General features: G+C 46.0%; 1 protein-coding gene and 2 long non-coding RNA genes across 7 annotated transcripts; 1 reads left to right on the top strand and 2 right to left on the bottom strand.

The window, feature by feature from the left end:
• Window positions 1-38,654: 38,654 nt before the first annotated feature.
• On the bottom strand, window positions 38,655-48,162 carry LOC119959359 (oocyte zinc finger protein XlCOF26-like). Of its 4 annotated transcripts, none has more exons than XM_038787648.1 (4): window positions 46,361-48,162; window positions 43,630-43,835; window positions 42,315-42,417; window positions 38,655-38,709 (listed from the first exon to the last, which is right to left on the bottom strand). In XM_038787648.1, exon 1 carries the CDS (start codon window positions 48,124-48,126, stop codon window positions 47,146-47,148), a length of 981 nt encoding a protein of 326 aa, XP_038643576.1. In that variant the 5' UTR covers window positions 48,127-48,162; the 3' UTR covers window positions 38,655-38,709; window positions 42,315-42,417; window positions 43,630-43,835; window positions 46,361-47,145. The 4 variants fall into 4 exon arrangements, with proteins under 4 accessions (XP_038643576.1, XP_038643574.1, XP_038643575.1 ...); XM_038787647.1 differs by lacking the exon at window positions 38,655-38,709 and adding an exon at window positions 39,887-40,796; XM_038787646.1 differs by lacking the exon at window positions 38,655-38,709 and having other exon boundaries at window positions 39,882-42,417.
• On the top strand, window positions 47,856-51,325 carry LOC119959360. 2 transcript variants are annotated; one of them, XR_005459171.1, is made up of 3 exons: window positions 47,856-47,976; window positions 49,765-49,854; window positions 51,205-51,325. It is a non-coding gene; the product is annotated as an uncharacterized LOC119959360 (long non-coding RNA). The 2 variants fall into 2 exon arrangements; XR_005459170.1 differs by lacking the exon at window positions 47,856-47,976 and adding an exon at window positions 48,539-49,081.
• Window positions 51,326-56,949: 5,624 nt separating this feature from the next.
• LOC119959361 lies at window positions 56,950-61,384 on the bottom strand. Its single transcript, XR_005459172.1, has 2 exons — window positions 61,328-61,384; window positions 56,950-57,060 (listed from the first exon to the last, which is right to left on the bottom strand). It is a non-coding gene; the product is annotated as an uncharacterized LOC119959361 (long non-coding RNA).
• Window positions 61,385-62,181: the final 797 nt, after the last annotated feature.

Raw genomic sequence — 62,181 nt, 5'->3', positions numbered from 1 at the left:
TTCTATTCTATGCATCTTTATAAAGCTCTGGTCACCACTCTTCAGGAAGGATGTGAAGATTCTTGGAGAAGGTGCAGAGGAGATTTACCAGAATGGTTCCAGCAAAGGAGGTTGAGGGGAGATTTGATTCAGGTCCACAAGATTATGCCAGATTTCCATCGGGTGGACAAAGAAATTCTTTCCATTCACTGATCGTACAAGCAGATACGGGGATAGGGTGGAATTAGGTTAATCTGTCGGGACACAGATTGAAAGTTTTGGGGTAAAACCTGGATTGAACTATATCAGATCCTGAGGGGTTTTGACAGGGTGAATGTGGGGAGGATGTTTCCTCTTGTGGGAGAATCTGGAACGAGGGCGTCACTGTTGCAAAATAAGGAGTCGCCCATTTCAGATGGAGATGAGGATTTTTTATTCCCTTGAGGGCTGTAAGACTTTGGAATTCGCATCCTTAAAAGGCAGTGGAAGCAGAGTCCTTGAATATTTTTAAGACAGAGCTGGATAATTTCTTGATGAGCAAGGGGGGTGAAAGGTCATCAGGGGTAGGCAGGAATGCGGAGTTGAGGTTAGAATGAGATCAGCCGCAATCTTATTGAATGCTGAGCAGGCTTGAGGGGCCGAGTGGCCTGTTCCTAGTTTGTATGTAAAAGGTACAGGAGATATGAGGTGATATGAGATATGTTTTTACACAGCGAGCGGCAAAGACCTGAAACTTGCTGCCTGTGAGGGAGTTTGAAAATAGACACAATGAATCATTGATTACAAAAGGAAATTGGATTTGAGGGAAATAAACCTGCGAGGATACAGGGATGGAGCAGGAGAATGGCACTGACTGGATTGCTCCAGAGAGCTAGCACTGCCCGAGAGAGCTAGCATGGATTCAATGGGCCGAATGCCGTTCTCTGTGTCATATCTCTGACTCTTTTGTGTAATCTAGTTTTGTAATTTAACCCCGGGGGGTTCAGATATCACTCGGGTAAATCTGTGCTACACTCCCTCCGAGGCCATTCTATCCTTCCTCAGGTTTGTTGCCCAGAACTGAACACAGTTCTCCAGATTTGGTTTAACCAGGATTTGTGAATCTCGGGGCTTTTCCAGTCACACTGAGACCTGAAATCTTCGCTCACAGACAGAACAGACAAACCTTTCACCTTCCACACCCAGATGCTGCTGAAATTAAGGTTCTAATGAACCGAGTGACTCTATCAGATCGCAATGTGACATTTGGTTTGCGTTTCCCGTCTGTTAAACCTCCACTTCCAGTATCCTGTAAATTTACAGAAACCTCACTGTCAGTTCAGGATAGAAATTCACAACATTCTCTCCTCACCAACTTTGATTAAACGTATTCCTGGAGGTTTGATCACATGACCTCCCCCCATCCTCCAGCCATTAATCGGTCAATACATCCATCCTTGTGACACACTGTCTTCCACAGCCAATTGGGAAAAGGACTCATCACCTTACAGGACAGTTACTTTCCAGACTCCCAGGTATGAATCTCAAATGCAGGGAGCAGAGTTGGTGTGAACCCAGGCAGGAGGAGCTTCGGAACAATAAATATAAATAACGTACCTCGGGGATTCACGGCCTAGGCAGCAGGGAGAGGAGTTGGTGCAAATCCGGGGAGGAGCAGCTTCAGAACAATGAATATAATTTTTAAAAAAAATTTTTTTTAGAGTACCCAATTATTTTTTCCACTTAAGGGGCAATTTAACGTGGCCAATCCACCTATCCTGCACATCTTTGGTTTGTGGAGGTGAAACCCACGCAAACACGAGGAGAATGTGCAAACTCCTCACGGACAGTGACCCAAAGCCGGGATTTGAACCCGGGTCCTCAGCGCCATAGGCAGCAATGCTAACCACTGTGCCACCGTGCTGCCCCACAATAAATATAAATAACGTACCTCAGAGTAAAGCTGATTGGCTGGTTGGAAATCTGTTCTAAATTTGAGAAACTAGAGTAATTAACTAAGTAGGGAGTAACTCAGAGACCAGTAACTATGAGATTGCTGTTTGCATCTATATCAACGATTTGGATGAGAATGTACATGGCATGATCAGTAAGTTTGCAGATGATACTAAAATAGGTGGTATTGTAGACAGTGAGGAAGGTTGTCAAAAATTGCAGCAGGATCTTGATCAGCTGGGGAAGTGGGCTGAGAAATGGCAAATGGTGTTCAATACAGATCAGTGTGAGGAGTTGCATTTCAGAAAGTCAAATCAACGTCGGACTTTCACAGTGAATGGTAGGGCCTTCGGGTGTATCATGGAACAGAGGGACCTTGGAGTTCATGTGCACGGTTCTTTAAAGGTGGGGTCACAGATAGATAGGGCAGCACGGTAGCACTGTGGTTAGCACAGTTGCTTCACAGCTACAGGGTCCCAGGTTCGATTCCCAGCTGGGTCACTATCTGTGTGGAGTCTGCAAATTCTCCCCGTTACTGTGTGTGTTCTCTGGTTTCCTCCCACAGTCTAAAGATACGCAGGTTAGGTGGACTGGGCATGCCAAATTGCCCTTAGTGTCCACAAAAAAGGTTAAGTGGGGGTTACTGGGTTAGGGGATAGGGTAGATAAGTGGGTGGTGTGCTCTTTGTAAGGGCTATCCAGCTCTGGCAGACTCGATGAGCCGAATAACCTCCTTCTCCACTGCAAATTCTCTGAAGGGGGTTTTTGGCATGCTGGCCTTCATCAGTCAGGGCATTGAGTATACAAGTTGGGAAGTTATGTTGCAGTTGTACAGAACGTTGGTGAGGTTGCACGTGGAGTGTGGTGTTCAGTTTTGGTCGCCTTGCTATAGGAAAGATGTTATTAAACTGGAGAGAGCGCAGAAGAGATTTACAAGGATGTTGCCAGGACTCAAGAGACTGAGTGAAAGGGAGAGATTGGACAGCCAGGACCTTATCTTTGGAGCGTAGGGGACTGAGGGGTGATCTTATAGAGGTGTATAAGATCATGGGAGGCATGGATAGGGTGAATGCACTGTCTTTTTGTCAGGGTTGGGGAATCGAGAACTAAAGGGCAAAGGTTTAGGTTAAGACGGGAAAGAATTAATGGGAACCTGAGGAGCAATGGTTTTCCATAGAGGATAGTACGGAATGAACTGCCGGAGGAAGGAGTTGAGGCAGGGACATTGACAACACTGAAAAGGCATTTGGACAGATACATGGATAGGAAAGGTACAGAGGATTATGGGCCAAATACAGGTGAATGGGATTGGCTTAGATGAGTTTTTTGGTTGGCATGGACCAGTTTGGGCCGAAGGGCCTGTCTCTATACCATAGATTCTATGAACCCCAAATCTCTTTGGACACCCACTGTACTGAACCTCTTTCCATTCAGAAAGTACTGAGTTCTATCCTTTTTTGGTTCAAAACAGATAACCTCACACTTGTTTATAATGCCACAAACTTGCCCATTAACCTTGTCTGTCAGTCAATATCTTCTTGCAATTTAATGCAATCATCTATGCTGTCTATGATGCAACCGAACTTTGTATCATCAGCAACTCAGAGGGGCTGGTTTAGCACACTGGGCTAAATCACTGATTTTTAAAGCAGGCCAGCACAGTTCAATTCCCATACCAGCCTCCCCGAACAGGCACCGGAATGTGGGGCTTTTCACAGTAACTTCATTTGAAGCCTACTTGTGACAATAAGCGATTTTCATTTCATTCACAGTGCAGAAGAGGCCCTTTGGTCCACTGAATTTGCACCGACACATGATAAACCTGACCCACCTACCTTATCCCATTTACCAGCACTTGGCTCATAGCCGTCAATGTTATGACGTGCCAGTCTTCATCCAGGCACATTTTATAGAGGATGTGAGGCAACCCGTCTCTATCAACCTCCCAGGCAGTGCATTCCAGACCTTCACAACCCTCTGGATAAAAATATTTTTCCTCAGTACCTGTGTCAATAAATCTAATCCCCACTCTCTGCTGGTTAGCCAATGCTCTATCCAAGCTAATATATATCCGGCTGGGTCATTGTCTGTGTGGAGTCTGCACATCCTCCCCGTGTGTGCGTGGGTTTCCTCCGGGTGCTCCGGTTTCCTCCCACAGTCCAAAGATGTGCGGGTTAGGTGGATTGGCCATGCTAAATTGCCCGTAGTGTCCTAAAAAGTAAGGTTAACAGGGGACGATGGACAGAGTGCTTTCGGGGGTGTGGGTAGGAGAGGGGAAGGTGTCTGACATCTATAAGGTAATGCAGGAGGTGGAGGAGTCGTCAGTGGAGGAGCTGAAGGCTAAATGGGAGGAGGACCTCGGGGAGCAGATAGAGGATGGGACTTGGACGGAGGCCTTGGAGAGAGTCAACTCCTCCTCCTCATGTGCGAGGCTTAGTCTCATCCAATTTAAGGTGCTGCACCGGGCCCATATGTCCGGGACTAGGATGAGTAGGTTCTTCGGGGGTGAGGACAGGTGCACCAGATGTTCGGGGAGTCCTGAGAACCACGCCCATATGTTCTGGGCATGCCCAGCACTGGAAGAATTCTGGAAGGGGGTGGCGGGGACGGTGTCGAGGGTGGTTGGATCCAAGGTCAAACCAGGGTGGGGACTCGCGATTTTTGGAGTTGCGGTAGAGCCGGGAGTGCAGGAGGCGAAAGAGGCCGGTGTCCTGGCCTTTGCGTCCCTAGTAGCCCGTCGAAGGATTCTGTTACAAGGGAAGGATGCAAGGCCCCCAAGTGTGGAGACCTGGATCAGTGACATGGCGGGATTTATAAAATTGGAAAAGGTCAAATTTGCCCTGAGAGGATCAATACAAGGGTTCTATAAACGATGGCAGCCTTTTCTGGACTTCCTGGCTCAGAGATAGGTATCTTGGTCAATAGCAGCAGCAACCCGGGGGGCGGGGGGGGGGTGCATTATTGTAGTGTTTATTCTGTAACTTTATAGTGTGCTAATTTGCGTTGTTGTTAAAATGCTGGGTTGTTCATGGGGATGGGGCGAATGTATATGATTGTTAATATTATTGTTATTTTTGGTATTTTACTAAGGTGCGTTATTGTTGTATAAAATCAAAATTTCTCAATAAAAATTATTTTTTTAAAAAAAGTAAGGTTAAGGGGTGGGGGGTTGTTGGGTTACGGGTATAGGGTGGATACGTGGGTTTGAGTAGGGTGATCATGGCTCGGCACAACATCGAGGGCCGAAGGGCCTGTTCTGTGCTGTACTGTTCTATGTTCTATATTATCTCTCAACCCCGTGGGATTTTACATTGATTATATAGTTTGTGTGACACCTTATCAAACCTATTCTGGGAGTCCAAATACATCTACAGAACCCCCATTATCCACTTGGCTTGTTATCTTCCAAGAACTGCAAGAAATGAATCAAACACAATCCCTTCACAAAACCACATTGACTCTGATGGATTGCAGTTTGACTTTCCAAATGTCCAGATACTGCTTCCTCAATAATGGATTCCAACAGTTTCCCAACAACAGACTTTAGATAGATAGATAGATAGAAGATAGAACAGTACAGCACAGAACAGGCCCTTCGGCCCTCGATGTTGTGCCGAGCAATGATCACCCTACTCAACCCCACGCAACCCGTATACCCGTAACTCAACAATCCCCCCATTAACCTTACACTACGGGCAATTTAGCATGGCCAATCCACCTAACCCGCACATCTTTGGACTGTGGGAGGAAACCGGAGCACCCGGAGGAAACCCACGCACACACGGGGAGGACGTGCAGACTCCACACAGACAGTGACCCAGCCGGGAATCGAACCTGGGACCCTGGAGCTGTGAAGCATTGATGCTAACCACCATGCTACCGTGAGGCCCCAAAAAACTAACTAGTTTAAACTAACTAGTTTCCTACTTTCTGCCTTTTTTTTACCTAATCCAGAGACATTGGAGATTTTCTCAGTGGAGCCTCAGTCACAATCACTAAGACTAACTTTAGATTCCAGATTTGATTAATTTAATGGATTGGAGCCCATGTCCCCAGAACATTTTCCTAACTTTAGATTCCAGATTTGATTAATTTAATGGATTGGAGCCCATGTCCCCAGAACATTTTCCTGTCTCTCTGGGTGACTAATGCAGTGATATTGTCACTGAGTCAGTGTCTCCCCCCCCCGGTCTCTATGAGGTTGTTTGTGGAGAGAAGCCGGAAGTGACGGACTGTGAGTGGAGAATGTTCATTGTTTCAAATTCGGCTCAAGGGCCGCACTGGGATTTATAAACCCCGCCCCCAACACTGACCTCTCACGATTCCTCACAATTCCCGAGCAATGATTGACGGCATCGCGCGACCGATAGGAGTAGAGTGGGCGGGTCCGGGAGTGACTGGTCCTCCAGCCAATCGGAGTGAAACAGGGGCGGGACTGGGCAGAGTGAAGCATGCGCAGTGTGATTAATGGTGGCGCAGAAAAGGTTCTTTCTCGGATCCACAATCCATGAAGGTGGGGATGGAGGGTCGGAGGGAGAGCTGGATCATGCGGGTTGATAGGCACGCTTCGTACACATGTTATATAAACCGAACATCTGACAAAATAAACCACCGGTACCTGGGGATCTGAGCAGAGGTTGCAGCCGCCATCTTTATTTGGTGCTGGCAGCCGTACGCATGCGCCCTCGGCATCATTATTTGGCCATGATGTGGAGATGCCGGCGTTGGACTGGGGTGAGCACAGTAAGAAGTCTTACAACACCAGGTTAAAGTCCAACAGGTTTGTTTCAAACACGAGCTTTCGGAGCACGGCTCCTTCTTCAGGTGAATCCTGAAGAAGGAGCCGTGCTCCGAAAGCTCGTGTTTGAAACAAACCTGTTGGACTTTAACCTGGTATCATTATTTGGATCACTGGCGGAAGTGCGCACGCGCACCCCCCATCTTTATTGGGGCACGAGCAGCAGAGCGCATGCTCAGTCGCCATCATTGTTCGGTGCAACATTTTTTAAACGTGTCTTCCTGACAGACTGTTTCACTCTGAGTTACAAATTCTTATTTATGGGGCAAAATATATGTCGAGGGCAGTGACAATAATTCGAATTTTATATTGTGACTTGAACAGAATATAACTTTTAAGTCTTTCAGAGATACGTTACAAAATAACAATTGACACTGAGCCACATGAGGAGATATTAGATTTTAAGGAGAATCTTAATGGAGGAAATTGAGTCACGTTCAGTGGCAGAGCCAGTTCGACGGGCCGAATAGTATACTTCTGCTCCTATTTCCTGTGTTCTTGCAAAGGCCCGAGTCTTGTGTGGGCTCAGGCCGGGTGGCAGGTTCCCTTCCCTGAAGGACATTAACAAACTGGTTCACTTTTCACAGAAGTTTCAACAGTTTTCACAGTCACTTCTTCCCAGAGCCTGCCCCACAAGTTATCAGATTCATTCAGCTCAATTTCACAACCTGTTTTTGGGGGATCTCTGTTTGATTTCTGTTTTAAATCAATTTCACAGGGTATGAGCAGGGAAGGATATGCAATTGTGAAACTCCAACGAAGCACCACATCAAAATCTGACAGTTGTGTAACTGATCGAAACCTGAATATCATCTGATTTCGAACATGGAAGGAAAAAGCACAGTTCACAGTGGGGAGAAACTGTACAGGTGTTGTGTGTGTGGACGAAACTTCAGCCGCTCATCTGGTCTGTCAAAACACAAACGCAGTCACAGCAGGGAGAAACCATGGAAATGTGGGGACTGTGGCAAAGTGTTCAATTCCCCATCTGACCTGGCAACCCATCAACGCATTCACACTGGGGAGAAGCCTTTCACCTGCCCCGAGTGTGGGCATGGATTCACTCAGTCATACACCCTGTTGATGCACCAGCGAGTTCACACTGGGGAAAGGTCTTTCACCTGCCCCGAGTGTGCGAGTGGATTCACTCATTCATCCCAACTGCTGACACACCAGCAGATTCACAATGATGAGCGACCTTTTAAATGCAGAAAATGCGGGAAGTGCTTTAAAAGTTCTCTGGATCAGGTGTCCCATCAAAGAGTTCAGACTGACGAGAGGCCGTTTAAATGCTTTGATTGTGGGAAGTGCTTTAAAAGTTCCGGTCAACTGGTGTCCCATCAACGTGTTCACACTGACGAGAAACCATTTAGGTCCTTCGACTGTGGGACTGGGTTCAGACGATCATCTCAACTCACTCTACACCAGCGGATTCATACTGGGGAGAGGCCATTCACCTGCTGAGAATGGTTCAAGCTGGCACTTGGTACTCAGATTCCCCAGTACAGACACCCTTCACTTTAAAAGTAACATTTCATTCAGTGATCAGAGAAACCATCACTGATTCTGCCACTGTCTCCCTGCCGCCCCCCCCCACCCCTTCTCCCCCCCCCACCCCTTCTCCCCCCACCCACCCCCCCCACCACCCCCCCACCCCCCCACCACCCCCACCACCACACACAAACACCCCGCAGGCCCAGAGGGACAGTGAGAGTCCTGAATATTGTTATCCAGTCTGATTGATATTTCATGTGAGTCTTTTTCTGTTCCGTCAAATCCCTTCAATGCAGAACGAGGCCATTCGGCCCATCAAGTCTGCACTGACCCTCCAATACGGCGCCCCACTCAGGACCACTCCTCCAACCTATCCCCAGAAGTCCACCTAACCTTTGGACACTCAGGGGAAATCTTTTAAAATGGCCAATCCACCTAACCTGCGCTAACCACAGTCTTTGGACTGTGGGAGGAAACTGGAGCACCCGGAAGGAACCCATGCAGACACGGGGAGGAAGTGCAAACTCTACACAGTCACACAAGGCCGGACTCGAACCCCCTCCCTCTGATCTCCAGTCAGCCTCTGTTTGAATGAAAAGAGTCCCAGTTTCTCTCATCCCTCCTGGTAACTAAAGCCTCTCTTCCCTGGGATAATCTCAGTGAATCTCTTCCACACCTTCTCCATGACCTTGACATCCTTCCTGGTGTAAGATCCCCAAAACCTGATCTAATATTCCAACTGCAGCCTAACCAATGATTTGTCCAGGTTTACATGACCTCTGTCCGTTTGTACTCCACACTTAGAATTATAAAACCTTGGATCCCATGTGTTTTTGAAACACTTTATCAACTTGTCCTCCCACATTTAAAAGTTTCTGTATCTGAACTCCTTTTAGTGTTTGGGAGATATTAACATAACATGGCTGAAATATATTGACATCCAATGTCTGATATAGTGTGTGTTCTGGGAGAGAGGTTTAGTCTGAGTTAGAAACTCAAGCAGGCGCTTCACTGCAGACAGGTCACTGTGGAAACGCTGATAAGACATTCCTTCACTGCAGACAGGTCACCGTGGAAACGCTGATAAGACATTCTATTCCACAGAATCGACTCATTGGAAACTCTAATCGGATCGGGGAGAGGACAGAGTTTGTCTGTTATTAACCTCAACATAAACTTAAACCAGAGTGAATAATGGAACTGATTAAATTCTAATGTGTGATGTTTTCGCTAGAGTAATGGAATTATCAGAAATAATAGAATTAACAGGAAGGGTAGTTTCAGGAAAATGAGGAAATTACTGAAGAAACGTAACTGCTGGGAACAAAGAATGTGTCCTTGTAAATCACAGATTAGAGAAATTCCTGCTGTCTTTTCTTCACTTGCTGCATGAACTGTGTTCTGTACTGGGCACCAAACCTCAGGAAAGATACACTGCACTTGGAAACAGTCCAGTACAGATTGACCATGATGAAGTGAGGCTGGTGAACTGAGTGAATCCCTTCCCACACACGGGGAACATTAATGGTCGCTCCTCAGTGTGAACAGGTCGATGAATCTCCAGGTCTGATTAAATCTATTCCACAGTAACCAGATTTCCAAGGTTTCTTCCAGCGTGACTACATATCGTTCAAAAGGTCAGACCATCGGCTAAAACGTCATCCACATTCCGAACAAGGGAACTATTTCTCCCACATTGAACAGGGTCTTTGAACAATGAACAATACAGCACAGGAACAGGCCCTTCGGCCCTCCAAGCCTGTACCGGTCATGATACCAACCTTTGCCCAAACCCTCAGCACTTCCTTGTGCCGTATCGCTCTATACCCATCCTATCCATGTGTTTGTCAAGGTGCCTTTTGAACGTCGTTAACGTATCTGCTTCCACAACCTGCCCTGGCAATGCGTTCCAGGCACGCACCACCCTCTGCATAAAAAAACCTGCCTCGCACATCTTCTCTAAACTTTGCCCAGGGACTTTAAACCTATGCCCCCGGGTGACTGACATACCCCCCCCCCCCCCCCCCCCGCCCTAGGAAAGAGTGTCTGCCCATCCACTCTATCCATGCCCCTCATAATCTTGTCGACCTCTATCAGGTCATCCCTCAACCTCTGTCTTTCTCATGAAAACAATCTGAGTCTATTCAGCCTCTCCACATACCTAACACAATCCAGACTAGGCAACATCCTGGTAAACCTCCTCTGCACCCTCTCCAAATCCTCCACATCCTTCTGGTACTGTGGCGACCAGAATTGTGCGCAATATTCCAAGTGTGGCCGTAACAAGGTTCTACAAAACTATTGCATGACTTGCCAGTTTTTATACTTGATGCCCCGTCCAATGAAGGGAAGCATTCCGTCTGCTTTCTTGACTATCTTGTTCCTTTGTGATGCCAACTTGAAAGATTTGTGCACATGCACACACAAATCTCTCTGACTTTCTATATTCCTGGTAGTTTTGCCATTGACGGTATATTTCCCCTCATAATATAATAATGTTCTCCTTAACCAGTAATGCTACTCCCCCACCCCTTTTACATCCCTCTCTATCTCTCCGGAAGCATCTGTATCCTCCAACATTCAGCTGCCAATCCTGCCCTTCCTTTAAACATGTTTCTGTGATAGCCACAACATTGTAATTCCAAGTACTAATAAGTGCTCTAAGTTCATCTGCCTCCCCGGTATACTTCCGGCGTTGAAACAAATACACTTCAAACCACTGTGTTTGAGCAGACAGGGTGATGTGGTTCTCTTATTTTTGTTCTCCAATTCACCTTCAGTTATTACACCTTCTGGCTCCCACCCTCCTGCCATACTTGTTTAAATCCTCCCGAGTGACTTCAGCAAACCTCCCAGCCAGGATATTGGTGCCCCTCCAGTTTAGATGTAACACGTCCTTCTTGTATAGGTCACACGTGCCCTGGAAGAGATCCCAGTGGTTGTTCACCCTCCCCCTTCAGGATGTCCTGTGTTCGTTCAGAGACATCCTGGATCCTGGCACCAGGGAGGCAACATACCATTCTGGAGTCTCTTTCCCGTCCACAGAAGCGCCTATCTGTGCCCCTTCATATAGAGGCCCCTATAACTATCGCTCTCCCGCACTTTGTCCTCCCCTGCTGAACAACAGAGCCAGTTGTGGTGCCACTGTTTAGGCTGTTGTTGTTGTTTTCCCCACTTCCCCCAACAGTATCCAAAATGGTATACCTGTTAGAGAGGGGGACAGCCAAAGGAGATTCCTGCATTGCCTGCCTGCCCATTCTAATGGTCAACCATCTGTCTGATCCAGTGAACAGACTGTGGAAATAACTTTAACCAGTTACACAGCCTGAAAAAATAAGCACACCATTCACATCATGGAGACACCATGCATGTGTTCTGTGTGGACGAGGCTTCAACTGATTATCCAACCTGGAGAGACACAAGGACACCGGCACCATGGAGAAAGTGTGGAAATGTCAGGACTGTGTGAAATGGTTCAATGTTCATCTCAGCTGGAAAATCATCGACATAGTCACACTGGGGAGAAGCCAATCACCTGTTCTGTGTGTGGGAAGGGATTCAGTATGTCAGCCAGCCTCATGTCACACCAGCAAATTCACACTGAGGAGAGGCCATTCAGCTGCAGCCACTGTGAAAAGAGGTTCAGGCGGTCATCTAACCTCAATGTGTACCAGCATGTTCATACTGTGGAAAGACTGTTCACTTGCTCCGTATGTGGGAAGGGATTCATTCATTCATCCAGCTTTCTGATACACAAGCAAATACACACCGAGGAGAATCCACTTACTTGTACTCAGTGTGGGAAGAATTTCAGACAGTCATCCATTCCCATCCATTCTCTTTGCACACCAACGTAATCATACCAGGGAAAGACCGTTCATCTGCTCTGTATGTGGGAAGAGATACACTCAGTCACTTAACCTCTTGACACATCAACAGCTTCTTCAGTGACTGATGAGATGTCTATTCAGCTGTTATTGCTGCTGTTAATCACATACAAGATCGATAGTCTGACAATATTTGGTAATTTCTGCTGATGTCAACAACCCCTATAACTGGCTGCAGTTTAATATTCTGGATGCGTCACTGATTTTTGGGGCTGCAGTGTCTCTTTTTAAAAACATCTTTCCTCTTTATTCAAGATCTTTCCCAGGAACGCAATTGCTATAGCGTTATGAACTTTTACTTTAATCTTAAAAAGTTTTTGGTGCAAAATCTATAATTCAGTTTTTGAAACAGTCTACTGATCTCCAAGTGGAAAATTCTGATTAAACCTTGCTGACAATTCTTTCTGACTTACACATTCTTCACTGTGACACCACCATTATGAAATTAAATTATCAACATTAAATAAAACTGTAAGTATTTCACAGGCTCATCAATAGAAACTTAATCAATCAACATTGTTACTGATGAAGTTTGGCAGTCACTGAGTTGAATCATTTCTGACACAGCAGCAGCAACATTTGGTAAAGGTGGAACCCACAACAAAGACATTGTTTGAGACCCACTCAGCAGAGATGACATATGTCATTGAAGCAAAAACCAAAGCCGACCCGATGTCCAACATAAACCCAAGAGCTAGAACAGTGCATCACTTGGGACTTGAACATTGCCAAGACCATTGTGTAAAAGATGGAGATGCTGTGCAAATAAACACTGGAGCAGCCTGCGTCAAGGAATTTTGGTTTCAGATTCCAGCATCCACAGTAATTTGCTTTTGACAAGAAGTCTGAACTGCCTTTGATTATGGATTTTAATAAAAAATTTAGTGTACCGAATTCATTTTTTCCAATTAAGGGGCAATTTAGCAAAGCCAATCCAGCTACCCTGCACATTTTTTGGTTGTGCGAGCGAAACCCAGATAAACGGGGAGGATGTGCAAACCCTCACGGACAGTAACCGGAGCCGGGATCGAACCAGGGACTTCAGCGCTATGAGGCAGCAGTGCTAACCACTGCACCACCATGCCACCCTGATTATGGAGTATGGTGAAGTTCTCACCACCAGATGTGAACATGTCCTGCTGGGTTGAACACGACTGTGAGCTGTACCCCTGTGAGACGGACACCTCGCGGTCTCTGTTTGACTCTCCTGCAACTTCCTATCATGATTGCGTTGGACAAGGAATCCTCATCACTTGAACTGGGAAAGGCCATTGATTGTTGAGCAATCAGAACCAACCCGGCAAGGATGGAATTCCAGCTGAACCACTCAAACGCAGAAAGTTACATTGACTGTCACACCCTCATGACCTGCTCCTCCTCTGTTGTTAGGTTGTCAGCTCCTCCTCAATTCGAGGATGGGATCTACTCAGAGTCATGTGTTTTCTCTTGTGGTCTTTCTGCGATTGGAGAAGGTGTTTCTCGACCCGCAGATCTTTGGCAGAGATCCCTCTCTACCACTCTCTGCCTCTTTATTGAGGCGTTGGAATTCAAAAGTAATAATAATCATCTTTATTATTGTCACAAGTAGGCTTACATTTTCACTGCAATTAAGTTACTGTGAAAATCCCCCAGACTCACCCACACTCCGGCGCCTGTTCATATGAATTGAGAATGACCAATTCACCTAACAAGCAAGTCTTTTTGGGGAGAATGTGCGGACTCTGCACAGACAGTAACCCAAGCGGAAATCAATCTGGGACCCTGGTGCTGTGAAGCAACCGTGCTAACCACTGTGCTACCGTGCCACCTTAATGATGCTGTTTGATGGGCACTTTGTCGCGATAGTGACTGATTGGCATCAAACTCTTGCCAGTCATTACGGTCAATGCTTATAAGTGGGGAGTGTACAGGCGTGGAATAAATTCAGAAACAGAGAAGGCAGCACCCAGTTATTAGCCTTGACCAGAACATCAGCTTTTTCAGCATTGTTTCTCCAGAGTTATTATAGCTCTCGATTGTCTCACAGGAAGGAATCACAGGTTCAGGTGCTGATGGAGATCCTGGTGCATCCTCAGCCACCAATAGGAATTATATATAAAATCGAGGACTTGAAATATGTGAAGGTATGATCGGTATTTTTGCAGATGGAAAATTGGTGTGGTAAATAGCGAGGACAAAAGCCTTAAATTACGGGATAGATAGATAGAGAAATACAGCACAGAACAGGCCCTTCGGCCCACGATGTTGCGCCGAACTTTTGTCCTAGGTTAATCATAGAATTTTGGACAATTTGTCATGGCCAATCCACCCAACCTGCACATCTTTGGGCTGTGGGAGGAAACCGGAGTACCCGGAGGAAACCCACGCAGTCACGGGGAGGATGTGCAGACTCCACACAGACAGTGACCCAAGTCGAAATCGAACTTGGGACCCTGGAGCTGTGAAGCAATTGTGCTATCCACAATGCTACCGTGCTGCCCTTAAGAAGTTAACCTACACTCCCTTATTCTACCCTAATCCAAGTACCTATCCAATAGCCGTTTGAAGGTCCATAAATTTTCCGACTCAACTACTACCACAGGCAGTGCATTCCATGCCCCCACTACTCTCTGGGTAAAGAACCTACCTCTGACATCCCCTCTATATCTTCCACCATTTATCTTAAATTTATGTCCCCTTGTAATGGTGTGTTCCACCCGGGATGATACAGATGGACTGGTCATGTTGGCAGTACAGTGGCAAATGGAATTTAACCAGGAAAAGTGGTAGCTCTTCTCCAGAGTCAGTGCAGACATGATGTGCCCAGTGACTTCCATCTGTACTGGATCATTCTAGAAAACACTGAACATTCAGTATCACGAGTAAGCGGGAAGAAGATTGAGGAATTACTGATTCCGGGATTGAACCCAGCAACTGTTTGCATCTTCTGGGGAGGAGAGAGGAAGGACCCATGGGGAAAAAGCACCTTAAGATCTGCATTGTTCCACAGGAGAGCAGCATTCAATCATTTCGAGAAATGGAGAATAGCAGAATAACCATTGACAATAATTTGCTTGATTATGTTTATCAATTGGTAACCAAGTTATTTTGTATTAACTGTTTGCGGTTTCAATGGTCCGGTTATTACCCATCATTCCATGCGGCTGTGAATGTGCCCTAGCACGTCACAGGAGCCCAGTGCGCAGACGCAATGCTGGGCTGTATCTGGAGCATGCGCAGTGTCACTTTGCTGGGAGGTCTGCGAATGCGGGAGCGGCTGTTTGGGGCGGTGAGAGTCGGTGAGGCGGAGGGAGGAATGGAGCCGGGAGCCGGGTGGGGAGGGAGTGAAGGCTTCAGAAACACCCCCTGCTGGTCACAAGGCCGGTTTAAGACTGCAAATCCCGCGTTTGCAGCTGCGGAGCTTTTATCCAGTATCAAGCCCAGTTCCACGGCCGCCATCTTTGTTTAGCGGCGCGGCTGAGAGGCCATCTTGATGACGTAACAGAGGCGGTGCTTCAGCATCCCGGTGACCAGGAGAGAAAATCATTGTCTGGATGATTGACAGGCCCCTCCAGAGGGGAAAGGTGCTGCTGCCATGTATGGCAATCCGGAGAACAGAAGAATAATAACATCAGAATTAGCAGCAGGGAATGGCCATTCGGCCTATTAACCCTGCTCTGCAATTCAATAAAGGCATGGCTGATCCGCATGTGCCTTTAATCACATTTTCCTGCCTTCCCCAAAAAACCTTTGACTCCCCAGTAGATAAAAAAAAGACTAACTCAGCTTCGAGTATATTCAGTGGCCCAGCGCCATTGCTCTCTGGGAAAGAGAATTCCACAAACTCAGCTTTGATAAAGAGTCATCCAGACTCAAAACATTAGCTCCCTTTTCTCCCCACAGATACTGTCAGACCTGCTGAGATTGTCCAGTATTTTCTGTTTTTGTTTCACATTCCAGCATCTGCAGCAATTTGTTTTTATCCACATACTGATGACCCTCTGAGGGAAGACATTTCTCCTTATCTCAGTGTCAAATTGGAGAACTCTTATCTTTAAACTGTCCGCCATATGTGGGAAAATATTCTTTCATCAAAACCCCTCAGAATCTTAGATGTTTCAAGAAGATCACCTCTCATTCTTCTAAACTCCATCGGTTACAGACCAAACAGGCTCAATCTTCACCCATAAAACAAACTCTCCCATCCCAGGAATCAGACTAGTGAAACTTCACTGAACTGCCTCCAAAGCAAGTAAAATCCGTATTAATTAATTCTGGGACATTAGCACTGCTGTCTCACGCACCGAGGTCCCAGGTTCGATCCCGGCTCTGATCTTAATTTATAACCATGACAAACATTTCTGACCATTGTAATGTCCTTTTACAGCTGCTTCCAAAGCTTCTGATATATTTCCAGCCGAAGGTTGCAGCAGGAGATTGTAAACTTGAAAACACCAGAATTGTGACAGAGGTGAGGATTATTATTATTATTATTAATTATAAATTTAGAGTACCCAATTATTTGTTTCCAATTCAGGGGCAATTTAGCATGGCCAATCCGAAGCTGGCACTCCCAGTGCAGACTGTGGTGTTGTGCCAAGGTTCCAGGTTCGATCCCGGCCCTGGGTCACTGTCCGTGTGCAGTTTGCACATTCTCCCCGTGTTTGCATGGGTTTCGCCCCCACAACCCAAAGATGTGCGGGTTAGGTAGATTGGCCATGCTAAATTACCCCTTAATTGGAAAAATTAATTGGGTACTCTAAATTTATGTTTAAAAAAAAGATAAATAAATACCCCATGGAGGCTACAACTCCCGAGTAAAATAGTCCAGTCTTAAGCAGCAACGAATAGAGTGAGAGCTGAGCGGTGACAGGCACGGGTTACCGGCCGCCATCTTCACAGAGGACAATGCGCCGCAGGGAAGGGGCTGGTTAGGCACAGTGGGCTAAGACAGCTGGCTTGTAATGCAGAACAGGACCGGGTTCCATTCCCGTTCCACCCTCTCCAAACAGGCGTTGGAATGTGGCGACCAGGGGCTTTTCACAGTAACTTCATTGAAGCCTACTCGTGACAGTAAGTGATTATTATTGTTATTCTTATGCGCTGCGTGCCTGGACCGGATGCTAACTCTCCCGGATTGACTGACTGGAGTCTCCAGGATTTTATTTTAATCATTTGTGGGAGTCACTTGCTGAGCCAACATTTATTGTCCATCCCTAATTTCCCTCGAACTGTGTGGCTGGCTCGGCCATCTCGGAGGGCATTTAAAGAGTCAACCACATTGCTGTGGTTTGGAATCGTGTCGGCCAGACCAGGTAAGGACGGCAGATTTTCTTTTCTGTTCATTCACGGGATGTGGGTGTCGCTGGCTGGGCCAGCATTCACTGCCCAGCCCTAATTACCCTTGAACTGAGAGCAGCTCAGAGAGCATTTTAACAAACAATTTTATTGAGGTAGTTTTTTGGCATTGTAAACAGTTACAAACATCAACAGAAAGAAGACAAAAAAGGCAAAAATGTGCAAACATCCACGAGCATTCAATACTTCAGTCGTAACATACTGCACAAGCCCGCTCCCACCGGTACTACCCACCAATTTATCCCTCCTACTCTCACTCTACCCCCCCCCCCCCCCCCCCCCCCCCCGCTAACGCTCACCTCCCGCAAAGAAGTCAAGGCGAACTTAATTTTTTCCATACCCAGGAATCTTGACACGTCCATAAGCTACAACTCAGTCTTCGGGGGCTTTGAGTCCCTCCATGCCAATAATATTCGTCGACGGGCTATCAGGGAAGCAAAGGCCAAAATATCGGCCTCTTTCTCACCCTGGACTCCCGGGTCTTCTGAAACCCCAAAAATTGCCACCCCTGGACCCATCGCCACCCTTGTTTTTAGCACCCAGGACCTGATCCCTGCAAATCCCTCCCAGTATCCCCTAAGCATCGGGCATGCCCAAAACATTTGTACATGGTTCGCCGGTCCTCCTGCGCACCTAGCGCATTTATCCTCTACCCCAAAGAATTTGCTCATCCGAACCACCGTCATGTGGGCCCGGTGAACGACCTTAAATTGAATCAGGCCGAGCCTGGCACATGTTGCGGTCAAATTTACCCTACTCAGGGCTTCTGCCCACAGCCCGTCCTCCATTTCCCCGCCTAGCTTCTCCTCCCATTTGAGTTTCAGTTCCTCCATCAGGGACCCTTCCTCCTTCATGTGTACCTTATAAATATCAGAGACTCTACCCTCCCCTCCTTCCCCCCTAGAGACTATCTCAGAGAGCATTTTAAGGGTCAACCAGCTGACTGTGGATCTGGAATCACATGTAGGCCAGACCAGGTAAGGATAGAAGATTTTGTTCACTGAAGGACAGGAGTGAACCAGATGGGTCTTTGCAACAACCAACAATGGTTTCATGGTCATCAGTAAACTTTCAATGAATTCAAATTTTACTTTCTGCCTTGGTGAGATTCATGCCTGTGTGTCTGGGAAATCATTAGGACAGTAAAGAAGAATTTTTTGAAATTTTCTTTGAACATTTCTCTTCAGCGGATATAAAAATATTGAAAATGGGATAAAGGTTGTTTGGCTGACAGTCAATCACTGTCCTGTAAGGTAATGAGTCCTTTTGCTTCCCAATTGGCCGAGGAAGGCAGTGTGTCACAAGGATAGATGTGTTGACCGATTAATGGCTGGAGGATGGGGGCAGGTCATGTGATCCAACCTCCAGGAATACATTTAATCAATGTTGGCGAGGAGAGAATGTTGTGAATTTCTATCCTAAACTGACAGTGAGGTTTCTGTAAATTTACAGGATGCTGAAAGTGGAGGTTTAACAGACGGGTAACACAAACCAAACGTCACACCGCGATCTGACAGTCACTCGATTCATTAGAAACTGAATTTCAGCAGCATCTGGGTGTGGAAGGTAAAAGGTTTGTCTGTTCTGTCTGTGAGGGAAGATTTCAGGTCTCAGTGTGACTGGAAAAGCCCCGAGATTCTCAAACCCTGGTTAGACCAAACCTGGAGAACTGTGTTCAGTTCTGGGCAACAAACCTGAGGAAGGATAGAATGGCCTCGGAGGGAATGTAGCACAGATTTACCTGAGTGATATCTGAACCCCCCCCCCGGGGTTAAATTGCAAAACTAGATTACACAAACGAGTCAGAGACATGATGACACAGTGAATGGAATTCGGCCCATTGAATCCATGCTAGCTCTCTGGAGCAATCCAGTCAGTGCCATTCTCCTGCTCCATCCCTGTATCCTCGCAGGTTTATTTCCCTCAAATCCAATTTCCTTTTAAAATCAAATCATTCATTGTGTCTATTTTCAAACTCCCTCATAGGCAGCAAGTTTCAGGTCTTTGCCGCTGGCTGTGTGAAAACATATATCTCATATCTCCTCATTTCTCCTGTACCTGGGGCAGCACGGTGGCACAGTGGTTGCATTGCTGCCTACGGTGCTGAGGACCCAGGTTCGATCCCGGCTCTGGGTCACTGACCGTGTGGAGTTTGCACATTCTCCCCGTGTTTGCATGGGTTTCGCCCCCACAACCCAAAGATGTGCAGGATAGGTAGATTGGCCACGCTAAATTGCCCCTTAATTGGAAGAAATATTTGGGTACTCTAAATTAAAAAAAATATATATCTCCTGTACCTTTTACATACAAACTAGAATCAGGCCACTCGGCCCCTCAAGCCTGATCTGCATTGAATAAGATTGCGGCTGATCTCATTCTGACCTCAACTTCTAACCTCAACATTCTAACCTCAACTGAGGGGCTGTTTAGCACAGGGCTAAATCGCTGGCTTTGAAAGCAGACCAAGGCAGGCCAGCAGCACGGTTTGATTCCCGTAACAGCCTCCCCGAACAGGTGTCGGAATGTGGCAACTAGGGGCTTTTCAAAATAACTTCATTGAAGCCTACTCGTGACAATAAGCGATTTTCATTTAATTGTTTTTCATTTCAACTCCTCTTTCCTGCCGACCCCGATAACCTTTCACCCCCTTGCCCATCAAGAATCTATCCAGCTCTGCCGTAAACATATTCAAGGACTTTGCTTCCACTTCCTTTTAAGAAGTCTTACAACACCAGGTTAAAGTCCAACAGGTTTGTTTCAAACCTGTTGGACTTTACCCTGTTGTTGCAAAACTTCTAACTGTGCTCACCCCAGTCCAGCGTCGTCATCTCCACATCGTGACTGCCTTTTAAGGACGCGAGTTCCAAATTCTTACAACCCTCAAGAGAATAAAAAATCCACCTCTCCATCTGAAATGGGGCCCCCTTATTTTGCAATAGTGACCCTCTTGTTCCAGATTCTCCCACAAGAGGAAACATCCTCTCCGCATCCACCCTGTCAAGACCCATCAGCATCTTATATCGTTCAATCCAGGTTTTACCCAAAACTTTCAATCTGTGTTCCGACTGCTTGTACGATCAGTGAATGGAAATAGTTTGTTTGCCCACCTGAATGAAATCTTGACAATCTTGTGTCCCTGAATCAAATCTCCCCTCAATCTCCTTTGCTGGAACCATTCTGGTAAATCTCCTCTGCATCTTCGCCAAGAACCTTCACATTCTTCCATTTTTTTTCATTTTAGAGTATCCAATTGATTTTTTTTCCAATTAAGGGGCAATTTAGCGTGGCCAATCCACCTACCCTGTACATCTTTGGGTTGTGGGTGCAAAACCCACACAAACACGGGGAGAATGTGCAAACTCCACACGGACAGTGACCCGGAGCTGGGATCGAAACTGGGACCTCGGCGCCTTAAGGCAGCAGGGTTAACTTTCTGCACCAACGTGCTTCCCACTTCACATCCTTCCTGAAGCGTGGTGACCCGAGCTTCATAGAATTCCTACAGTGCAGAATCATAGAATTTACAGTGCAGAAGGAGGCATTTCAGCCCATCAGGTCTGCACTGGCCCTTGCAAAGAGGACCCTCCTTCAAATTAAGCCCACGCCTCCATCCTGTCCCCGGAACCCAGTGACCCCAACTAACCTTCGGACACTAAGGGGCAATTTAGCATGGCCAATCCACCTAACCTGCACATCTTGGGACTGTGGGAGGAAACCAGAGGAAACCGGCGCAGACACGGGGAGAAATTGCAAACTCCAGACATTGTCACCCGAGACTCGAATTGAACCCGGGACCCTGGAGCTGTGAGGCAGCGGTGCTAACCACTATGCCACCAGAAGCATAGTTTCGGCATCAATATTTCAATTTATGAAGCTCAAGGTCGAATATGCTTTGTCTTAATATGTCTTGTAGACATACAAAATCCCTCTTCACCTCTTTCTCTCTCCTCCCAAAGAGGTCAACTGGGTTTTATAACAATCTATAGTTTTCATGGTCATTTTTTCCCAGTGCCGGCCCAAGAAATGACCAGAATCATTCAGCAAATTCACAACCTGCCTTTGTGTTTTTGTGGGTTCTCTCTCACTCCCTATTTTCTGTTTTCAATCAGTTTCACAGAGTGTTCGAAGGGGAGGCTTCAAAGTCCGGAAACTCAAACCAAGCATCACATCAGGATCTGACAGAGCCCTCAATTTATCATATCCTGAATATCATCGGTCTTTAAACATGGAAAGAAAAAGCAGTGGAGAGGAACCGTACTTGATTTGTGTGTGTGGACGAGGATTCGCTCTTTCATCAGGCCTCACAGGCCACAAATGCAGTCACACTGAGGAGAAATCGCGGAAATGTGGGGACTGTGGCAAAGGATTCCCTTCCCCATCCAAGCTGGAAATTCATCGATGTAGTCACACTGGTGAGAGGCCATTCACCTGCTCGGAGTGTGGGAAGGGATTTACTGTTTCATCTGACCTGCTGAGTCACCAGCAAGTTCACACTGATGAGAGACCGTTTAAATGTCCAGACTGCGGGAAGTGCTATAAAAGTTCTGGGAGTCTGACACGCCATCAACGTGTTCACACTGACGAAAGACCGTATAGGTGCTCTCACTGCGGGACTGGGTTCACACAATCAATTCAGCTCACTATACATCAGCGAACCCACACTGGGGAGAGGCCATTCACCTGCTCCGAGTGTGGGAAGGGATTCACTGCTTCATCCGCCCTGCAAAATCACCAGCGAATTCACACTGGGGAGAGACCGTTCACCTGCTCCAAGTGTGGGAAGAGATTCACCCAATCATCCACTCTGTCCACACACCAGCGAATTCACACTGGGGAGAAACCGTTCACCTGCTCAGATTGTGGGAAGGAATTCACTCGTTCATCCCACCTGCTGAGACACCAGCGAATTCACACTGGGGAGACGCCATTCACCTGCTCCAAGTGTGGGAAGGGATTTACTGTTTCATCTGACCTCCTGAGTCACCAGCAAGTTCACACTGATAAGAGACCGTTTAAATGTCCTGACTGTGGGAACTGCTATAAAAGTTCTGGGAATCTGACACGCCATCAACGTGTTCACACTGATGAGAGACCGTATAGGTGCTCTCTCTGCGGGACTGGGTTCACACAATCAATTCAGCTCACTATACATCAGCGAACCCACACTGGGGAGAGACCATTCACCTGCTCCGAGTGTGGGAAGGGATTCACCGCTTCATCCTCCCTACTGAGACACCAACGAGGCCACAAATAATGACTGCGATTGGGTTTTGCTGTTCTTCACATTCAGGACTGAACCATGTTCATTTGGGTCTCTTTCTGCTGATAACAAACTCCAGCCCATTTACAGGGGCTAATATTCTGGCTAAAAGTCAAATAAATTAGATTTGTGTGAAATACGCAGTGTGTTGAAACATTTAATATCTCTGACACAAGTTAATTCCTTTTGAAGTTCTCTCGCTCTCCCCTGTCTCTTTCATCCTCACCTCCAACAAGAAGTGTGAGGAGCTTGTGGAGCTTCTTTGTGACTGAGATTGAGTCAATCTGATCAGCTGCCTCTGCTGCTTCCCTCCCTTCCACGAGCCCACCGGACCAAACTGTCTCTAAATTTCATCCTATCTCGAGCCCTGAATTCACATCTTTCTCTAGTTTCTCTCCCATCTCCCCTCAAGCCCTCTCAGAGCTCATCTTGTCCATGAGACCCAGCTCCTGCTCCATCAACCCTATTCCCACTGAGCTACTGACCAGCCAACTACCCTGTGTCCATGGATATTGTCAACATTTCTCTCTCTTCAGGTACTGTCCCTCTGTCCTTCAAATCTGCCATCGTCACCCCCTCCTCAATAAAACAAACCCTTGACCCTGCCATCCTTACAAATTACTGCCCCATCTTCAGCTACCATCTCCTCCTCTTTTGGGGACGCAGTACTTATAAATCATGTGTTTTGTGTGTTTTTTTATTTTGTGAGTTTGTATGACCTACACATTTATATACATGTGCAGGATTAAGCCAGCACCTGCCTTAGCATGGTGCTGGGTGTGAAAAACCAAGTAAAAGAGCATAAATTAAATGATGGATAAATCAAAGGAGGGGACGCCCCTAAAACAACAGGTGGAGCACAACCAAAAAAGGAACAGAAACTTAGCTAAAACCCGTCAAATTAAAATGTGAAAATCGGGGTAGATAAGGAAATCCAACCCCTGCGGTGCCCACCGAGCACGGAAATCTTCCAGTGTGCCCGTGGACACCGCATGCTCCCTCTCCAGGGACAGCCGGCCGAGAACAAGGCCGCGGAAGAGGGGCAGACAGTCGGGCCGGAAGACCTCTTCGCTCGCCCGCTGCCTGGACCGATAAATGGCTAGTTTGGCCAGGCCCAGGAGCAGGTTCACGAGGGCATCCTCCGCCTTCCCCGCCCCTCGCCGCACCGGATGTCCGTAGATCAGGAGCGTGGGGCTGAAGTGCAAACAAAACCTCAACAACAACGTTGTCAAGAAATCAAAGAGGGAGTGTAGCCTGGGGCAGACAACATAAACATGCTCCACGGTCTCCACCAGGCCACAAAAGGAGCAGGTCTCTGGCAGAGCCGCGAAGTTTTGAATTTGACGGTTGCCCGGCACTGCCATGTGCAACACCCTCCACCCCAGGTCCCCGAGTTTAACCTCCCTCTCCTCTCCAAACTCTTTGAACTTGTTGTCACCTCCCAAATCCTTGCCCATCTTTCCCAGCACTCCCATGTTTGAATCCTTTTAATCAGGTCTTTGCCCTGTCACAGTAGTGAAATAAAAGAAACAAACAGCAGTGAGCACTGTGAAGCAACAGTGCTAACATCCGAAATACCACCCGACAGACCCATCGGATCAGACTGAGAGAGAGAAAATCCTGCAGATTCATAGAATTTACAGTGCAGGAGGAGGTCATTGGCCCTTGGAAAGAGCACCCTACTTAAGACCATGCCTACACCCTATCCCTGTAACAGTACCTCCACTTGGTAGCGCAGTGGTTAGCACTGTTTCTTCACAGCTCCAGGATCTCAGGTTCGATTGCCAGCTTGGGTCACTGTCTGTGTGGAGTTTGCACATTCTCCCTGTGTCTGTGTGGGTTTCCACCGGGTGCTCCGGTTTCCTCCCACATGTCCCGAAAGACATGCTGTTAGGTAATTTGGACATTCTGAATTCTCCCTCTGTGTACCCGAACAGGTGCCGGAATGTGGCGACTAGGGGCTTTTCACAGTAACTTCATTGCAGTGTTAATGAAAGCCTACTTGTGACAATAAAGATTATTATATTGTAAAGGGGCAATTCAGAGTGGTCAATCCACCTAACCTGCACATCTTTGGATGGTTGGAGAAAACTGGAGCACTCAGAGGAAACCCACACAGACACGCGGAGAATGTGAAAACTCCACACAGTCATCCAAGGCTTAAATTGAACCCAGGTGGCTGGCGTTGTGAGGCAGCAGTGCTAACCCCTGTGTCACCGTGCCTCATCTGGCGAGAGAAACAAAGTTAACGTTTGAAGAAGTTTCAGTCTGTGTGAATCTGTAGGGAGAAAAAAGAGCTAACGTTTCGAGTCCGATGACTGTCGAAGCGAACAGACAGAGAAAGTGGGAAATAATCGTACTGTCGAGCGAGAATGAAAGATGAGTCATAGCAACGGGAAACCGGGTGCTAATGGCCACAGAAACCATGGGGAAATAGAGCTAATGGCAGTCCCCAGAGAGAACAAAAGACGTGAAAGGCCAAACAGCAGAGAACCCCCCCCCCCCATCTTATCCACCTTTCCTTACCCTTTCTCCTCTTTGCTTTCCCCTTCCCTTCCTCCCACATCTGTAGTTCACTCTCTGATGTTACTTTCTCTGCTGTTTGTTGCTGTCTCATGGCCAGGAGGTGCCTGGCGTGCACATGATTCACCGACTTAACGTAATGTCCCTTTAGTAGCGTCATCGCTTCTTTGTAGGTGAGGGCATCCCGGATGAGGGGAAAAATTTCAGGGCTCACCCGTGAGTAGAGGATTTTGAGCTTCTGTGGGTCCGAGAGGTGTTCAGTGGCTGCTCTGAGGTAGCCTTTGAAACAGGAAAGCCAGTGGCCGAAGGTGGACGTGGCATTGGCTGCGTGAGGGCTCATCTCCGGCCGATCAGGCTTGATTAAGATGTTCATCTTTTGAAATCTTGTGCAACAAATTGATCTCCCGTCAATTACCACAAGTCGAGAATGGTGAAACAATCGAGGTTTTATTGCACCAGATGTTGTGCCTCCTGCAGCTGGAACCAGAATGGGAGCAGCGCAGGAGAGCTTCCACTTATATACAGAGCCTGCTGGGAGGAGCCAGCAGGCTGGGATTTACTGTGGTACCTGTAATACGTGGGCAGTACCGTAATACATGCAATGTGGTACTAGTGGAGTTTACCACACACAGGTTACTGAATGTAATTATGATGACCTCTAAGGGCCGAGAAGCTAAAACAAGAAATTACCGATCCCGAGTTTGCACAGAGCGGGAAGGTTTTCCTGCAGAGCCTTTATCCAGTTAACCACCATCATCCTCAGAGGGGGCCTGTGTGCAGCAGGGCGCATGCGCGGTGATCCCTGTCCACGCAGCAGGACTGACAGTGATGGATTCTGGAAACTCCTTTTACAGGGGTTACAAGGGGAGGATTTACACACAGCAAAGTAAAATCAAACAAGGCATTGAGACCTGAGAGAGTCACTTGATTAATCTGAACCTGGATATTATTGGTCTTTGAGTGTAAGCATTGAGTTCCAGGTCGGTACCACTCTCCATGGGGATTCACTATACCAGCAATCCACAGACACAGGCTCGTGTTCTGGGAACAAGGGTTCAAATCCCATCATGGCAATTGGTGGAGGGTAAATTCAATTCTGAATCTGGAATTCAATGTTCATCTCAGTATTGGTGACGGTGAAATTATTGTGAGTTTGCGGGAAGGGGAGAGTGTGTGGGACAGGGATTGGCAGCTTTGGGGAACTAGAGAGCAATAATTATGCCCTGGGAACGAGAGTTATCTGTTCTAAGTTTCTGGCCTGGACCTATCTGTGCAAATTGGTTTTATAGGGTCACAAGGAGTGGATTGACAGACAGGAAAGTCAAATCAAACATCACGTCATCTGACAGTTACTGGGGATCAGAAGAGGATTTTCAGTCAGAAAATTAACTGTTCCTCCTCCGGACTTGAATTTGAATGTGGAAGGAGAAATATTTGTCTGTTCTGTCTGTGGGAAAGGATTTCAAACACCGGTGTGCCTGGGAAAGCACCAAGACACACATACACCCCCCCCACTCCGAGGGCAGCACGGCAGCAAAGTTGCTTCAGAGCTCCAGGATCCCAGCTTTGATTCCCGCCTTGGGTGTGCGTGGGTTTCCTCCGGGTGCTCTGGTTTCCTCCCACAGTCCAAAGATGTACAGGTTAGGTGGATTGGCCATTCCTAATTGTCCTGTGTCCAAAAAGGTTAAGTGGGGTTACGGGGATAAAGGGGATGGGGTGGAGACGTGGGACTTAAGTGGGGTGCTGTTTCCAAGAGTCAGTGCAGACTCGCTGGGCTAAATGTCCTTCTTCTGCACTGTAAATTCTATGAGGGTGTTCCAGTGAACTGACTGTGGAAAGAGCTTTAACCAGTTGCACAGCCTGAAAATCAATCACACCATTCACAGCGAGGAGAATCTGTACACGTGTTCTGTGTGTGGACGAGGTTTCAACTCTTTGTCTAACCTGGAGAGGCACAAGGACACCGGCACCATGGACAAACCGTGGAAGTGTGGGGACTATGGGAAGGGATTCATACCTCCATCTGTGCTGCAAATTCATTGGCGCAGTCACACCGGGGAAAGACTATTCACCTGCTCCAAGTGTGGGAAGAGGTTCACTTGACTAACCCAACTCACTACACACCAACTTACTCACTCTGACACCAGACCTTTTAAATGTTCCGACTGTGAGAAGAGCTTCAAAGGCAAAATGGATCTCCTGATTCACCAGCGCAGTCACACTGGAGAGAGGCCGTTCACCTGCTCCGTGTGTGGGAAGGGATTTATTCAGCATTCCTTCCGGCTGAAACACCAGCGCATTCACACCAGGGAGGGGGCGTTCATCTGTTCCCTCTGTGGGAAGGGATTCATTCAGTCATCCACCCTGCTGACACACCAGCGAGTTCACAAGTCCCTCCAGGACTCTGCTGTTATTGACGTTAATCACATCCAGGATTGAACCAAAATCACATCCAGGACAGAACCATGTTGATTCTGACAGCTGGAGTTTGTTTGAGTTGATGTTAATAATCCCTGAAACAGATTAGAATAGATTGGTGCTTGATAGCCGGCACAGACACAATGGGACAAAGGGCCTTGTTTTGTGTTGTAAAACTCGAGAACTCTAACCCATCTCACTTCACACCAACATGTTCACTCTGACATAAGACATTTTATGTGTTCTGACTGTGAGAAGAGCTTCAGAAGCAAAATGAACCAGCTGACTCACCAACGGTGCTCACACTGGAGACCGTTCACTGCTCCGAGAATGGGAAGGGATTGTTTTCCGGTTGCGCCCCCCCCCCCCCCCCCCCCCCCCCACATCCACCACCACCACGCCCTCCTCCCCAACCCGAGACTGGAAATTACCGCCCAAGGTAAAGGACCTTGAAAGGGGCGGCACAGTAATTAGCACTGTTGCTTCACAGCACTAGGGCCCCAGATTCGATTCCGGTTTGGGTCACTGTATGTGCAGAGTCTGCACGTTCTCCCCATGTCTGCGTGGGTTTCCTCCGGGTGCTCCGCTTTCCCCCCCACAAATCCCGAAAGACGTGCTGTTAGTTAATTTGGACATTCTGTCATGTGAGAGTACCTTTAAGAATTGGGTGTTTATCAATTAGCTGCAGTGATATCAGAGTGTGGGTGGAGCTGGGCTGTCTGTCTTCACTGCAGCTATTTGATAAACACCCAGTTCTTAAAGGTACTCTCACATGACAATTCTGAATTCTCCCTCTGTGTACCTGAACAGGCTCCGGAATGTGCTGATTGGGGGCTTTTCACTGTAACTTAATTGCAGTGTTAATGTAAGACTTCTTGTGACAATAAGGATTAGGATTATAAAAAAAAATGTTCCAGCAAATCTCCATCCCGCCCGCGATGATTCCCACGGCTGGAAATATGACCCCAACAAACGGGATGAAGCCAAATCTTTAAAAGTCAAAGTCTTTATTTCAAATTGTTGCCGTGCTGTCAGGGGAAAGGGTTAACTTCATTGCTTGTTTACAAAAGGGAAGAGGAAACATTCACAAAGATTCCCACGGCTTGTGAGCTCCGAAACATAACTTCAAGGCTGAAGTTTATCTTCAGAGATTGAAACATTTTGGTGCCTTTTCCAATTGTCCCAGTAAATTGTGATTCACACTGAAAGGTCTACTTTCACTCAGTAATTAGAACATTTCACTTTCTCAGCACTGACACTTCAGATCAAATCCCAATTGTTCTCTTCCCTTGTAGCTGGTGTGTGGAGAAGATCATGTTCACTGTAGATCTGTCAGCACAGAAACCGCACTGTGATTCTGGATAAACTCAGTCTGCAAGTAGATTAATCTTTTAAATATCACCCAAGTGAAGGTCTTCCCCTGACTCTAAGGAGTGAGATGTCCCTGTAGTTGATGCTGTCTCCTCTGTCACTGCTGTTTTTATTGCATCACACATGTTCCGTGGACCAGTCTCACAGCCCAAAAGGGGAGGGCAGGAAGGTGGGACAGTCGATGGGACTTTCTGTGTGTGAGCAGGTCAGCTGGAATTCCATCCTTGCCGGGCACCTTTCTGCTTGCTCAGCAATCAATGGCCTTTTCCAGCTCAAATAATGAGAGTTCCTTGTCCAACTCAACCATGACAGGAAGCTGCAGGAGAGTCAAATAGAGACTGGGAGATGCCCTTCTCACAGGGGTACAGCTCACTGTTGTGTTCAACCCAGCTCCTCCTCACTCTCTCACTATGACTGACACTGAGCATGCTCAGAGCACACACCCACACTGCACCTGTGCACTGGCCTCATACACTCACTGATAGGGAACTTCCTGCAGCGCGGGGGATTCTGGGTAACAGAGCCGCCATAGAGCAAATAGTAAACAGGAAGATTCTGATTCTAGGTCAGCAAAACAGAAGATCCACAGTTAGGCAAGATGCTGGGCATGAAGCACAATGAGAGGTTTGGATACTTTATTTAATACAGAAGCACATTATTCTGATATCACTTAGACATGGGCAGCAAGCAGGCTGATCTACAGTATGTACAGTATTTACAACACCTGGGACACGGTAACTCATATCATCAAACCAGTGATAGATTTAGTTTATTGTTCATAATTGTGACTGGATCACACTCACGATTCATGCAAAATGCAACTCCCCAGGTTTTTTGACCCACTCCCTCCAGACCTGTTTTCACTCCAAGGGTCTTGACATCTGCCTTAGTCTTTATCCAGCCACGTATGTTCAGCTCACACTGCCCAACAACCAGCCTCTCCTGCGCTGGGCCACAGGGTTTCCATCACCAAAAATCTGTCCTGGCCACGCACATCGACGCTACCACCAAGAAAGAACAACAGCACCTATACTTCCTCAGGAAACAAAGGAAATTTGGCATGTCCACACTGACTCTTACCAGCTTTTACAGATGCACCATAGAAAGCATCCTATCTGGCTGCATCACAGCCTGGTATGGCAACTGCTCGGCCCAAGACTGCAAGAAACTTCAGAGAGTAGTGAACACAGCCCAGTCCATCACACAAACCTACCTCCCATCCATTTACTCTATCCACACCTCCCGCTGCCTGGGGAAAGCGGGCAGCATAATCAAAGACCCCTCCCACCCAGCTTACTCACTCTTCCAACTTCTTCCATCGGGCAGGAGAAACAAAAGTCTGAGAACACGCACGATTAAATTCAAAACAGCTTCTTCCCCGCTATTACCAGACTCCTAAACGACCCTCTTATGGACTGACCTGATTAATACTACACTCCTGTATGCTTCACTCAATGCCTTTGTCTATATATTTACATTATGTACCTTGTGCTGCCCCATTATGTTTTTTCTTTTTAGTTTACTTTTTTTCATGTACAAAATGATCTGTTTGAGCTTCTCGCAGAATAATACTTTTCACTGTACCTCGGTACACGTGACAATAAACAAATCCAATCCATATCAAGGGAGCAATCTGCTTCTCTTGCATTGGTGCACTGCATTTCCCTCATAACACTGATAAGTGCGAGGTGATTCATTTTGGTAGGAGAAATTTGAATGCGGATTACAGGGTCAATGGCAGGATTCTGAGGAATGTGGAGGAACAGAGAGATCTTGGGGTTCATGTCCACAGATCTCTGAAGGTTGCCACTCAAGTGGATAGAACCGTGAAGAAGGTTTATAGTGTGTTTGCATTTATTAACGGGGGGCTTGAGTTTAAGAGCCGCAACTATACATGAGCCTGTTGAGACCACATTTGGAGTATTATGTGCAGTTCTGGTCACCTCATTATAGGAAGGATGTTGAGGCATTGGAAAGGGTGCAAAGGAGATTTACCAGGATGCTGCCTGGTTTGCAGGATAGGTATTATGAGCAAAGGTTGAGGGAGCGAGGGCTTTTCTCTTTGGAGTGGAGGAGGATGAGAGGCGACTTAATAGAGGTTTATAAGATGATGAGGGGATAGATAGAGTGGGCATTCAGAGACTATTTCCTCGGGTGGATGTAGCTGTTACAAGGGGGCATAACTATAAGATACAGGGTGGGAGATGTAGATATAGAATTTACAGCGCAGAAGGAGGCCATTCAGCTCATCGAGTCTGCACCGGCTCTTGGAAACTGCATCCTACCCAAGCCCACACCCCCACCCTATCCCCATAACCCAGTAACCCCACCCAACACCAAAGGAAATTTTGGACTAAAGGCAATTTAGCATAGCCAATCCACCTAACCTGCACATCTTTGGACTGTGGGAGGAAACCGGAGCACCCGGAGGAGACCCACGCACACACGGGGAGAACGTGCAGACTCCGCACAGACAGTGACCCAGCGGGGAATCCAACCTGGGACCCTGGAGCTGTGAAGCAATTGTGCTAACAACTATGCTACCGTGCTGCCCTCGAAATATAGGAGGGATATCCAAGGTAGGTTCTTTACTCAGAGAGTGGTTAGGGTGCGGAATGGACTGCCTGCTGAGATAGTGGAGTCAGACACTTTAGGAACTTTCAAGCGGTTATTGGAGAGGCACATGGATCACACCAGAATGACAGGGAGTGGGATATCTTGATTTCGGACAATGCTCGGCACAACATCGAGGGCCGAAGGGCCTGTTCTGTGCTGTACTGTTCTATGTAACACAGTGGCATAGAAAGGTGACAGCACAAAACAAAGGCACTCAACAAATTGTATCTGTGCCAACTTTCTGCAACAGTCACAATCCCCTGTCAATGGCCCTGAACTCTGCAGATATTTTTCTCCTCAAAGGATACGAACAGATGAGCAAGGAGCTGGAGTTGGCTATTCAGCCCAGTCTGCTCCACCATTTAATAAGGTCATGGCTGATCTGACAGTAACAGATAGTTGACCAATTCTCTTTTCAAGGAATCAATTGAATCTGCCTCCACCACATTTTCGAGCAGTGCATTCATGATCCCACATGCAGCACAGAATGTTTCTCTTCACATCGTAAGACATGGGAACAGAATTAGGCCACTCGGCCCATCGAATCTGCTCCGCCATTCAATCATGGCTGATATTTTCTCATCTCCATTCTCCTGCCTTCTCCCCATAACCCCTAATCCCCTTATTAATCAAGAACCTATCTATCTCGATCTGAAAGACACTCATGATTTGGCCTCCATGACATTCTGTGGCAAAGAGTTCCACAGATTCGCCACCCTCCGGCTGAAGAAATTCCTCCTCATCACCCGAGGAAGGAACTGTTCCCCGAAAGCTAGTGATCGAAACAAACCTGTTGGACTTTAACCTGGTGTTGTAAGACTTCTTACTCTGTTTTAAAGGATCGCCCATTTAGTCTGAGATTGTGTCCTCTGCTTCTAGTTTTTCCTACAAGTGGAAACATCTTCTCCATGTCCACTCTACCCAGGCCTCGCAGTATCCTGTAAGTTTTAATAAGATCCTCCCATATCCATCTAAACTCCAACGAGTACAGACCCAGAGTCCTCAACCGTTACTCATACGACACGCTCTTCATTCCAGGGATCATTCTTGTAAACCTCCTCTGAACCCTTTCCAAGGCCAACACACCCTTCCTTAGATACGGAGCCCAAAACTGCTCATAATACTCCAAATGGGGTCTGATAAGGGCCTTATGTAGCCTCAGAAGTACATCCCTGGTCTTGTATTCTAGCCCTCCCGACATGAATACATTGCATTTGCCTTCCTAACTGCCGACTGAACCTGCACATTAACCTTTTGGTTTTACATTTTGTTTTTGAATTTAGAGTACCCAATTCATTTTTTCCAATGAAGGGGAAATTTAGCGGCCAATCCACCTACCCTGCACATCTTTGAGTTGTGGGGGCGAAACCCACGCAAACACGGAGAGAATGTGCAAACTCCACACGGACAGTGACCCAGAGCCAGGATCGAACCTGGGACCTCGGCGCCGTGAGGCTGCAGTGCACCTGCACGTTAACCTGAAGAGAATCTTGAACCAGGTCTCCCAAGTCCCTTTGTGCTTGTGATTTCCTCAGCATGTTCCCATTTAGAAAATAGTCTAACCTCCATTTCTCCTTCCAAAGTGCATAATCTCACACGGTTCCTCAGAGAACAGTACAGCACAGAACAGGCCCTTCGGCCCTCGATGTTGTGCCGAGCCATGATCACCCTACTCAAACCCACCCTATACCTGTAACCCAACAACCCCCCCCTTAACCTTACTTTTTAGGACACTACGGGAAATTTAGCATGGCCAATCCACCTAACCCGCACATCTTTGGACTGTGGGAGGAAACCGGAGCACCCGGAGGAAACCCACGCACACACGGGGAGGACGTGCAGACTCCGCACAGACAGTGACCCAGCCGGGAATCGAACCTGGGACCCTGGAGCTGTGAAGCATTTATGCTAACCACCATGCTGCTCATTGTATTCTTTGCCCACTCTCCTCACCTTGCTCAGCATTGCTTATTTTTCTAATCACTTTAAATGAATGCCTTCTGTTTCTAACTATGCCCTAAATATATGACTTGCTAGATCAAATGTCTATTGCAGATCCTTAGTTTTAATGTGGTCAAGTGCCTTTCCATTTGAGAACTGTTCAATAAAGTTATTAGAATTATTTTTAGCTAGAGCAACATGTGGAGCAGTGGTTAGCAGTGGAACTACGGCGCTGAGGACCCGGGATTGAATCCCGGCCCTGGGTATCTGCCCGTGTGGAGCTTGCACATTCTCCACGTGTCTGCATGGGTTTCACCCCCACAACCCAAAGATGTGCAGGTTAGGTGGATTGGCCAGGCTAAATTGCCCCCTAATTGGAAAAATAAATAACAATAATTGGGTACTCTGAACTTATTTTTTTTTAAAAAAGGTTTATTTGTTGCTTCCTCACCAATCAGTATTTTCCATGATCCTGAAGTGACCTTATTTTTATCGGGAGTTCACTGAAGTGTGTTTCTAACTTCTCATCATCTAAATTTCCAGTCCATGACTTTCTCCCTCATTGTCTGAAACACATCAGCAACTTTTGTATAATCCTGGTGTGTACATTTCAGTCTAAATCATTGATATATACCGGAAACTGTGGAGCCCCACTGGAAACAGACGTCCAGGCATCATTCAGTCCTGGATGTGACTAACAGCAGCAACAACAGCCGAATCCAAACCCTGCTGTTGCCTGTGAACTTGCTGATGTCTGTGCAGGTTGTTTGACTGAGTGAATCTCCTACCACACACGGAGCAGTTAAACAGCCTCTCCCCAGAATCGCTCCGACATGTGGGCCACACGGTACACAGTGGTTAGCACTGTTGCTTCAAATCTCCAGGGTCCCAGAATTCCCAGCTTGGCTCACTGTCTGTGCGGAGTTTGCATGTTCGCCCCATGTCTGCGTGGGTGCTCCAGTTTCCTCTCACAGGTCCAGAAATGTGTAGATTACGTGGATTGGCCATGCTAAATTGCCTTGGTGTCCAAAAAGGTTAGGTGGGGTTATGGGTTAGATTGGAGGTATGGGCTTTAGTAAGGTGCTCTTTGCAAGGGCCGGTGCACTCGATGGGCCGAATGCCCTCCTTCTGCACTGTAAATTCTATGATTCTGTTTCAGTGTGAACTCGCTGGTGTTTCTGCAGATTCGGTTTACCTTTAAATCTCTTTTCTCAGTCAGAACATTTAAAAGGTTTCTGATCAATGTGAACAAGTCGGTGTGTCATCAGGTGAGATGACTGAGTAAATTTCTTGTCACACACGGGGCAAGAGTACGGCCTCTGCCCAATGTCAACTCGCTGGTGTTGCAGAAGCTGGGATGAACATGTGAATCTCTTCTCATACACGGAGCAGGTGAATGGCCTCTCCCCAGTGTGAGTGCGTTGATGTGTCAGTAACTCCTTTCTGCGTTTAAAGCTCTTCTCACAATCAGCACATTTAAACGGTCTCTGATCAGTATGAACAAGTTGGTGTTCCAGGAGGTGGTATGACTGAGTGAATCCCTTCCCACACACGGAGCAGGTGAATGGTCTCTCCCCGGTGTGATTGCGCTGGTGTCTCAGTAAACTCATGTTACTTTTAAAGCTCTTCTCACAGTCAGCACATTTAAAACGTCTCTGATCAGAATGAACAAGTTGGTGTCTCAGGAGGTCTGATGACTGAGTGAATCCCGTCCCACACACGGAGCAGGTGAATGGCCTCTCCCCAGTGTGAGTGCGTTGATGTCTCAGTAAATCCTGTTTACTTTTAAAACTCTTCTCGCAGTCAGCACATTTAAAAGGTCTCTGATCAGTATGAACAAGTTGGTGGCTCAGGAGCGAGGATGACTGAGTGAATCCTTTCCCACACACGGGGCAGGTGAATGGCCTCTCCTCAGTGTGACTGCGTTGATGTGACAGTAAATCCTTTCTGCTTTTAAAGCTCTTTCCACAGTCAGCACATTTAATAGGTCTCTGATCAGTATGAATAAGTTGGTGTGTCAGGAGGAATGATGACCAAATGAATCCCTTCCCACACACGGAGCAGGTGAATGGCCTCTCCCCAGTGTGAGTACGTTGATGTCTCAGTAAATTCATTTTACTTTTATAACTCTTCTCACAGTCAGCACATTTAAAAGGTCTCTGATCAGTATGAACAAGTTGGTGTTCCAGGAGGAATGATGACTGAGTGAAACCCTTCCCACACACAGAGCAGCAGAATGGCCTCTCCCCAGTGTGAGTGCGTTGGTGTCTCAGTAAATTCATTTTACTTTTAAAACTCTTCTCACAGTCGGCACATTTAAAAGATCTCTGATCAGTATGAACAAGTTGGTGGCTGATGAGGGAGGATGACTGAGTGAATCCTTTCCCACACACGGAGCAGGTGAATGGCCTCTCCCCAGTGTGAGTGCGTTGATGTAACAGTAAATCCTTTCTGCTTTTAAAGCTCTTCTCACAGTCAGCACATTTAAAAGGTCTCTGATCAGTATGAACAAGTTGGTGTGTCAGGAGGTGGAATGACAGAGTGAATCCCTTCCCACACTCGGAGCAGGTGAATGGCCTCTCCCCAGTGTGAGTGCGTTGATGTAACAGTAAATCCTTTCTGCTTTTAAAGCTCTTCTCACAGTCAGCACATTTAAACGGTCTCTGATCAGTATGAACAAGTTGGTGTGTCAGGAGGTATGATGACCGAGTGAATCCCTTCCCACATATGGAGCAGGTGAACGGCCTTTCCCCAGTGTGAATACGTCGATGAGTTTCCAATTCAGATGGGTAATTGAATCCCATCCCACAGTCCCTGCATTTCCACGGTTTCTCCATGGGTATTGACAAGTTATCAGGTGCAGGTGGGATCCAGATTTGAGGTCACTATCAGATCACCCGTGATGTTATTAAATGGTAGAACAGGCTCATGGGGCTGAATGTCCTATTGCTGCTTCTTGATTCCTCTGGTGCGAATGTCCTTGTGTCTCTCCAACTTGGATCATCAGTTGAAGCCTGAGTACGGTGTCTCCCTGATGTAAATGTTGCAATTGAATTTCATGCTTTGTGATTGGTTAAAGCTCAGTTCCAGCTAACTGGAAAATTACTGAAATGTCTGTGTCTCGGTGCTTTTCCAATCACAGTGATTTTCAAAATTTTTACCAAAAGACAAAGCAGACAAACATTTCTCCTTCCACATTGAAAGGCCGGTCCTGATGAATCAAGTGACTGTCAGATCTCGACATGATGTTTGCATCTGCAAATATTCTGTAAAAGGAGATTACATTGAAATATTGTGAATATATAAGACACAAACAGGCCATTCTGTCACGGATTCTGCTGCTGTCAATACTCGGCACACATCTCCGACTGTCACACCTATCAAATCTCAGCCTTTCTCCTGATTTTCGATTCCATTTTCTCTCATGTGCTTGTCCTGTTTCCTTTTGAAAACATCTCAGCATTTTCCTCAACTCCTTTCCATGGTAATGAGTTGCACATTCTGAACCTGTGATAAATAATTTTGTCCGTATTGTCCACTTGGATTTATTCGTAACTATCTTGTATTTATGACTTGTTGTTTGTTGAAATGAAATGAAATGAAAATCTCTTATTGTCACAAGTCGGTTTCAAATGAAGTTACTGCGACAAGCCCCTAGTCGCCACATTTCGGCACCTGTTTGGGGAGGCTGGTACGGGAATTGAACTGTGCTGCTGGCCTGCCTTGGTCTTCTTTCAAAGCCAGCCATTTAGCCCAGTGTGCTAAACCATGGTCAATCTCTCACATTGCCCCCCTCCATTTAATCTTTCCTGATCGCTGTAACAATCATGTTACAAACGTCATCACTGTCAATGCAGGATAGAATTCGCAAAGAGACAAACCTTTCTGTTGGGTTCAGTTTGTTGTGTGCAAATTCTCCACTTCCAATATCCTGTAAAAGGAGTTTACAAAAGCCATCACTGTCAGTCCAGGATAGAAATTCTGATCAGGCAATCGTAGTGTCTCTGGAACATTTTTTCCTTTCTTGTTCCCCCAAAGCTGTAAATCCCCGTCCCACACACTCTCCATCCTCCCTGGACTGAAATCCAAACCCATCTCACCATCTGCACCATTTCCTTTTTTCCTCCCTCTTCTCTGCCTGGGTTCAGTTCTCCAGCTCCTGTCTGCAGACTGACAATAAAATCAATGGGTCTTATTGGGAGTTTGGGGCCTCCAGCGGGTGTTTTGTGAATCCTCCCGGCCCACCAGCCAGGGTTTCCTACCTTCCCACAGATCAGAGTCCTCAGTGATTTGAGTGCAAAAGTATAAGCCCCTTATTTATTATCCCTCCCCCATCCTGTGATGTGAACCACCCTCCAGTGTGTGAAGCAGGATGGTGCCCGTTAACCTGGGCCTGTTCCCGGGAGGGAGGGAGAAGCTCCGCAGCTGCAAACCAGGGAGCTGACAATGACGGTGAAGGGTTTGCTCCAGCTCACAATGCCCGGGGACTGATTGACGGCGGATTCAGACCAATAGGAAGCGGGGGCGGAGCTGGAAGACCGAACAAGAGCGACTGGTCCTCCAGCCAATCAGAGTGAATGGGAGGCGGAGCAAAGCCGGGGCTCTCCCTCCCTCCGCATGCGCCCGGCCACCCGGGCCTGTATCGGGGAAAAGCCCGAGCAGCTTTCGCCGGTTCAGCTGCTGTATCCGATCCTCGTATTTGGGGCCAACACGGAGTTTTTATGAAGTTTCCCGACCCATCCGCCGCCTCCATTCCTCCCTCATGACTCACCCGAGTACGATGTGACCGACTGAGGGTTTCCGCCCAACTGCTTGAATCCTGAGTTCTCAACAGTACTGCGCATGCTAGAACTCACGTGGGAGTCCGGGCTCAGCCCCGCCCCTCATTCACACCGATTGCTTGGAGAACCGCCAGGCACACCCCTCTCTTCCTATTGGTCCAGACCTGCCGTCAATCACTCCTTGTGCATCATGAGCTGGAGCATGCGCAGTGCCAATGCTGGACTCGGGTGGGTTCAATGAAACCCTGTGGAGGTTCCAAACCCCAATAAGAAGTTTCCAGGCCCGGCTTTGCATCGAGCGGGGGGACAGCTGCGGCCTGCTCCCGGTTACAGGCCTGAGTTAACCGCCGCCGTCTTTATAGAGGCTGCAAACCTGCAGGGGGCAAAACATCAGAGATAGAGTTTGTTCTGAAACCAATGGGATATTGTAAAACAGGAGGTCAGGGTTACAGTCAACAACAACAACTTCTATTTATATAACACCTTTAACATCATAAATCATCACAGTCAACTTCACAGGAACATTATAAAACAAAGTGAGACACCCAGACACATAAGGAGATATTAGGACAGGTGACCAAAAACCTGGTCAAAGAGGTGAGTTTTACAGAGTCTGAAAGGAGGTACGTTAGGTGGAGACGGGGAGGTTTACGGAGGGAATTCAGTGCTTGGGGCCGAGGGAACTTAAAACCATGGCGGAGTAATTAGAATCGGGGGGTGGACAAGAGTCCAGGATCAGAGCTGTGCAGATATCTCAGAGGGTTGTGGAGCTGGAGGAGATGACAGACACAGGGAGATATGAGGCCATGGAGGGATTTGAAAACAAGGGTGAGAATTGACTGGGAGCGAATGCAAGTCTCGGAGCTGCTTTTATAAAATTGTTGTTCTGAGAATGTTGGAATCAAATATATTTGATTCGATGTTCGAACTGTCCATTTATTAAATGTCCATTTATTAAAAACAAGGCAACATAGTCTAAAATGTTTCACCTTGTATAAGTTATGGAATGTGATTCACCCTAATCTTGAACGGCGTGAGAACAGGAGAACCTTCACTCCTGCCACCTCATTGCCATGGATCCAGCCCTTGTCCTTGGAGAAATGTAATGAAAAGTGTTTGTCTTATCAGACTTCTGTGTTACTTTAAAACTATGTCAATGAATTTGGAGAATATGTGTTTTTTAATGCTTAATTTTAAAACTGGGGCTTAATATTTACGCTTAAACAGCTATCTTTTACCTATATTAGGTATATTTGAAATACGTAGCTTCAACAGTTCGGCCCTTTGATAAATCGAAAGATCAAGTGAGATATATCAGAATAAGATAAAAGACATCATTAATGTGATAGGATAGGTAAAAGCGCAAAGAATAACTCATTCATATTGTCATTGCAGTTTTAAACAATAGAATGGACACTTAGCATTGCAACAAGCATTTCAACAATAATCATTAAAATTCTTAAAGAATCATTATTACAAAATAACAATTAATAAATTAATCAAATTTGATTCTACTGATTCAGTATTAATAAATTATACAATATGTTAATAATACAGTCAAATAATTGATTTATCAGTAACATTTCAACAATAGTATTTCATCTCAAATTCATCAATTGGGGGTGCAGTAGAGTTAGTGTGAATCATTCTGACAGTTGGTCCCCTGCGTTTAGCAAATAGTTCTTTGATACACTTAGCCCATTGGTATGTTATGTAAATGATGAATACAGCTACACAGGAGAATAGATTTTTGGATGTGAATCTGGTACATTTACAAAGCCAGTCAAATAACTGAAAATGAGTATTACGGTTAACATTTACAGATCTTAACATTGATATACTGATTTAAAATTGATATCATGATTACAAAATTCAGCAATAAACAATTAATAATAATAATTTCATGGATACAAATAAAATGATTATACAATAAGAAGTTGAACATATGATCTAGTAATAAATGGTAAAATGATGATCAAAATTGATTATGTAATTTATTAATAAATTATTAATAATAATTCACTAATAAATGAATAATAATGAAACTTTGTATTGGATGTGAATTGTCAAGTCTTTGACATCTTTTGGATTATACATAAAAGTTTGTTGAAAGGTTTAATTTTCTTGCAGAGACAAAAAGGGGCGTATAGGGTGGATAAATTGGAATGGTGCCATTCTCATCTCTGAACTTTTTATTATATTTGTCACTCAAATGGACTGGGAGTAAAAGTTGGATTGCTGCCAAATTCCCGTTATCAAGTCTCTTAGAACAATATGTTCTCTCTATGGATTTGCTTTAATCAGAGTTACTTTTCTGAAGTTTTAATTTCCAAGCTAATTCTAAACATTTATTTTAAAATATCAAACACAATAACTTATTGAATATATAACTGAACCAGTTTTGCGCTGTATCTTGGTTTTCTGTAGATGAACTAGTCGATTCTGTTAAAGGAAACACAGCTAACAAGATATGTTAATTTCTTAAAATTAATAAAGCAACATTCAGATTAATAACAGTTTTCTCAAGTTGACAGTTCTTGGCAACTTTTTAGCGATACGTGACTTGTCCCGTATCCCTGTAGCCAGGAGGCTGGCCTTCATCGTAGACCAGTCTGCAACCGTGAAATCTGAAACTCGCAAAATGGCCATCTTCAACACGAGAAAGAAATCTTCTGGAATTTTTTTTTCAAGTGAATGCAAGGCTTGGATTTATCGTTAACGGAGGAGAGGCAACGATTGACATGCCTTTGTTAGCAATTGAGGGTTTGGACTGAGGTTTGGGTAGGATCAAGTTTAAAGCTGCAAACAGTTCTGGTGGCTGTTTGGTGCTTAATTGGATCATGGCCAGCAGCATTTTGTGGTCGGTCTCAGAGTAAGATAACAGTTTGTTCTGGGGTAAAAGTGTCCTTGAGAGATAGTTCATTTGGCCAGACCCCCCTTGTGGAACCTCGATCAGTGTATTCATTGTTTTCATGTCAGTAGCAGCTTGCAATAATGTAAGATTTGATTTATTTATCACTGGTACACCTTAGCTCTTAGTTAACATCATTTTGAATTGTCCGGTTGGTGGCGCTGTTTACTTTGGAGAGTTCAGCTCATTTTTTAAAAACAGATTTGAAGTCTTTTGTGCTGTTAATTTGTCTGTCAGTAATTTGTTACGACATTTCATGGTGTCCATGTCAATTTCCAAAATACATTTTTCCTCAAGTAACTGGCAATTTTGACTTTTGATTTGCTCAGTTTCTGTTTGTAACTGTTGGTAGTTTGACTCTGATTCAACAACTTGATGTTGCAATTCTGCGATTTGAAAAGATAACTATTGAACCTTAAAGGTTTAATTTTCCAACAATGTTTTAATTTCATCATAATGCTCAAGTTTGGATTTTGCATCTCGTAATTCCTCAACAGCTGCAATTAGTTGATCTTTAGTGGACTGAAGCTCACAATCGAATTTTGTTTTTGCATTTGTCTCTTGATGTTTTTGGAGCTGTGCCATTACTGCAAAAGACCATTTCATACGTCTTCCACCGTTTAACCGTGTGGTCTTACCCCATGCCTTCTTGATATTATCAAGGGACCACTGTCCTTTGGGGCTATCATATTTTGATTCAATTTTTGTGGCAACTGCAGACAGTCCAAATTGTCTACAAATCAAAGATCAAAGATCATCAATAGAGACATCCGATACAGCGCGACCTCCCTTGCACGTTGTGGGAAGTAGTTCTCTTCCATTTGAAGGTTCTGAATCTATTTTAGGAGCCATGTCCACCATAAACTCAGCCTTACACCCAATATTTTGGTCGTCAACTCCTTTTGCATATCTGTGTACACTACCGTGACTATTTTTTCAGTCCCATTTTATTTTAGATTCAATGACCGGCACCTGATTGAATTAACAATCTATAAAAAGGTCCTTTCTAAGGGGTCGAAGCACTGCTTGATGCGGCTATAAGAATGGGTCAAAAATATATTTCTTACCCCATTCTAGCCGTTTTCTTCCTGGCTGGTGCCTCCCCTGTTTGCCGAACGACACCAAGTTGATGGATTTAACCATTCGGTTGTCAGCAGCACTTTGAGATTACTGGAACTCAGCAGAAATTTCAGTTAAAACTTCTCAGGTGCAAATAGGAATTGTTTATTTGTCTTCTATTGATTACAATTTGAAAGTAATTATGCAAGGCAACTCGTAGACAATTTGAAGCTTTCAAAGAATCACAGAAATTATCTTCTTGCTGAGGCAAACAGCTTGACAATAACTTTAAAAGTCAAAGTCTGAAAATGAAATATGAATACAGGAGGCAGTGAATAGTTCAGATCAAAGTATACATGATTCAAAAAGAGAGAAAAAAATCCAGCTAATCTTCAGCTTCAAACCAACACCACTCACAAATGGCCAAACAAAACTTTTCAGTTATACTGTTTCATATCTGTCTGAAGCCATCTAATCACACCCCAATATAATCCTAATTGGTTTGGGTTAGACTCAAACACATCTGATTTGACGGCAAGCCGTCCATCTTTAATATGCAACATTAGTTCTAATTGTTTCGTATCTGCATACTTGTGTATGTTAAAGAATGCAATATTGTCCAAAGATGTGCGGGTTAGGTGGATTGGTCATGCTAAATTGCCCGTAGTGTCCTAATAAAAAAGTAAGGTTAAGGGGGGGTTGTTGGGTTACGGGTATAGGGTGGATACGTGGGTTTGAGTCGGGTGATCATGGCTCGGCACAACATTGAGGGCTGAAGGGCCTGTTCTGTGCTGTACTGTTCTATGTTCTATTGTGCTTTATCAAGAACACAAAAACTGGTTGTCTGCTGGCTTAGCTATTATAACAATAAAGCCTTCATGTCTATGGCTGTTGCTACGGGTCCTGCTCTGTCCTTGGACACTGACTTGAAAAATGTATTCATTAAATCAGTTAAAGTGTCTGTTTTAATCTAGTAAAGTGAATTATGCTGGTTCTATGAAACAGTTATGTTTTGAGAGTGTTAAAATCCTTAATTTAAAATGGTAAAACTGGGGCTTAATATTTATCCTAAATAACTATCCTCTACCTATTAGGTGTGTCAGGTAACAGTTGACTTCTACAGGTGGCATAACCGAGTGAATCCCTTCCCACATATGGTGCAGGTGAATGGCCTCTCCGCAGTGTGAACACACTGGTGCGTAAGCAGGTGGCATGAACGAGTAAATCCCTTCCCACACTCTGAGCAGGTAAATGGCTTCTCTCCAGTGTGAATGTGCTGATTCAGTTCAACAGGATAACTGAATCCCTTCTCATAGTACTCACACTTCCAAGGTTTCCCCACGTGTCCTTGTGTCTCTCCAGGTTAGATGAATAGTTGAAATCTTGTCCACACAGAACGAGTGTATGGTTTCTCTGCAGTGTCAACGGTGCTGTTTCCTTCCGTGTTCACATTCCAATGTTGATGTTCAGATAGTGACAAATTGGGCAACTCTATCAGATCCCAATGATTTGGTTTCAGTTCCCTGAAGCTGATTTAAAACAGGGAAAAGGGAGTGAAGAGAACCCACAAAACCACAAAGGCAGGTTTCAAATTGAGCTGAATCAATCTGGTCATTTGTGGGGTTGTCAGTCGGAAATAGCAACCATGGAAGCTGCTGGATTGTTGTAAAATCACAACTGGTTCACTAATATCCTTCAGGGATTTGCACCTGTCACCCAGTCTGGGCCGACACAAGTCTCTGGCTTCTATGAGAGGACAGCGAGAGAGGGAGTAGGAGAGTGAACGGGGCAAAGGACAGGAATCTTGTGTATCTACAACTCAACCAGAAATTCCCAAACCCTTGGCCCCCACAAAGATTATTGTTTAAGTAGCAAAATTTTAAAATTCTCACCTTTTTAAAAATCTGTCTCTGGCTGTGACCTCCATATCTCTGACAATGCCTGTGATCCCACAACCCTCCCAGATCTCTGCACTCCTCTAATCCCGGCCATTTAAGTATTCCAGATTTTCATCGCTTCACCACTGGGACTGTTCTTTCCAATCCTCAGAACCCAATCTCTGGAATTTCCCCTAAATCTCTCCAACTCTGAGCCTCACTTTTATCCTGTACGATACTCCTTAAATCCAATCTCTTTAACCAAGTTTTTGAACATCTGTTCTAATATCACCTTATGTGGTGTTGCTCGTTCTGGGTGAGTGTGCTTAACACTCAATTTGGCTCTGTTTCATTCCTTAGCTCTGGAGTCGCCAGGTATCGTTAAGATACCGCCACAAGTTTCAAGTTCAAGTTCAGACCAATAACTTCATACACCAGTTAGTAAGTTCAAACAAGACACGTTTACTATAATAGTTATCTACTAATTATGCATATAAAACGACAAGACTAGGTTAATCCTACCACTAACAGGTCAATACTGGAATAAGGGAACTGCCGATCAGGGAACAACGGCCTCTAGCTTTGTCCTGGATCGCAGGCTTCCAATCGGTGTGGACTAAAAGGGTCAGGAGTGTCTACTCTCGTAGCGTGCGTTGTGTGACACTTAATTGGTGGTGGCTGCTGACCAAGCCTCCTCTTCTCAAGGTCTTCTGCTGCAACGGTGATCAAGGAGAGCGCTGGCTAAGAGGAGCTGGTCAAGATGAGGCTGGCTGAGCGAGCGAGCTGGGGTCGGGGTCTCTGTCTTATACCTCTCCCAGGGTCTTGCGCCCACCTGGGCGGACCCTCTATACACCCGCAATCGATTGGGTCTCTTCCCAATCGATTGATTTGAATTTCCCCAATAACGGGGCAGTCCCGCGATCACTGGGCAGTTCTTGGGGCTTATTGTTTTGGACTTTTCTTGGCGCTGAGAAGTCTGGCCTTCTATTCACTGTAGCGATTTGAGTTAACTTGTTTCCATTGTACCTGGGAATCACCCGGTATCGCCTCATTAGTATGCTAACTTGTTTTCTTTCACAGTGCTGCCTGGTTTCTGCAGCAGTCAGAATACACAAGTGCTTTTGCAAGCTGCTTGCTTTTGCAACATTGATCATAGAATTTACAGTGCAGAAGGAGGCCACTCGGCCCATCAAGTCTGCACCGGCTCCTGGAAAGACCACCCTACCCAAGGTTAACACCCCAACCCCATCCCCATAACCCAGTAACCCCACCCAACACTAAGGGCAATTTTGGACCAATCCACCTAACCTGCACATCTTTGGACTGTGGGAGGAAACCGGAGCACCCGGAGGAAACCCACGCACACACGGGGAGGATGTGCAGACTCCGCACAGACAGTGACCCAAGCTGGAATCGAACCTGGGACCTTGGAGCTGTGAAGCGATTGTGCTATCCACAATGCTACCATGCTGCTCACTTTCCCTGCATTTTCCCTGCATTCTTTGTAATCTTCCATTTTGTGTTGGGCAGTGGCCACCCCAGGTGGCTACAGTGGCTAATATAATCATAGCAAATAGGAGGAGGAGGCCATTTGGCCCTTCGAGCCTGCTCCGCCATTCATTACGCTCATGGCTAATCATCCAACTCCTTGGCCTAATCCCACTTTCCCCCATATCCTTTGATCCCTTCGCCCCTCGTGCTAGCCGCAGTGTCAAATGTTGGTTTGCAATGTTCAAAGCGTGATAAAAGGGGCGGCACGGCGGTGCAGTGGTTAGAACTGCTGCCTCATGCCGCCGAGGACACAGGTTCGATCCCGGCCCTGGGTCACTGTCCGTGTGAAGTTTGAACATTCTTCCTGTGTCTGCGTGGTTCTCACCCCTACAACACAAAAAGATGTGCAAGGTAGTGGATTGGTCACGTTAAATTGTCCCCTAATTTGAAAAAAGAATTGCGTACACTAAATTTATTTTTAAAAAGTGCAATAAAAATTAAACTTGCCATTGATCTGAACAATCTGATGCGCTAATAGCTACACTAACAATCAATTTAAGATAATCAGTCCAGCTCGTAACATGACTCATTGTATTTTGCTAAAAGCGACATGCTTTCATATGCAGGCACCAGTTCTCTGTAAACAAAAGGAATATGATCAAGCCTTGCAACTTTATTTGAATTACCCGAAAGCTCAAGGAACCTGTAGTTTCCTGTTGATTTCTCTAGTCATGTTTCAGCCAATGAGAGTGCACTTGCGAACCAATCAGCACTCTTGACTCCTGTTGTATTAATTACGATCATTTGAAATTTGGCATTTTTCGGCTTGTCCTGATGAGTACAAAATGAAAAGCTTCAGCAACATTTCTCTCTTTTCAACAATTGTAATTTCAGTGCTAATAAGTGACTTAAGTTCTTTTAAGTTCCTTGAGAATTAAATTTGATAGTGGAGGTGTCATTGTGAAGAATGTGTAATTCGGTAAGAATCAGCAAGGATTAATCACCACTTTCTAATTGGAGATGTGAATCAGCGGAATCTTAGAGACAGTGGGGCCAGTTTAGCTCAATTGGCTATACAGCTGGTCTATAATGCAGAGCAGGTCAGCAGTGTGGGTTATTCAGGAAGGTCCGCCTTCTCAACCTTGCCCTTGGCTGGAGGTGTCATGATCGTCAGGTTAAATCACAACCAGTCAGCCTGTGGTCATTTGGATGACTTTACCTTTTACCTGGAGACAGTGTATTGTAGAGTTTGCAGCAAAGGTCCATTTTGGATTGAAGGAAAAGTTCATAAGTTTATTATTAACAAGTTATTCTTGAAAGTTCTTGAATTAAAGCAAAAAAAATCACAGATGGTGCTTTTTAAAAGGAGCATTGCAGCCCTGACAATTAGTGACAGATCCAGAATATTAAACTCCAGCCAGTTGTAGGGATTGTTAATTTCAGCAGAAACAAACCAAATATTGTCAGATTATCAATCCTGGATGTGATTAACAACAGAATCCAAACCCTGCAGACAGTTGTGAACTCGCTGGTGTGTCAGCAGGTGGGATGACCGAGTGTATCCCTTCCCACACTCAGAGCAGGTGAACGGCCTTTCCCCGGTGTGAGTGCGCTTGTGTAAATGCAGGCTGCCAGACTGAGTAAATCCCTTCCCACACTCGGAGCAAGTGAATGGTCTCTCTCCAGTGTGAGTGCGTTGATGTGCAGTGAGGATTGATAACTGCCTGAAACTCTTTCCACAGTACGTACAAATGAATGGCTTCTCCTCTGTGTGAATTCGCTGGTGTGACTGGAGGCTGGATGAATTAGTGAATTCATTCCCACACATGGAGCAGGTGAATGGCCTCTCTCCAGTGTGAACCCGCTTGTGCGCACTGAGGTTGGATGAAGACCTGAACCTCTTTCCACAGGAAGTGCAGCTGAACGGCCTCTCCTCAGTGTGAATTCGCTGGTGTGACAGCAGGTTGGATGACAGAGTGAAGCCCTTCCCACACACAGAACAGATGAACGGCTTCACCCCTCTGTGAATTTGCTGGTGTGACCAAAGACCGGATGGACCAGCGAAATCCTTCCCACACAAGGAGCAGGTGAACGACTTCCCCTCAATGTGAACTCGCTGATGTGCATTGAGATTGGATGAACACGAGAACCTCTTTCCACAGGTAAAGCAGCTGTACGGCCTCTCCTCTGTGTGAATACGCTGGTGTAACAGCAGGTGGGATGAGGTTGTGAATCCCTTCCCACACTCGGAACAGATGAAGGGCTTCTTCCCAGTGTGACTCTGTCGATGGTATTCAAGCAGGTATGGATAATTGAATCCTTTACCACAATCATTGCATTTCCATGGTTTCTCCATTTTGTTAGCCCCAATGTGACTGCGTTGATGAGTTTTCAGTCGGGATGGATAATTAAATCCCTTCCCACAGTCCCCACATTTCCACGGTTTCTCCATAGTGCTGGTAGCCTTGGTGTCTCTCCAGTTTGTACAATCAGTTGATGCTTCATTTACACACAGAGCACATGTACAATTTCTCCCCACTGTGAATGGTGATATATTTTCAGGCAGTGTAACTGGTTAAAGCTCTTTCCACAGTCAATTCACTGGAACACCCTCACTCGGGTGTGTGTGTCTCGGGGCTTTTCCAGTCACACTGTTGTTTCCACAGTTAGTTCACTGGAACTCTCTCACTCGGGCGTGTGTTGTGTGGGTCTCGGGGCTTTTCCAGTCACACTGATGTTTGAAATTTTCATGCAAAGACAAGCAGACAAACATTTCTCCTTCCACTGTAAATGCCAACAGTATTTAGGTCCTGATGAATCAAGTGGCTGTGTCAGATCTCGATGTGAATTTCTGTAAAAGCAAAACTAACTCTGAACAGACAATTCAAGTTTCTCTGGAAGATTTTTCCTCTCTTGTTCCCCAAAGCTGTAAATCCCCGTCCCACACACTCTCCCTCCTCCCTGGGCTGAAATCCAAACCCATCTCACCATCTGCACCATTTCCAAGTCTCCACTCTCAGCGCAGCCAATGATGGTGAAGGGTTTGCGGACCCACAAAGTGTTTCCAAATCCTCCCACCCACCGCCTGACGCTGACTCCGCTTCTCCGGGACAAACAAGGGCCGAGGCATCAATCACACTGCGCATGCTCCAAGCTCATTGACACTGCGCCTGCGCACTAATGTGCAGCCCACAGCCGGACTGCGCATGCTCTGTCTCTCAATGCCCCCGGAAGTGATTGACGGCAGCTCCGGACCAATCGGGGGAGGGGGCGGGAGCGGCTGGTCCTCCAACCAAGCACAGTGAACGAGGGACGCAAACTAAAGCATGCGCACTGCAAGTAATGGCGATTAAGATGTCCTTCTCTGGCGAATCCACACACGCGAAGAGAGATTGTCGGTACGGAGGGTGAGAAGGATCGGACAGCTCGGCGGGAGATTTCTTAAACATGTTGTGTAAACCGAAAGGCAAAAAAGCGGACAAACCGGGTCAATTTTCCACAAACAGGGCCGCAGCGCCTCATATTCGTCCCGTGTTAACGGTCACCATCTTTATTGGGGACAACAAGCAGCAAGACGCATGCGCGATCGCCATCTTTTTTGGGGGCAATGTTTTGAATGACTGGGCGGAGCTTGTTACCCATTGTTCAGAATACAGACAGCCTGTCCATCAAACTGCATTACCCTTTGAGACCCAAGGTCTTATTTGTGAAGAAGAGGAGGAAAGAAAAATAAACAAATCCTGGCCTCCGGATCCCAGTACCTCACGGGACGCCCTGCCCCTTGTGTTTAAAGATCTGTTCAGTCACATGAATACCAGGGAAGACACTCAACCCTGAACAAAGAACAAACAGCAGGGACAGGTCCTTCGGCACTCCAAGCCTGTGCCGATCATGATGCCCTGGTTTACTCCCTTATCGTGGGCAGGATTCTTCCAACCCTGGGTTGGTCTGGAGAATCCCCACGACCGGGCCATGCCCCCTCGGCGCCATTGGTGCCGACGTGGTTGGCCGGCGCGGGCCGCTCTACGTGGCGGCCCGACGATTCTCAATTTTTATTCCTGGACTGACAGTGATGAATTTTGCTTTACAGGACGTTGGAAGAGCAGAATTTGAAGGTGCAAAAGTCAAACCAAATATCAGATCAAAATCTGACAGTCACTCCATTCATCAGAACCTAAATGTAAGTGTCTTTCTTGGATAGTCAAATCAAGAGACAATAAAGGAATGTGTGTGAACATCAGAAACATGAGACAAGACTAAGTCGGGTGATGTGAACGAGATAGAAACTCATTCAAGGCCGTGGCAGTGATATGTGGTCGGAAACCGAGCTGTGGTTTCGGAAGAGTCATCTTCCTCCACAGGTGCTGCCTGACCTGCTGAGTTTATCCAGCATTTTCTGTTTGTACTTCACATTTCCAGAGTTTTTTACTTTTATTTTAGTGAAATATTTTTCCATGGTTGTAAACAGTCTGGTTCAGCTCAGACTGTTGTCAGGGATAGGCATGGAGTCAATGCTTAGGGTATGGGACTTTTCGCAGGGACTGAAGACAATGATTTCAAACTTCTCATTATTTCATTGGGAGAAATTTCTGTTCATCCAGTACAGGATGTCAGATACAGTAAGAAGTCTTACAATACCAGGTTAAAGTCGAACAGGTTTGGAATCACTAGCTTTCAGAGCACTGCTCCTTCCTCAGGTGAATGAAGAGGTGGGTTCCAGAACCACATATATAGACAAAGTCAATGATGCAAGATGATACTTTGAATGCGAGTATTTGCTGGTAATTAAGTCTTTACAGGTCCAGATGGCGCAACTGGAGAGAGGGATAATCATAGATTAAAGAGGTGTGAATTGTCTCAAGCCAGGTCAGTTCGTAGAGTTTCTCAAACTCAGGCCAGATGGTGGGGGGGGGGGGGGGGGGGGGGGGTGTGTGAATGTAATGTGACATGAATCCAAGGTCCTGGTTGAGGCCGTACTCATGGGTACGGAACTTGGCTATCTTTGCTCTGAAAGTTAATGATTCGAAACAAACTTGTTGGACTTTACCCTGGTGCTGTAAGACTTCTTACTGCCCACCCCAGTCCAACACCTGTATCTTCACATCAGTGGCTGTCAGATAGATCAGGACAGTGTGTGTCTTGGACTGGAACTTGGAGGTGATGCATTTCACATACACCTGCGATCCTGATCCTTCTCAGTGGTGAAGGTTGAAGATCCGGGAGATTCTGTCAAAGTTCTAGCTGAGCTTTAGATGCATACAGTCAATCACCTTTACCCATTCTGCTCCCAGCTTTCTCTCTCCTCCAAAAGAGGCTGATGTCTAATCTACGCTCCGACCAGTTGACAGGTTCTCTTCCCTGAAGGACATGAGTGAACCAGTTGTGTTTTTATGACAATGCAGCAGTTTTCATGGTCACTTTCTCCCAGTGTCGGCCCCACAAATAACCAGATTCATTCAGCTCAATTTCACAACCTGCCTTTGTGTTTTTGTGGGTTCTCTCTCACTCCCTATTTTCTGTTTTTAAACAGTTACACAGGATATGAGAATGCAATGATTTCAGTGGGAAAACTGAAACCATTCATCACATCAGGATCAGACAGACGCCCAATTGATCGTAACGTGAATGAGACTGGAAATTGAAGATGGAAGGAAAAAACACCGTTCACATTGTGGAGAAATCGTGGAAATGTGGAGACTGTGGGAAGGGATTCATTTACCCGTCTGCACTGGAAACTCATCGACGCATTCACACCGGAGAGGCCGTTCATCTGCTCCGAGTGTGGAAAAGGATTCACTGATTCATCCACCCTGCTGACACACCAGCAAATTCACACTGACAAGACATCATTTAAATGTCCAGACTGTGGGAAGTGCTTCAAAAGTTCCAGGAATCTGATGCTGCATCAACGTATTCACACTGACGAGAGACCATTCAGATGCTCTCATTGTGGAACTGGGTTCAGGCGATCATCACAACTGACAGTACACCGGCGAATTCACACTGGGGAGAGGCCGTTAACCTGCTCCAAGTGTGGGAAGGGATTCACTCAGTCATCTGATCTGCTGAGACACCAGCAAGTTCACACTGGGGAGAAACCATTTAAATCCCAGTCTGCAGAAAGTGTTTTAAAAGTTCTGAGGATCTAATGTACCATCAGCGCGTTCACACTGACGAGAGACCGTTCAGCTGCTCTCACTGTGCGACTAGATTCAGGCAATCGTTTGAGCTCACCGCACACCAGCGAATTCACACAGGAGAGAGGCCCTTCACCTGCTCCGATTGTGGGAAGAGATTCACTCAGTCATCCAACCTACTGAGACACCACCGAGTTCACAAGTAACTACAGTGATTGAATTTTGTTGTTAATCACATCTAGGACTGAACCATGTTCATTGGGGTCTGTTTCTGCTGATGTTGTTAAACCCCAGCCCAGTTAACAGCCAAGTTACTATTCTAGATAAATGTTAAATAAATCAACTTTGTGTTAAGTACACAGCGTTGCGGCTTTTTAATATCTCTAACTCGCATTAATTCCTTTTTGAAGGGCTCTTGTTCTTCCCTGTCTCCCATTCTCACTTCCAACAACAAGTGTGAGGAACTCATGGAGCTACAGAGACAATCCGATCAGCTGCCTCTGCTGCTTCCCTCCCTTCCATGAGCCCACCAGGGTCAGACTTTTGTTTCTGAGCTCTGAACTCACACCTTTCTCCAGTTTCTCTGCCATCCTCTGTCGTGCCCTCTCAGTGCTCTTGTCCATGAGTTCCACCTTCTGCTGTATTGACCCTATTCTCAGGATTACTGATCACCCAACTTCCCCGTGTTAGCTGATAATGTCAACAGGTCTCTCTCTCTTTTGGTACTGTCCCTCTCACCTTTAAATCCACCATCATTATCCACCTTAAAAAGGATCTATTCTCGGCCCCTCCTATTTCCCATCTACACGCTGCCACTAGGTGACATCATCCAAAAGTACCGTGTTAGTTTTCACATGTACAATGACAACACCCATTTCCACCTCACCCCCATTCCTCCACTGTTACTAAATGATCAAACTGCTTTTCCCATATCCAGTACTGGATGAGCAGAAATTTGGATTAAAAATTGGGAAGGCCAAAGTCATTGTCTTCAGTTACCAGTATAAATTCAGTTCCCTAACTACCGTGTCCATCCGTATGAAGTAATACTGGAATAGATTTCCCTCTGTTTGTCAAGCCAGGAATCTTTATTTTTAAGCAAGACAGAGAGACACACACACAGCTATTCTTGTAATATGGAATACATTTCTGATGATTTTATTAGGTTATTAGTCAGTGATTTCTGACAGATCTTCCCACCTTGAAGAGGGATTATCCTTATTAACGTCTCACAATCTGATTTCTGTTTCACCCAGCTCTTTCTAAACTACAAGCTTTTTTTCCTAATTTCTTGTTACATTCCATAGATAACATCTAAAGTTCCTGAAATGATCAGAAACAGCAACACATACCCTTGAGCTGCAACCTAGACTACTTGTAAAAACAATTCTAGCAAAATGTGATCATTATTGACTCCCCACCTGCACTCCATCTCTCACAATTCTAGATTATTGGCATCGGAAACACATCCAGTTCAAACAAATATTCAGGCACAAATTTCAAAGATTCTCCAGCCCCCTGTTCACCTGCATCCACCTTGTGAATATTTTCTAAATCCAGATTCTATATCCCTCTTCACTTTAATTTCACTCCCTCTGATAGATTCCAGTGAGTTTAATTCTGTCCTGATTGTTTTACAGTCAGATTCTCTGTGCAAGACATGTCAATGTCTTGATAATTTAAAATGCTCTCTCATTCTATGTTAAGCACTTCATGTTGTTCTGTAGTGGAATAGCTGAACATGTCGGGGACTGTTCTCCCGTGCAGGGTCACCATGTGTTTCCACATGTAACATCACATCTGCACACACACATCTGTATCCCAAAAGGATGTTCCATGTACCATCTGATACAGCTCACTCATGGATTTTCAAATGATGTTTAAAAGATGAAGGTCTCTTAAAAGATGAAGGAGCCACTCTGTAATGTTCTAATGCTTTCAGGTAGTGACCAGACTGTCAGATTCCATTACTGTTAAGTGCATAAGCCAGGCTACAAACATCTCCAAGTGAAAACTATTGCTCACTTGTCTCATCTACACTTTCCTAACTTCCACTAGAATGTACGTAGAAATACAGTTTGTCTGTTCCGTTGAATTAGACCCACAGAATTATTCCAATTCCCAATCGCTGGTGTGATTTTATTTTCTTAGATTAAAAATGGGGCTTCCAGGGCGGCACTGCGGTGCAGTGCTTAGCACTGCTGCCTCATGCCGCCGAGGACCCGAGTTCGATCGCAGCCCCGGTTCACTGTCCGTGTGGAGTTTGCACATTTTCCCCATGTCTGCATAGATCTTACCCCCACAACCCAAAGCTGTGCAGGGTAGGTGGATTGGACACGCTGAATTGCCCCTTAATTGGAAAAACATAATTGGGTACTCTAAATTTATTAAGAAAAAAGAAAATGGTGCTTCCCATTCTATCTGTTTCAGGACAGTGCGGAAACTTTACTGTCCAATTAAACACTCACATCATCCGGTATTTTTAGATCAGAGACAGAGGTACAGATCGGTTTGGGGGTAACTCTCATCTCCCGTTTTCAGGCACTTTGTCTTGAACGATAACAAATGGGATGAAGCCAAATCTTTAAAAAACCTTTAAACTTTAGTTTAAATTCTCACAGCGATGCTTGACTGTAAAAGGGTGAAGCAAACATTCACAAATGGACACAATAGTGTCAACTTTACATAACTTTATTTCCAGATTAAAGATGAACAAGACACCATTTTGATCTTTGTTTTTCCAATTATTTTGATATTTTTTCTCAGTCTTGCCAAGATGTTTTGTTTTCTTTCTTCAGGTGACTTTCCCGATCGCTGTATTATATCTCAGGAAAAATCAAACGAAAAAAATTAGCTTTCGTGGGTAAACAAATGCGTCAACTTTCTTGGACCAAAAAGAGTTAAAGAGAGTGGAGCTTCCCACAGCTTGTGAGCTCCGAAACATAACTTCAAGGCTGACAAATCTTCAGAAATTGAAACATTTTGGTGCCTTTTCCAATTGTCCCAGTAAATTGTGATTCACACTGAAAGGTTTATTTTCATTCAGTTATTAAAACATTTCACTTTCTCAGCATTGATACTATAGATCAAATCCCAATTGTTCACTTCTCTTGTAGCTGGTGTGTGGAGAAGATCATGTTCACTGTAGATCGGTCAGCACAGAAACCACACTGTGCTTCTGGATAAACTCAGTCTGCAAGTAGATGAATCTTCAAACATGACCTTAGTGAAGGTCTTCCCAGTGATGCTAAAGAGTGAGATGTCCCTGTAGTTGCTGCAATTTCCTCTGTCACTGCTGTTTTTGTAGATTGTGATATTTGTGTCAACGTTTCCTGTGTAATGGATCCTACCTGCCAAGAGGAGGAGATTATGCAGGTGTGGCAGTCGATGGAACTCTCCGTGTTTGAGCAGTTCAGCTGGAATTCAATCGTTTCTGGGTGCCTTTCTGCTTGCTCAGCAACGAATGGCTTTTTCCAGCACAAGTGATGGCATTTTGTGCAACTCAACCATGACAGGAAGCTGCAGGAGAGTCAAACAGAGACTGGGAATTGTCCGTCTCACAGGGGTACAGCTCACAGCCGTGTTCAACGCAGCGGGACATCTGTTTAGATCTGTCAGTGAGAACTTCAGCATCTGCTGATTTCAGTTGGCCACATTGTTGAAGGAAGAACCAAGTGTCCTCTTAATCACATCAAATCCAGTAGTTTTCAGAGGCAATTCACATTCTGTGATGTCGGCTGATCCAGTGATTATTTCACACATTCTCCCCGTCTTTTACACAACTGTCTTGGCTTTCACATGATGCAGTGTTCTCAGTGTTGGGTTTATGTTGTTCATCAGGTCGGCTTTGCTTTTTGCTTCAATGACAGATGACATCTCTGCTGAGTGGCTCTCAAAACAGTCTTTGTTGTGGGTTCCACCGTTACCAAATGTTGCTGCTGCTGTGTCAGAAATGATTCAACTCAGCGACTTCCAAACTCCATCAATATCAATGTTGATTGTTGAATCTTGTGTCTGTGAAATAATTCACTGTTTTGTTTCAGATTCCTTGATAATTTATGTGGACGTCAGCAAGAATTGTCAGCAAGGATTAATCAGCACTTTCTAATCGGAGATGTGGAAAATTGGAACAAGGTGTAATTTCAATGGAGGAGGTGGGCAAATTCTGCCCATCAAAACCCCCCAATATGCCAATTAAAATTCACCACTGGGGTGACCATTGAAAATTAACTCTCTCCTGAATGTGGGAGAGACAGAATGTGTGAGAAACAGCTCCTCCAATCAGATTCAGTCTCTCCCAATCTGGCTGCTCCTCCTGTTCAGGCCTGGATGTGATTTACAGGAAAGTCCACTCATTGCAGTTACTTGTGAACTCGCTGGTGTCTCAGCAGAGTGGATGACCGACCAAACCTCTTCCCACACACAGAACAGGTGAATGGCTTCTCCCCAGTGTGAACTTGCTGATGTCTCTGGAGGGTACATGTCTGATTGAATCTCTTCCCACACACAGCGCATGAGAACGGCTTCTCCCCAGTGTGAGTGCGCTGGTGTACAGTGAGGTCAGATGATTGCTTGAACCCACTCCCACAGCGAGAGCATCTGAACGGTTTCTCGTCAGTGTGAACACGTTGATGGGACATCAGCTCCCCAGAACTTTTATAGCCTTTCCCACAGTCTGAGCATTTAAAAGGTCTCTCGTCAGAGTGAACTCGCTGGTGTCTCAGCAGGTGGGCTGAAATGGTGAATCCCTTCCCACACTCGGAGCAGATGAATGGTCTCTCCCCAGCACGCATTCGCTGGTGTGTCAGCAGGTTGGATGACTGAGTGAATCCCTTCCCACATTCTGAACAGGTAAATGGCCTCTCCCCAGTGTGAACCCGCTGGTGTATCAGCAAGTGGGACGAGGTAGTGAATCCCTTCCCGCACTTGGGGCAGATGAACGGTCGCTCCCCAGTGTGAATTCGCCGATGAATTTCCAGCCTAACTGGATAGTCAAAACCCTTCCCGCAATCCTCACATTTCCACAGTTTCTCCTCAGTGTGACGTTGTTTGTTGTTCGACTGGTCGGATCGGCTGAAGTGTCGTCCAAACACATAACATGTGGACAGTTTCTCCTCACTGTGATCGGTGCTTTTTCCTTCCATGTTCAAAATCCGATCATATTCAGGTTATGGTAAATTATCTCTGTCAGATCCTGATGTGATGTTTGGTTTCAGTTTCCCGACAGAAAGTCCTCCCCTTCCAATACCCTGTGAAATTGAGTTAAAACAGAAAAAAGGGAGTGAGAACTCACAAAAACACAAAGACAGCTGATGAAATTGTGTTGAACCAGGTCATTGGTGGGGTCGAGGCAGTGGCCAGTGAGACAGATTTTTTACATATCTACAATTGACCAGAACCTCCCAAACTCTCCCCTCCACCACCTCAATGGTATATGTGAACATCTTCACCACCAAATTCCTCTCCAAGTCACACACCATCCTGACTTGTCTGACATTCAGGCTGAAAGAGCAGAAACTTCCTCCAGTTAAACATGTAGAATGAGGCCATTGTCTTCAACCCTCACTGCAAACTCCATTCCCTACCCACTGACTCCATCCCTCTTCAACCTCCACGACAATCTACATTCCCGATACACGGACTCCATCCCGCTCCCTGGGAACTGTCTCAGGCTGAACCCTGGCTCACACCCAACACAAAATATTTCACCCCAAGCTGAGTTTTCAACTATATACCCACAAGACTATTTTCACCTCAGTAACATTGGCCGACTCCACTTAACGCGATAGGACAGAACCTAACCGTGTATGTTTTGGTGAAAAAAGTGCCTTATTGCATTTCTTATGTTCAAACTGGATTTTTTGGGTGAACAGCAACCAATAAGATGGCCAACCCTCTGCCTATGAGTCAGCAGAATAAAAATATTCACTTCTCCGATTTGGAAATGTCTCACTTATAAGGTGCATCTGAAGAGCTTCCATCAGACCATCCATGAACTGCACTGTCCAACATCAGAGGGAGCTACCAGAGGCCATTTGACAAACTGCTGCTAACAGAGTCTGAGAGTGTCTTCCCAAACCCTGAACAGACAGCACCTCTTTCTGCCTATAATGTCAGAGACAATATCAGCCTGGAACGGAAAGGCAACTGCCAGACACTTGTGATGAATGAAGCAGATGTTTATACACATAGAGCTGGAATCTCCACCACTCACAGCGGGATCCCTGATGCAGTGGAGAATCGGAAAATCGGTATTGGCGTTGGGCGCCGATCCAAGCGTGATGCTCTGACAGCCACCCTGCTGATGGCGGGATTGGGCCTCATGCCTGCGCGCTAACAAGAGGACGTAAATAATACAAATGGGCCTTAATGACCGATTAGAGTCAATGGCTGACAGTCAGCAAGAAGTTGGAGTCTTTTAAACATGACCCTATGAAGATCTTCCCAGTGATGTTAAGGACTGAGATGTCTTTACAGTTGTTGTAATCTCCTCCGTCACTGCTGGTTGTATATATTGTGATGATGTTTGCATCACGCATATGGAATGGTTCCTGTCACCTACCAGAGATGAAGGAAGTCATGAAGGTGTGGCAGTCGATGGGACTTTCCGTGGTTGAGTAGTTCAGTTGGAATTCCATCCTTGCCGGGCACCTTTCTGCTTTCTCAGCAATCAATGGCCCTATTCGTCTCAAATGATGAGGGTTCCTTGTCCAACTCACTGTGACAGGAAGCTGCAGGAGAGTCAAACAGAGACTGGGAGATGTCCGTCTCACAGGGGTACAGCTCAGTCATGTTCAACCCAGCGGGACATCTGGTTACTTCTGTCGGTGAGATCTTCACCACCTGCCAATTTCAGCCGGGCAACTTTGGTGATGGTCGGATGAAGCGCCCTCTTGATCTCATCACACAGAGATTTCCATTGTCACAGGCAGTCTGGAATCACTGACACCAGCTGATCCAATGTTTATTTACAGAGTATGTCCCTGATTTTTACACATCTGTCTTGTCTACTTTCACATGATGCAATTTAATTCCCTAATGGACAGAAGTCAGCAGGAATTGTCAGCAAGGATTAATCTGCACTTTCTAATTGAAGTTGACAACCAGTGGAGCATTTGCTGACACTGATTTGCATCAGAGATCAATTTAGGGTTGAAGTACAAATTGATCATTTTACTGTAAAGGTGTTCCGATTGAGAGTTTTTGAACTGAGAAAGATCACAGGTGGGGCTTTTAAAAAGGGGCATTGCAGCCCCGAAAATCAGTGACATCTCCAGAATATTGAACTGCAGCCAGTTATAGGAACTGTCAGCATCAGCAGAATCAAACCAGATATTGTCAGACGATCAATCCTGGATGTGATTAGCAGCAGCAAAACAGCAGATTCCAGTCCCTGCAGTCACTTGTGAACTCGCTGGTGTCTCAGCAGGTGTCATGACTGAGTGAATCCCACTCCACACAAGGAGCAGGTGAACCATCTCCCCCCCCCCCCCCCGGTGTGATCCCACTGATGTGTCAGCAGTTGGGATGACCAAGGGAATCCCTTCCCACACACGGAGCAGGTGAACAGCTTCTCCCCAGTGTGAGTGCGTTGGTGCTCACTGAGATCAGCTGACTGACTGAAACCCTCTCCACAGGTGATGCACCTGAATGGATCCTCATTTGTGTGCATTTGATGATGTGTCTGAAGGGTGAATATCTGAGTGAATCCCTCCCCACACACAAAGCAAATGAATGGTTTCTGACCCGTGTGAATTCGCTGGTGTTCAGTGAGCTTGGATAAGGACTTGAATTTCTCTTCACAGGTTGTGCAGCTGAATGGCGTCTTCTCAGTGTGAACTCGCTGGTGTAACCGAAGGGCAGATAACTGAGTGAATCTCCTCTCACACACAGAACAGATGAAAGGCCTTTCCCCAGTGTGAACACGTCGATGGATTTCCAGCCGGGATGAAGAATTGAATCCTTTATCGCATTCCTCACATTTCCACGGTTTCTCCTGGGGCAGCAGGGTAGCATGGTGGTTAGCATAAATGCTTCACAGCTCCAGGGTCCCAGGTTCGATTCCCGGCTGGGTCACTGTCTGTGTGGAGTCTGCACGTCCTCCCCCTGTGTGCGTGGGTTTCCTCCGGGTGCTCCGGTTTCCTCCCACAGTCCAAAAGATGTGCGGGTTAGGTGGATTGGCCATGATAAATTGCCCGTAGTGTCCTACAAAAAAATAGTAAGGTTAAGGGGGGGTTGTTGGGTTACGGGTATAGGGTGGATACGTGGGTTTGAGTAGGGTGATCATGGCTCGGTACAACATTGAGGGCCGAAGGGCCTGTTCTGTGCTGTACTGTTCTATGTTCTATGTTCTCCATGTTGCCAGTTTCCTTGAATTTCTCCAGTTTGGACAATCAATTGAAGCTTTGTCCACACACATAGAACACAATCTGGTTTAGCTCACTCAGCTAAATCGCTGGCTTTTAAAGCAGGCCAGCAGCACGGTTCAATTCCCGTACCAGCCTCCCTGGACAGGTGCCAGAATGTGGCGACTAGGGGCTTTTCACAGTAACTTCATTGAAGCTTACTCGTGACAATAAGCTATTTTCATTTCATTTCATTTCAATCAAGCTTTTTTCCCTCTTAGAATTGTGTAATGTTTTTTACAGGCTGTTTGACTGGTTGAAGCTCTTTGTACAGTCAGTGTACTGGAACCTCTCACTCCAGTGTGTGTCTTGATGGTTTTCCAGTGACAGATGTTTTAACTGGTGTCGTACAGACAGAACACACAAACATTTCTCCTTCCAAATTCAATTACTGATGATATTCAGGCCGAGGTGAGCCAGTGACTGTCAGATAATGCTGTGATGCTCAGTTTGAGCTTTCTGTTGATAAATCCACATGCGCTGGAAAAGGAGTTTACAAAACTGTAAATAGAGGAGAGAAGTTCTGAATGTAAAATTCTATTTTCCATTAAACATATTTTCCTCATTTGTACCTGCAAAGCAGTAAATCCTAATCCCATGCACTCTATTGCCTCCTGGGGCTGGATGCAAATCCCACAGTGACTAACAGTCCCGTATTTTGTAGGAATATACTTGTGTTCACTGTCCCAGGCTGCTTGCTGCTTGGATGTTGTCTGTCACATAAATTGGGCTTTTCTCAATGCACAGAACCATGTTCCTTACTGTTTTTGTGTTCCAACAGCTCTGGCAGAGACTTACCCCAGGCGGCCTGGTCCCAGCTCTGGCAGAGACTTACCCCAGGCGGCCTGGTCCCAGCTCTGGCAGACTACCAGGCAGCTCTGGCAGAGACTTACCCCAGGCGGCCTGGTCCCAGCTCTGGCAGAACGCCAGCCTTTCAGTGCAGGCTGTGCCTTAATTTTCACCATGAGAGTTGGTCAGCCCGGCAAACCCTGCACACCACCTTCACAATTCTTTTCCTTACAGTTTACCCCCTCCCTCCCCTCTGGCTGGGTTGAGTTCTCAAGCTCCTCTGTGCAAAGTGAGATTAAAATCAATTCATCAATAATTGTACCTCCTGGTCATTGATGTGAACCACCCTCCAGTGTGTGAAGCAGGATGGTGCCCGTTAACCTGGGCCTGTTCCCGGGAGGGAGGGAGAGGCTCCGCAGCTGCAAACCAGGGAGCTGACAATGATGGTGAAGGGTTTGCGGACCCACAAAGTGTTTCCAAATCCTCCCACCCACCGCCTGACGCTGACTCCGCTTCTCCGGGACAAAGGCCTCTCTCCCCGAGACCAACACTGGAAAACTCCAGCTTCCTCAGCACCTGCGCAGTGGTATCCAACTACAGCAGCGGCACTGCGCATGCCCGGCATCACAATGCCCTGCTGATTGACGGCAGCTCCAGACCAATAGCAAGGGGGGGGCGGGGCCGGAGGAACTGAGAGGGAGCGGCTTGCCCTCCAACCAATCAGAGTGAATGAGGGGCGGGGCTGAGCCCGGATCTCCCTCATTGGCTGAAACTCTGCATCATTTTGAAAGCTGATTTCTCTCAAACCTTAGGAGAAAAGTGGACCTTTCTGTTTGTGGCTTTAAACAGATGAAACCCTGTGGGTGTGGAGCAAACATTTCAACATTTGATACTGAAATCAGGGAACTCACCGATAGGAGCTTCCAAACCCAGGCCTCCACCGCCTGGAAGGACAAGGGCAGCAGACTCTTAAGGACAGCCAGGGGAATGATTTCGGGATAATAAATGCAAGATACTGCAGATGCTGGAAATCTAATAAAATCTGAAATTACCATCGCAGACTCAAAATGTTCATTATTTTTCTCTCCACAGATACTGCCAGACCCGCTGAGTTAACGCCACAAATCAGCTGTTTTTATTGTAATGGTACCTGACTTTGAATCCTACCACGGCTGA

The sequence above is a fragment of the Scyliorhinus canicula genome, unplaced genomic scaffold, assembly GCF_902713615.1.
Source record: "Scyliorhinus canicula unplaced genomic scaffold, sScyCan1.1, whole genome shotgun sequence".
Classification (NCBI taxonomy): domain Eukaryota; kingdom Metazoa; phylum Chordata; class Chondrichthyes; order Carcharhiniformes; family Scyliorhinidae; genus Scyliorhinus; species Scyliorhinus canicula.
Note: the sequence above shows the minus strand (reverse complement) of the source record. Positions and strands in the feature narration are given on the sequence as shown.

Coding starts and splice junctions, on each gene's coding strand:
- LOC119959359 (XM_038787648.1), bottom strand. CDS start 48,126: ATGGAGAAACCGTGGAAATGTGGGGACTGTGGGAAGGGATTTAATTAT.